This window comes from Larimichthys crocea, chromosome III (assembly GCF_000972845.2).
Source record: "Larimichthys crocea isolate SSNF chromosome III, L_crocea_2.0, whole genome shotgun sequence".
NCBI classification, from domain to species: Eukaryota; Metazoa; Chordata; class Actinopteri; family Sciaenidae; genus Larimichthys; species Larimichthys crocea.
Window position 1 is genome coordinate 16236383 of NC_040013.1, and position 69764 is coordinate 16306146.

The 69764-nt window shown below is 40.8% G+C and overlaps 6 protein-coding genes across 15 annotated transcripts in view; 5 read left to right on the forward strand and 1 right to left on the reverse strand.

The window, feature by feature from the left end:
* tet1 (tet methylcytosine dioxygenase 1) overlaps positions 1–9369 on the forward strand; it is a 28272-nt gene extending 18903 nt beyond the window's left edge. For 5 of the 6 annotated variants that reach the window (XM_010744849.3, XM_027277467.1, XM_027277468.1 and 2 more), the window contains 10 exons: positions 177–2445; positions 2922–3012; positions 3553–3646; positions 3980–4188; positions 4271–4421; positions 4614–4703; positions 5221–5358; positions 5533–5709; positions 5819–5963; positions 6069–9369. In XM_010744849.3, the coding sequence (XP_010743151.3) occupies positions 177–2445; positions 2922–3012; positions 3553–3646; positions 3980–4188; positions 4271–4421; positions 4614–4703; positions 5221–5358; positions 5533–5709; positions 5819–5963; positions 6069–7111 (4407 nt within the window). In that variant the 3' untranslated portion in view covers positions 7112–9369. The remainder of the gene's footprint in view (positions 1–176; positions 2446–2921; positions 3013–3552; positions 3647–3979; positions 4189–4270; positions 4422–4613; positions 4704–5220; positions 5359–5532; positions 5710–5818; positions 5964–6068) is intronic. The other variant, XM_019275269.2, reaches the window with a different exon arrangement.
* Positions 9370–12892: 3523 nt separating this feature from the next.
* Positions 12893–20683, forward strand: eif4e1c (eukaryotic translation initiation factor 4E family member 1c). Its single transcript, XM_010744868.3, has 7 exons — positions 12893–13029; positions 14082–14167; positions 17667–17762; positions 18794–18857; positions 19041–19154; positions 19265–19404; positions 19551–20683. Exons 1-7 carry the CDS (start codon positions 13012–13014, stop codon positions 19663–19665), a joined length of 633 nt encoding a protein of 210 aa, XP_010743170.1. The 5' UTR covers positions 12893–13011; the 3' UTR covers positions 19666–20683.
* On the reverse strand, positions 20399–25725 carry si:dkey-228d14.5 (transmembrane protein 150A). Its single transcript, XM_010745742.3, has 7 exons — positions 25274–25725; positions 24336–24383; positions 24197–24259; positions 24030–24097; positions 23818–23948; positions 23320–23497; positions 20399–22782 (listed from the first exon to the last, which is right to left on the reverse strand). The coding sequence occupies exons 1-7, from the start codon at positions 25336–25338 to the stop codon at positions 22589–22591; spliced, it is 747 nt and encodes a 248-aa protein (XP_010744044.1). The 5' UTR covers positions 25339–25725; the 3' UTR covers positions 20399–22588.
* Positions 25726–27044: 1319 nt separating this feature from the next.
* zgc:110319 (NFU1 iron-sulfur cluster scaffold homolog, mitochondrial) lies at positions 27045–30406 on the forward strand. Of its 2 annotated transcripts, none has more exons than XM_019274859.2 (8): positions 27045–27176; positions 27532–27626; positions 27763–27907; positions 28813–28879; positions 28978–29089; positions 29570–29633; positions 29824–29998; positions 30280–30406. In XM_019274859.2, exons 1-8 carry the CDS (start codon positions 27112–27114, stop codon positions 30346–30348), a joined length of 792 nt encoding a protein of 263 aa, XP_019130404.1. In that variant the 5' UTR covers positions 27045–27111; the 3' UTR covers positions 30349–30406. The 2 variants fall into 2 exon arrangements, with proteins under 2 accessions (XP_019130404.1, XP_019130414.1); XM_019274869.2 differs by having other exon boundaries at positions 27772–27907.
* A 1116-nt stretch (positions 30407–31522) lies between these two features.
* Positions 31523–45597, forward strand: ccar1 (cell division cycle and apoptosis regulator 1). Of its 4 annotated transcripts, none has more exons than XM_010744891.3 (26): positions 31523–31599; positions 32656–32818; positions 32995–33170; positions 33281–33409; positions 33600–33632; positions 33807–34003; positions 34201–34327; positions 34543–34662; positions 36088–36280; positions 36424–36568; positions 36650–36826; positions 36931–37156; positions 37732–37845; positions 38189–38355; positions 39230–39440; positions 40636–40719; positions 40804–40992; positions 41098–41289; positions 41390–41626; positions 41718–41847; positions 42165–42253; positions 42354–42494; positions 42609–42729; positions 42860–43042; positions 43634–43839; positions 44541–45597. In XM_010744891.3, the coding sequence occupies exons 2-26, from the start codon at positions 32707–32709 to the stop codon at positions 44619–44621; spliced, it is 3780 nt and encodes a 1259-aa protein (XP_010743193.3). In that variant the 5' UTR covers positions 31523–31599; positions 32656–32706; the 3' UTR covers positions 44622–45597. The 4 variants fall into 4 exon arrangements, with proteins under 4 accessions (XP_010743193.3, XP_010743197.3, XP_019130974.2 ...); XM_010744895.3 differs by having other exon boundaries at positions 36671–36826; XM_019275429.2 differs by lacking the exon at positions 34543–34662.
* Positions 45598–57638: 12041 nt separating this feature from the next.
* stox1 (storkhead box 1) overlaps positions 57639–69764 on the forward strand; it is a 19216-nt gene continuing 7090 nt past the window's right edge. Inside the window, exon 1 of the mRNA XM_010745753.3 lies at positions 57639–58152. Within this exon, the coding sequence (XP_010744055.3) occupies positions 57822–58152 (331 nt within the window). The 5' untranslated portion in view covers positions 57639–57821. The remainder of the gene's footprint in view (positions 58153–69764) is intronic.

The following is a 69764-nucleotide window of genomic DNA, read 5'->3' on the forward strand; positions in this document are numbered from 1 at the left end:
GCATAATATTTTCCACAGCGTTCATAGTGGCTGCAGCAGATGCTCGTGCCATGCTGGGAGGCAATCTGTTGTGCTGTGTGCCGTGACTGTTTACAACAAGCTGAATCACTGTATACTGCCAGAGCTTGTTGAGTCACCTCTCTATCCTTGTTCCTCTCTCTCTGTGTTTGTCTCAGGTGGTTCCAGAAAGTGGGTCGGTAAATGGCAAAGGCAAGGCACAGATGGATGATACCCACAAGGCAGCAGAGGAGGATGACGGGGAGGAAGGCCACATACCTCACAAACAATCTCCCCCCATCACCAACTCGCTCACCCACAATCTGGCCTCGGACCAAGCCGGGCGGCCACCACTTGTTAAAAGAGAGCCCGGGCTGGAGCTGACCAGCATTGCACTTCACCAACATGTATGCTCTTCTGTGACTTTTCAGAATGGTTCTGCTGAGACAAAACCTAATGGTGCTGACATGAGCACTGGATCACTATCTGATCTGAAATCTGCTTATAAAAGGACCATGATTGCATCAGAGCCTCAAAGAACTATCATAGCCGCAGCCCCTAAAGACTTCTCTGAGAATGGACGCAAGACTCCTCCAGATAACATGTCGATTCCGCTAAAGAAGATCAAACTGGAGGAGCCATGGATGTGGATTACTGAACAGGCCACAACACAGCTGAGTGATGAGGATGAGGTCTGCGAAGACCCGCTGTCCACACTGGCAGCCGTGGTGTGTCTTTCTGTCACAGAGAGGAAGGGACTAGAGGAGAAACTTTTCAGCTCACGATCTTCCATTCTTTGCGCCATCAAAACAGAGCCACCAGATTTGCACTTCATCAAGAAAGAACCTGTTGACTTAAAGAATGACTTGTGTCAGAAAAGCACTCCTGTTAGTCAGACTCCCCAGGCTGTCAAAAGTGAACCTCCTCCGAATGTGTTGCTACCAAGCGTGCAGTCTTTGGCAGAGAAGAGAAATCTTAGTTTTGATCAGGCTATTGCTATTGAGGCCTTGACTCAACTGGCAGATATACCTCAAAGCACCCCAGGGTCCATTAAAGCTGAAAGTAATTGTGAACATCCCATTTCTAATTCTGCTCCATTTTCATCCTCTAGTACAAATACAACCCTGCAAGAAGCCAAACCCACAGCAGCTATCTGCTACAACAAAGTCTCGGTCATCAGCTCACCACTACACCAGATGTCAGTCATACGCCCTCCTGTGGTCAGACAAGGGAATGTGATCCAGTGCTCCCAGGGGTCGAGCTCTAACACAAAGCTGTCTCTGCAGAACCTCCTAGAAGCAAGTTCAGACAATGATAAAGCACCCTGTAGGAGGACAGAGCATGGTTTTGGTTCTCATGTCAACAAGTCTGAATGCAGCTATAAAGTTCCCAGTGACGTAAAGCTCAGTAGAGATCATGAGCGCTTGTTTGGGGAAGACAAAGACTTGGTTCTTGGTAAAGCAAGAAGAAACAGGGATGAGGAGGAAGTAGCAGCTCAGTTGGCAGACCTGGCCTTCATCATCCAGTCTCGACATAACCAGCAGTCAGAGAACAACCCTCCAAGAGGAACACCTGTGTCTGCCATCAAATACAACTACAACTCCCAGCCACCCCCTAATCAGACAAAGCCCCTCATAAAAAAAACAAAAGCTACGCCTTCGAAGCCCAGAAAGAAGAAGATAAGTGATGGACTACATGAGGGAATCAACTCTAGGACACCCCTTTCAAAACGCATGCCAAATGGAGGAACGCCCAACAGGAGCAGAGGCAAGAAGGTCCTCCCACAGGGGAAATCAGGCCTTCACCACAAGAGGAACCTCTTTCTGCCTCAGGCCCAAATTGATCTGAAGAGATATTTGGCTGAGGCTCAGGAGGAAAGGAGGCAACTCATCCATCATAGTAATGCACACAATACAACCCTGTTAGGGCCACAGACTCAGAACTACAGCACTCTCACAAGGATCAACCACATTCACAGTCAAGAAAACCAGCCATGGTCCCTTTCAAATGGTCCACTCCACCAACACAGTCCATGCAATGGTCATGCTGCAGGACCGGGGCAGGACTGTGAAAGGCATTTGCTATCTCAGGTAGTGCAGCCCTTTGCTGGGCTGCAGCATGGTGCTGATCCTAACACAAGCCCAGCCAATACCGCTTTCCTCAACCACACTACTGGGTACCATGGTCTGGTCAATGGCTTCTCAGGGGCTCGGCAGTCCCCTCCTCCAAGCCAGCAGGGCTACTACAAGCTGGAGAAGTCAGGACCCGTTACTGTCCTGTCCACGGCTACTGAAGGGGATCTGGGACACTCTGCAGAGTCAACTCCATCCAAGAACAGCGTCCATAGCTTTCTGGAGTCTCCTATGAGTCTTCTGGATACCCCTACCAAGAACTTACTCAATACACCTTCTAAAAAACTGTCAGATCTTCCCTCCTGTCAATGCATGGGTGAGTTGATTCAGAAGATTTTTCAGGGAAAGACAAATCTGTAGTGTCTGCAATGGTCGTATATATTTTAAATATATATATGTCTAAATCTTTCACTTTTAAAGTTCACTTTTGAGTGACACTGCAGTTCTTAACCTCAAACTTTTTTGTTTCCGTCACACACACACATACACACACACACACACACTTGCTCTGTCCTAATTTAGGGGCCAATTCAAGCAAAAGGAGGCCACATTTCTCTGCCATATTTGGAGGAGGCTTTTGAATGCTTTATGGAGCTTTGTTGACCCTTGTTAAAATATATTTTAGTCTTGAAATGCAGACTTTCAATATGGTGGCCCATTAACTAAAATCCAGCTACATTTACTGCATGCACCACATTTACATTACACCTGATATATTTATCATGAATGTCTGTAAACAGGGCGTCAGTGTTTATTTGAAGCCATTGTGTTAATAGATCTTTTCCTCCACAGACCAAATCATTGAAAAGGAGGAAGGCCCTTACTATACTCACCTTGGGGCAGGACCCAGTGTTGTTGCAGTGAGGGAAATGATGGAGAACAGGTAGAGTAACTACAACCACCTTTGTTTACACACTGAGAGTATACTATGTGGGTGTGTATACTAGCAAACACGAGAATCTACAAGTCAACCACAGGCTTGGTGGAATGGGGTGGGGTCACAGTGTCAGAGTCTGTCATTACAAGGAAGCATTGCTGAGCTAGCTCAACACATTTAACCTCTGTTTTATCTACACACATGTACACACATGTACACACAACACACACGCTCTGCATGTTGAAACAGGAAACCCCTGGAGCTGAGACGAGGGGCCCGTAAACCAAGATGACAGACAGTTTTAAACAACTTGAGGTCCATCACAGTCCATCTGACAGCCACACTGAACCGAAAAAGTTTTTCTCATGACAGATGTGTTTTGTAATCGGAGCAGTTTGAGTATTTATAAAGCACTTAATAAACTGTTGAGCCGTGCATTGGTTTGTATTAACAGTCTGCAATAAAATATACTACTTTGTGTATTGTCAGTTGTCCTCAGGTATGGGGAGTAATGTTGTTGTCTTACATGTGCTATGTGTGTTACAGGTATGGTGCCAAAGGAAATGCAGTAAGAGTGGAAGTTGTTGTTTACACTGGGAAAGAAGGAAAAAGCTCCCAGGGTTGTCCTATAGCTAAATGGGTATGTGGCGTGTTTGTGATTTAATGGTGATATCCTAAATGTCCTGAAAATGTCTTTGTTTTTTGTGAATCCCATCGTGGTATATTTATGGGAAAACACAGAAGTCACTCCCAGATTCTTACCCATACCACAACCACAGCTACCAAACCTTTAGCTGCCCCCCATGTTTGGCAGGTCACATTGCTTCATAACCAATACCCAGTATGAATCCATTATTTTCTGATATCGTTTTATGTTTGTTTTTGCTGTATTTTTCTGTGGTACAGCGCTGTCCTACATGTGTAGTAACCTGCTTGTTTTTTTCGTGTACCTGTGCCATTTGTTATCTGACAGGTGATCCGGCGTGAAAGTGAAGAGGAGAAGTTGCTGTGTTTAGTTCGCCAGAGACCAGGGCACCACTGTGACTCTGCCGTGTTGGTGATCGTCATCCTGGCGTGGGAAGGAATTCCTCGGCCAGTGGCGGACAATCTCTACCATGAGCTCACACAGTCCCTGTTTAAATACGGCTCCCCAACCAGCCGTCGCTGTGCCCTCAATGAAGAGTGAGTACCTCTTCCTTTGTTTTGCATTGACACTACTTCTTCCCAGCTTTGTTTATTTCTTCATCTTCCTGCATCTCCACAGTCGTACATGTGCATGCCAGGGTTTGGACCCAGACACCTGCGGAGCTTCGTTTTCCTTTGGCTGCTCCTGGAGTATGTACTTCAATGGCTGTAAGTTTGCCCGCAGCAAAGTGCCCCGCAAGTTCCGCCTGCTTGGAGACTACCGGGAGGAGGTGAGGGAGTGGTCAGCTGCCACAAATCCTAGAGGAATTCATCTATTGCAATCTCTTTTTTTTCTGGTGTTCCAGTAATGAAAGGCAAACTTAGTCACTCAAATCTTCTGCCTCCTAGAGGCTTAGGTTGGATGTGACAATATCACCTGTAGCCAGAACACTCACAAACAAACACTTGTTTATTCTTTTTAGGAAGAGAAGATCGAGAACAACCTTCAGAATCTTGCCACTGACCTTGCACCACTCTACAAAAGACTGGCACCTGAGGCCTTCCAAAACCAGGTACGAAACATTCAACAGCTGCCGTACTTTCTTCTGGTAACCCTGAATTGATTTTAGGTTTCTTCTCTTTGTTCAACACAGCCTTACTTCAGATTTTATCAGTAACCTCCTCACACGTTATCCCCCACATCTCAAATTATCTTGGTATTTCTACATGCAAAGTATTGCTTGAATAGCAGCAAGAACAGCTCAATTACTAATTAAATTACTTATGCTATATGGTGGTACATGTCACTGCCCTAAAGACTTTAGTTCTGCAATGCAGTTTCATTTTCAAACTCTCTAATTGTTTCCAACCAGTTTTAGCAATGAAAGCTGGGGGAGAGTCCCCACTCTCTACTGAGTAAAGCATTTAGAAACTTACTTGTGAGTCTATCCACACCCAGACTCTGGAACAGCCTTCCCGTAGATGCGTCCACATCTCTTACAGCTTTTACACAAAATCTTAGCTTGAAACTTTTATCATCTTCAGCACAAACCGAACTCTTCTCCTGTCTTGTCCTTTCACCTCTCATAGGTGGAAAATGAGGAGACAGGAGGGGACTGCCGGCTTGGAAGGAGGGAGGGACGTCCTTTTTCGGGGGTCACAGCCTGTGTGGATTTCTGTGCCCACGCTCACAAGGATACTCACAACATGAATAATGGCAGCACTGTGGTAAGTAAGCTACAAGCAAGTGTGACACCATGCTATCTACTTCTGTGTTTTGTGTCTAAACACACCCCCAACATACTTCAAGGGTCATTGGTTCTAGTTTTTTAAAGTCTGACTGATTAGGTAGGGTCTACTGTTTGGTTTAACAACTTGCCTGTTGTCTGTGTCCTATTTCAGGTTTGCACTTTAACCAAGGAAGATAACCGTGCAGTGCGTAACATACCAGAAGATGAGCAGCTACATGTTCTGCCACTTTACAGGATCGCTGACAGGGATGAGTTTGGTCAGGTTGAGGGCCAGTGGGCTAAGATCCGAAGTGGTGCTCTGCAAGTTCTGTCTTCCTTTCCCCGTGAGGTGAGCGGACAGGGAAACAGCTTTTGAAATTATGATGTTTTCGAGTGTTTTGGGAAAATTATAAACATGTAACATGTTTTAAATCATTGATTTTTTTTGTGTTCATCAGGTTCGTCTTCTGGCTGAGCCAGTGAAATCTGCCCGTAAGATAAGACAAGAGGCTCGTCTGAGGGCTCAAGCAGAGAAACTGGAGAAGAAGCTCGGACTGACTCCTCTCACTCCTGGGAAAGTGAAAAGTGAAACCCCCAATAAAGGTAGTAAATCCAAGTCTCTCTGTAATAATAAATTGTATGCTGAGGTCAAAATGTATACATGTTTTTGAGTATTACATCATATATGTATTTTCTACATCCAAACAGAGCCTCAGGGCTACTACAGCTCACACGGACTACCACCCAGACCTGCCAGCGTTGGGAGGTATCTGCCAGACAGGAATCAACCCAGCACTTACAACCAGAGCACCAGCAGCTACCCCACTCTGGGTGCAGGGATCGTCCCACAGAAAGAGGTCATCTCCCCCAATTCTGTCCATGCTGGCCTCCAGTACGGACAGAATGGCTCAGCTCTCAATTATAAGACAATGAGTGACGCCGTGAATGGTTATTCTCCAGCATCTGCTGACCAGAGTGTTACATCAGAACTTATACCTCCACATAATGCCCTTAGTGACTACCCCCCTACTTTTAAAACTGAGCCGAATGAGGTGCACTGCTCCTCTCTGTGCAGACCCTCCCAAAGTGGGAGTGCTCCTCCTCCCTCCTCCTTCTCCCCCAGACCTACCTCTGAGGGTCTCTTCAGCAGGCTCAATGGACTCCACAGGGCTGCAGGAGATGTCGCAGCAGAGGTCAGGGGTCATGGCCTCCCTCCTCTCTCATCTCTTCCCCTTCAACCAGAAACTCCCCCACTTGAACCAGAAGAAGTGAAGCAGGAAGAGGTGTGGTCAGACAGCGAGCACAACTTCCTGGATCACAATATAGGCGGAGTAGCCGTGGCACCATCACACGGCTCCATCCTGATAGAGTGTGCACGGCGGGAGCTCCACGCCACCACTCCTATCCTCAGGCCAAACCGCAGCCACCCCACCCGCATCTCCCTGGTCTTCTACCAGCACAAGTCTCTAAATGAACCAGGCCACGGGATGGCTATGTGGGACGCCAAAATGGCCAAGCGGGAACGAGAGCGGGAGGAGGAGGCTGAGAGATTAAGAATGGAGGACATCACAGGCACCAGCAAAGGAGCTGGTGGTGTGGACCTGGAGGAGGAAACGGGGGAGGAGGCAGAGGAGGCAAGGAGGATGAATGTCCCCACGCGTCAAGCATGGACTCGCCCGAGGGATGGTGTCATCACCGTGTCCCCTTATGCTCTTACCCAAGTGACAGGTCCCTACAATCGCTGGACTTAGTCAACATGTTTTACACACACACACACACACACACACACACACACACACACACACCCTGTGCTTCTGCCTTACCTCAATCAACTTCAAACTGCTACTCTCATTTTTACGTCGTTTTCATTGTGCTTTTCTAATATCTGTTTGTTTACTTTGTTCTTCTTCATCTCTGCCTTCAAAGTGATGTGGAAGAGCAAAGTTTGTTGGCTTTTTAACTGTGAGTCTGGGTGTCGTTTTTATTGTAAAGAGATGGTGCTTTGAAGCATTTTAAGACGTTTTTAAACTGGTTTTATATACATGATTAAGAACAAAAAAGATGTGATTATTTATTCTGATCATAACGATTTCTATTTAATTCCTGGTGTAAGCCTGTTTACTGCAAGATTTCTATGATAACCTGCATTATGTGTTGATGCTCAGATTTTGTGTTGTACAGCAGGATTATGCTCTTTATTTTCAGCCAATCATTCTCTTCTCATAAGATGAATCACGTTGGCTTTTACATTGGTGCCATTCTCACTGTAACCTTTGTTTAGCAAACTCATTACATCACATAATGTAGAAAACAAGACTAATATTGTGCATATATTTACTACAGATTGTCACATGTAGCATCGTGCTTTTCATTCTGCTGTCGGCAGTCGATGAAAGAAATGTACGTCTTTGGTTTGTTGTTTTATTTTCTCTACATCTGAATGGTTTGTCTTTTATTCACAGATATGTATGGCATATTAAGAAGCACTTTTTTGTTTTCCTAAACTTAACTTGAAAAAGGTCCCAATCTATAGGCCTGAATATGTATGTACAGATAGAGATATATATGACAGCTTAGCATGAACCCGGTTTTATTTTTACAGTGTTTCTGCATTTATTTGATTGAAAATGGCATACATATCTAATGAAATTCAAAACTTAGCATAATGAGGAATTGTGAAATGCTGCAACAATGAAGTGCTTATCATTATCGGCACTTAACTTGTATGTTCACCTTCTGGAAAAGGTATTCAAAGATCTTTCATGGGGCACAAGTGTGAACAAACTTACTGTACATTTGAATGGTGCTAATGAGACTTCTGTTTTATTTTTACAGAAATCACAAAGTGTCAGATTTGGATACAAAAAACTCTGTTAGCCAATGCTGACTAATCAAACCATTTCTTCTTTTGCCTCCTCTCTGCTCTTGTTGGAAAACCACTCAAACATCAGATACCCACTCAGACAATTGCCTAAGACGATTTTGGGTGCTCGACCCTTGTAAAGACTTTGTTTACAGATAGCTTTTTTTTACAGGGTCTGAATAAGGGGGTTGGTGTCAACTCCTGGTAAATCAGGATTTTTATTTTGTATTACCCATGAAAGAGAAGCTCTTCATTTAAAGGAAAAACTCGACAATGAAATTTCAGCACAACCGATAAAGACCTTTCACTGGTATTCACACTAACACTGGTGGTGGTAATGTTTCCTGTGAGAAACATTTTGGACTCTTTACACACTTCGACTTCCTTTTGGTGCTAACAGGACAGGATGTCATGGTACATGCATTGACCTAACCTGGTTATATACTCAACGGTGGTGGCATGGTGCTTTTTTGAAACTCAGCACACACTGATCTGGTATATATAATTCAGTATGAAGGTAGTTTTATCATTTCTCTGGATGTTCACTGGCTGACAACAGACTGAAAATCGTTGGTATCCCACCATTGATCATGATGTTTTTCAAAATACCAGTAAAAAGCAAATTATTGTCTAGATGTCCATCTTTCAAAGAGTTCAAACGTCTTCCACAGAGAACTAAACTCTCAGATAGATCTCAAAAAATCATCAACATACACACAAAATGAAATGAATGTAAACCGTTTTTAAATAGTTCGATTTAGAAAGACATTTTTTTCAACATGACAAAGTAAATGTTTCTTTTGATTTACTGTGGGGGACGTTCTCAGTCCACACTCAAAGTCTTTGTATCAACGAGGAACTAATAACTAGCACCAGCATTCAAAAATCTGAAAAAAAAAAAAAAAAAAACTTTTATTAGTAGAAAAAATGTAAATATGTATGTGAACCATATTGTTTTTACTGTATTGTTAATGGTGTTTAGACAATGGATGATCTTGCTTATTTTGAAACTGAATTACTGTATGTTGCTGAAAGTATATCCAGTTTAGACTTGAGAAGAGACTTAAATTTAGCATTCCTTTTATGGATGGCTGATCTCTCTTTCGGGATTGTGAAATAAAGTCATATTTATATTTTGGACCTGAACATGATTTCTTCTGTCCTTATTGGTGTGTGTGGGTGTGATGAAGAGTCTGTATGTTTGCATAATCTTTGACAGATATGTGAGGGTTTTTTAAGCATTTATTCTTTATATAGTTAATTAAAATAGGATGTAGGCTGATGTGTTTTCAACAAGCCAAACATGGGTTTCATGGGTTAGTCACGATTAAAAAAAGCCACAAAAAAAAAAAGGTTTTCTTTTTTTTCTAAATTTCCCACACCAGCATACTGTATGACTCACTGCTAGAGATTTTAGTCTAGTAATATGTCCTTTAGGGATGACTCACGACTTGTTTTTGCACAATTTGTCTCCAGTGCTGGTAATATGTTGTTTTTTCTCTCTTAAGTGATGTAAGAAAATGATTTGCTTCTGACTTGGTGAGATGAAACTTAAACTTCAACAAACACAAGAGAGCTTCAGGAGTTTAGTAAAATGTAAAAGCTGAGCTCTACTATTTGTAGCTGAATGTTGAATCTGAAATTTGCCTTTAGAAATCTTATTGTTATAAAGATAAATAAGTGGAAGAAAAGTCCATTTTGTCTAAGTTTTCATTCAATCTAATTTGAATCAGTGAATGTTTTTATGGTTTCACAATTCTATTTGTTCTGATAACAAAACTGCTTCCAACGTTACAATTTGACAAGACTTGTTAAGTGTCAATGCACCAATCCAACTTAATTCAAGCACAATATTTAGGTAGAGCATGTTGTCCACTAATCAGATGATCATTTCGATCCCCAGCTCCTCCAGTCTGCATGTTAAAGCATCCTTAAGCAAGAGCATGAGCAGTTGGCACCTTGTGTGGCAGCTAATGGCATCAGTGTATGAATGGGTGAACGAAATATGTAGTGTAAAAGTGCTTTGAGTGGTCACAAGAATCCATTCACCATGTAGTATTAAGTAGCAGAAAATGGAGAAACTCCCACATGAGAACAAACACACCACAGTGATGGTACAACATAATGATTCATAACTCTGAATTCCCATGTGAATCTATGAATGAGAGAGAGATAGTGGTTGTCAGTTGTTGGACTAATCACAAGTAAATAATTATCTTAGCTTGCTCTTTATATAAAAATTCCTCATGGCTTTTGTCAACCTTTCCAAACCCCTTTAAAATTGTCATTGCTGTGTCGAATTTGCTCACACAGCAGGCCACATGTGACCAGTCACCAAAGGAGTCAATAACTGAGCTCTTGTAGGCATTACACAAAAGGGCTTTATACTGTCATACCAGCGTTGATTTTACATTATACCAGAATCTGTCAAAACAACAGCTCAGGCTTTCATCTAACATGCCAGACTCACAAATAAAACACAATGTTCCTCCTATTCAAATACATAGCATGCTTTCCAGGTGAAATTGCAAACATTTTGGAAACTTTGGAAATCACTCCAACTACACCAAGCAAACAACCTTATCTCACCTTAATGTCACCGTATCAGTTAAAGTGTGTCATCAGGGAAAACAAGAATGCTGTGTCACAGTCAGGTATGCACTAAAGGTCCTCTAAATGATAAGACATCAGAGCCAAACGTCCTGAGGGTACTGTGGTAAAAAATAACACCTGGATTTGTCTCAATTCAGTGAGACTAAACAGCTGACAAAAATGAAGAGTAACAAGTAAAGTAAAATTGCTTTGTTTCAAGTCCTGCATTGAAAATTATACTCGCGTAATAGTAGCCTACATAATTATTAGCAACAAAATGTATTTAAAGTATAAAAAGTAAAATAGTTTGTATTCTTAAGGGAAGGTGAAGTATAAAATACACAATATCCCTTTGAAATTTATTGGAGTAGGAATATAAAATTGAATAAATGAGAAACACTTACTACTAAAGTACAAGTATCTCAAACTAAAGTACAGTGTTTGAATAATTGTACTTCCAATCCAACGATTGTTGTTCTACACATGACTCTGCATCCCAACCTCCTCCTCCACCAGCGCCATTAAGTTATTTCATTTTTCATTATGGATTAAAGCAGGCAGACCTTAGAACTAGTGTAGTTTTTTACTTTTTCAGTGTGAGACAACATATTAAAAAATGGTGTATTTAACATGTGTGGAAGGTACTGTATGGGTTTGAATGATGTGAGGAATATGACAATTGTTTGAAGATTTATTTTCATGAGACAACTTAAATTCAGACATTTTGCCATACAGTTTATATCCCATCCCTTAAATATATGTTGTATTAGGTCCTTACTGTACATGATAATATTGAATTTATGGTATTCATGCATCAGTGTATTAGAATCACTTTATTGGCCAGGTGTGTGTACACACACGAAGAATTTGATTCCGGTTCACTGTGCCCTCAATTGTGCATACAGGTATAGAGATACAGTAAACATGAATTAAAATTAAAATTAAGGAAATGATAGATATATAGTCAAGATACTACTGATTGCGACTAAGAAGACAATAACAAGGAACTGGAACAAGACTGAATCTCCTACCATAGAACAATGGCTAGGGATCGTAAGTGAAATATACTGTATGGGAAAAATAATCTACCAACTTTAACTGAAGAACGATGTCTCTGTTACAAAATGAAAAAAATGGGTGTTGTATGACATAACGAAAGACATGTGACATGTTTATTGCTTTTTCTTTGTTGTGTATGTTTTTTGTGTATATGAAAAAAGAAGTAATAAACATTACAGTTAAAAAAAATGATTAAACAAATAGAAAACTATATAAAACGTATAGAAATAGAGCTACAAATAGAGATACGCTAACTATATACAGTTACATTAGTTGTAGACAATAAATGAAAGTCACAACATATAATTAAACAAAATATTTTATCTACTTCTTCTTCATCTGAGGCACTATGTAACAATTTTGCTTCTGACTCAGTGAGATGAAACTTAAACTTCAACAAACATAAGAGAGCTTCAGGAGTTTAGTAAAATGTAAAGCAAATCTAGAGAAATAAGTACGAAAGACGTGTGAGCTGTATGCTGTATAAATCTGATTTGTAGCCATGATACCTGCAGCCATGACTGTTGATACTGTTTTATTTATGTTTATTGCTTTTTTCTTTGTTGTGTATGTTTTTTGTGTATATGGAAAAAAAGATAGAAAACTATATAAAAAGTATAGGACATACAGAGAACTGAAATTACGTTTCCCTCTTATACTGGTGTAAACAGCAATAAACATGAAATATAAAATATAAGTAAAAGATTTAAAAAAATATATAATATATACAAGATAAGACAGTGGCAAGTATGGAAGATATAAATAGTATAAATATGGCGTTACAGTTGTAAAAAAAAAAAAGATTAAACAAATAGAAAACTATATAAAACAGCATAGAAATGCTGCTGATAGAGATACAATAACTATATACAATCACATTAGGTTGTAGACAATGAATGAAAGTCACAACATATAATTAAACAAAATATTTTATCTCCTTCTTCTTCATCTGAGGCACTATGTAACAGTTTTGTAGCATTAAGAAGGTTTGGTGTGTGTCTGCCTTTTATAGGGAGCCCTCCTCCTTGTTGGCGCATGATCCCCCGCCTCGACGTGGACCCGGGCGGCCGCCGTACGTGAGTGAGCGGTCGCAGTGACGCAGAAGCGCTGAACGGGCAGAACATCTCCACTGTCAAGATGGCGACATCGGAGCCGGTAAGAGAGACAAGAGATAGCTGCGGAGAAAAACCAGTGATTCGCACAGAAATAGCAGCTACATCTTCACTATACGTGGCTGTTTTATTACATAGTGTCGCCTCCTCGAAGAGGGGGCCGACATATCGGGGAAAGGGTTGAGTTTGAGGCCAGCGATGTGTCATTTCGGCGTGGATCGGCGTTAGCGTTAGCGCAGCAATGTGATGGAGAGCCTGACTTTGTTGGCAGGGAGGGACTGACTCACTGAGTGCACGTCGTTCATTCAAACTCCCCGATCAGTGGGTTGTTTTAACCCGCTCCCATGCTGGAGTCGGCACCTTTGTGGCGTTTTTTAATCAAGCATCGACACATTTAGACGCTCGTGGTTTCGTATTATTGTTAAAATCTGAGACAATCTGGACACGTGTGTGTGTAGCTCGTAGCTAGCCTAGTGTTAGCACGGCTGCTAAAGCTGAAGCTAGCGACGCTAACTTGCCCAAACTGTAACGTTACAGTGTTTTACTGCCTTTAAAATAATATGTATATATGACTGACCTAAAGCTAGATGTTTTCTGCGAGCTGTTATTCATTATTGTATGAAATATTAACCCTGTAGAGCTGGATACTACTGTAAAATATTAAAGTTAGTAGCCTGCTGTTAACTAGCCTGAAATACTTGCTGGGTTTTGATGGTGTGGCAGTGATATTGCACATTTTTATGTGATATTTAACTGTGTGTGTGTGTTATAGCTTTAGTCCCCCTGAGGAAAATCAGTAACTATAATGTGGATATGATGGCCTATGAGATATAAAGTGTATTTATAGTATTGTCTCTTACTTATAATGATGACTAAAGGTCAGGAGAAGGCCCATTGTGACAGATCTGTAACTACAACGCCACATTTAGCCTCATATCACGAGATTGGTAAAATATTAATACATCCCACCCCACACCTCATATCTTTGCATGGAGCATTGGAAAATGTCCTTCATTGGTGGTGATCATACAGAGATTATGTATTTTGTATTTAGAGAAGTTATACGATGTCTTTTGTTTTGTGTGTCTCCTCCAGAAAACAACCGAAACTGAAGATCAACAGACCGACAGCCAAGTCGTCGCGAACCCTGAGCAGTATATCAAGCACCCCTTGCAAAACAGGTGAGAATAAAACGGCCGCACACACCTAAAGCTGCTGTGCGCGTACATACGCTGCAGTATTTTCGGATATTAATGGAGATTAGGCAACACTGATCGCACAGCTGAATTTGGTCAAAACTTTGTCGTCGTTGAAGATCTGATCCGCATTTCGCAACAAAGACTGTAATCTTCCTGATAACACATGCTTGTTTTAAAAAAAAAAAAGGCCTAAAAATGTTAGAAATTGAAAACATATGTCACAGCAAATAATTATGTGACTGAGGCCGGTTACAAGGAGGAAACAAATGATGTAGCACAACATGGAGGACTGTCACGCGTCAAAGGCAGTTAAACTGAAAAAAAGCACAAGTTTAAAGTGTTGTCAAATTTAGAATAAGATAAATAGTGTTTTTATTTCATCTATTTCACGTCTGGCAATTAAAAAAGAGGTTGCACGTAGACTACTTTGTGCTGAGACTTACTCCTGACAAAGGAGGAAAGTACAGTATTGTGAAATTGCTTGTGTTTAGTGACTCAGGATGTGTGTTTACTGGATTGATGCGTTTTTTTAAGGATACATTACCAGTGAAATCATTTGGAGCACCGCATTAAGCCTATAGCAGCCCAATAATTAGTTTGACGTTTTGTGGATATGTGTTGTTTTTTTTTTTTTATATTCACAGCAGAAGCACCAAATGAAGAACTCTGCCTCCTGCTCTGCGCGCTCGTGTTGCAACTGTTGTTCACTATTGTCCTTTTAGAAATGTTATCATAGTTCTGCGGTTGTGACAACCTATTCACGAGCATTGTACAGTCCGTTTAGGAAATGCTGAATAGTTCACTTAGTAAGTCACTTCTAGTCCATTCTGCTTGTTCAGCGCAGCCTCAGGGGTCAAGGCTGTCCACGTCTGCTGCTGTAGCCTGACTGACGTTAACCTGGCATACTGGTTTTAGGCGTTAGGATTTGATGTAAAACGTCCTGTGGTCAGGTTATTGTAGTGCGATGCTTCAACTGTAATGCCATTAACTATGGACGCCTCAGTCAAAGGGCTCTGTGTTGTCACATATCTCTTGCCTCACGGCTGTTTTTAACCATAGGGAAGTCCTGTCTTGTCGAATTATTGGGAATTTTGTAAGACTGGTTTGTTGTGAAATCCTTTTTAACAACCTGATTAGATTATTTAGTGCATGTAGCTTAAACTAAGGCAGACAGGTATTTCTATTATTTTGTCTTCCCTGTTTATATAATAATAATGATAATTATATAGGATAACAGAAGAATCTCACAAAAATGACAAAAGTATCAACACCTCCCTTTAAACAAACCTTCATGAAGGGAGGATTTATTGCATGACTGTTGTATTAGAAGAAGTTAGTTGTAGCTACTAAACTGGCAGCTGTGTGAGTGTTGTAACATCTTGTCTCTGTCTTGAATTCGCTCTGCAGCAAAACGACTGAGTTAGTGGGATAGAATAAAAAATTCAGCCTTGTTGAAAGAGAAACTGCTCAGTGAACCAAAACCAGCAGAAACTGCAGCTTTGCAGTTTCCCTGACAAAAGAAGTGTCGTTTTAATAACGCGTGATAGCGTGCAGAGACTTGAAACTTAACTCGAGATCGTCAGTGCAACCGTATTAATATCACGTCTGCTTTTAATTCTGCCAAGAGTTCGGTGAAGGTGAATCTACAGATGGATTTGAACAGGCTGTTCATCTCTATTACTTAGCTGTAACATAAGTAGGCATGGCGACCACTTTCAAGTTTCAAGTCATGCAACGTGATTTTCACACGGTACTGAAATAAAAAGGAAACAGCTGCCGGAATGTGATTTAGTTTATGAAAACGCGTATCATGCAGCGAGAAATGTTCTGCATTAATGCACAGTCTAGCAAAAAAAAAATGAAAAGCACGGATAATCTCTGTACTAATGCTCTCATGGTTTTATTTCCAGACGTGGCTGTTCCTTTCTGTGGAGATATTGATGGATAAAATGGCCGTCAAATTGGTTTTAGAAGAGAGTGCCAAACTCCTTTGGTGGCTGACCTACAATCAGCCAAATCATTTCTGTTATGAGCAATATAGACTAGCCAATACTGAAGTTAATACTAATATTCGAGAGTTTAACAAATCCCATAATTTGAGCAGGATATTTTACAGCTTTCTGGTGGACAGACCATGTAATAGTGATTTTACAGTGTTTAAATTACCTCTATGTTCTGCAATAGACATACATTTCTTTAATGCAGTTTCTTGTTGGCCGACGTACACAGACGTATCTGCAGTGCGATCATTTTGCAAGGTTTGCTTCAATTTTGAAACACAAAGAACACTGACTAACCCAAGATTTTATCGTTACCACTGAGAAAGTATATTAAAGGCACTTTTTTAAAAACTATTCTTAACCATGCGGTCTGCTTATCGTTCCAGTACAACCCTCCCTTTATGTCTACATAGGCACAGCCTATACGTCTAAATATACCTCCCCTCCTTATACGGTCTTGTCCTGTAGATCAGCCAATATATTGCCAAATAAAAATGTATATAGATCAAAATATTTAATTAAAGTGTGATTCATTTCATTCATTAAATGTTGCTCAGTCTGCATAAAAACCATGCAGGGCCTCTTTGTGATACCCTGTTGATCTCTAAAGAAAGCCTGAAACATGCACACACATGCGCGCACACACATACACACACACAAAGAGTTTATAGACATGTGTTTTGTCTCAGGAATGTTGTTTTGTCTTTATTTTAAAACCTGGAATTAGCCAAGACGTCTACACCTGTGTCTGGCAATACGATCCACCGCCCACGCTTGAGGAACAAAGTCATTCACTTTAGGATTTGAACGACTTTTTGAACTGTTTCAGGTCATACTGGAATTAATTGACTTATAAAGGAGCAGGGCCCCCAATAAATACATCACTGACTTGATGGTACTGTTTGCCAAGTAGTAGCAGGCATGTAAACAAACTGTCCTCAGTCTGTTTCAGCACCAGGCGCCTGAATGTTCCACCACTGTTGTTTAATAATGGAGTTTCTACATGGCACGATTATTAACATCTGTTTATGACGCATGGGTGGGGTTTAATAGTTGATTACTGTTGTGGTGTTGTGGTTGGGGGGTGGCGGCACAGGTTTAGGCAAATGTCCCCTCATCCCTCCCCTGCTAGCCCTTCTGGGAGCAGATGAAAGAATAATAGCACTCGCCATAAACAAAGGCTGTATTTGTAGCGCTGATGATGGCTAGCTTTCTCTGTTCTCTTGCATTGATATGCATGCTTTTGTAACTAGCTGTTGTGTCCTGTTGTGGAATAGGTGCATATCTGTGTTATAAGCTTTGGCTCAAGGCTGTTTTGTTTTTCATATAATAGTGCTTACAGCAAATGTAGACATGTCCTTATTCTACTGAGACTTATCAGAAATATTTGAGTTGTTTTGCCGTTCGAAGACAGAAAAAACAAATAATTGTTGTCCTATGACAACTCAGTGTATTAATTCTTATGTTTTCCCCTCTTTCAGATGGGCCCTGTGGTATTTCAAAAACGACAAGAGCAAAAGCTGGACAGAGAACCTGCGTCTCATTTCCAAGTTTGACACAGTGGAGGACTTTTGGGCGTAAGTGTTCTCCGCTCGTCGTGTAATATAATTCTGATTTTGTCACCGTTCAGGTATTTCAATAAAATAATTTAGTCTTTCACCCAAGAATGAATTTCCTGGAGCCAAAACACAAGACGATCAGTTATCCTGTCAGTAACCGCTGATGGAGACTCAGATTACTGAAATATTGTTGTAACGCTAAATTAACAATAATGCGGGCAACAACATTGTTTACATTTTCCACCTCACTCATTTTATGCGCATTTGCAGTATATGTTATGAAAAGCACAAACAAGTCAATTAAAAATACTGATTAAGAAAGAGTTTCTGAAATATTAGCTTCCATGTAAGCAGATCAGCTTTTACAGAGAAGCGTCTGACACCAGAGAGTTTACACATTTGTGTTCCTCATACCATTACGGTGAAATTACACCGGGCATGAATGAGACGCGTTCCATGTGTGGCCGTGGCTGCTAGGGCAAATCACGAACGTGCTACTCAATGTTTGAAACGCCTAAATAACCGCCATGGTCTGTTTCAGAAGCACTCTCCGCTCGGCTCTGCAGAGAATACGCGGCTGTATTATTTTTGACAGATACTACGAGTGACCCCGTGTCAATCTGCACAGAAATGGCGTAGAGAATCCAGTCGATTTTTCAAAATAAAACACCCTGTGCAAACTTTGGATCATAAAAGCAGCCGAAAGGAGAAACAATTTAACTATGTAGCATGTGTACATATTTAGAAGCACGTAAACCAAAGAGAAATGACCAAGTTAACAAAATCTGGTGAGCAAGGCGCTTTGCTTCTAAAATGCTCCTTGTGGGGTTTGGAGTCACGTTGAGAACGGACCAAAACAGCGTTGTGGTTGCAACGTGACAGAAATGTGCCCTGTGAGCAGAACAACATTTACAGTAAAGCATCTAACAGCTTTTCACATGACGTAAAATACCAGAGTGTACAGATTTGTGTTCCTTATTCCATTAATCTGAGGCACGGTAGATGAAGCTTGTACTGTCACTAAAGTCACTACTCTGTGTTTTTTACAGATTATACAACCACATACAGCAACCAAGCAAACTCGGCTTCGGCTGTGATTATTGTTTATTTAAGGTAAGACCTTTTTGTTTCAATTAAATCAGTTTTTATAAAGAAAATGAAGAATTTTTCTTGTTACCCTTGGGATGTTTGTAGCATGTAAAATTAAACGCCATGCTACAGTGTCAAGAAAAATATATTTCACACAGCTTGATTTTTAACGATCTGTTTAATACCTTTGTTCACTCTGTGTGTCAGGATGGGATCAAACCGATGTGGGAGGACGACAGGAACAAACTCGGGGGTCGATGGCTGATGACTCTCAATAAACAACAGAGACACAATGACCTTGACCGCTACTGGATGGAGACGGTAAAACTCTTTTCATCTCGTAGACAAACCTGTATCGTCTTAATGGCTGTGATTTATGATAAAAAAAAAAAAAAAGATTTATATAGTTTGACGTTTTGTGTATTTTGCAGCTCTTGTGTTTAGTCGGTGAGTCATTTGATGAGGCAAGTGAAGATGTGTGTGGAGCTGTGGTCAACGTCAGACCCAAAGGTGACAAAATAGCCATCTGGACAAGCAACTGCCAAAACAGGGACGCCATCATGACGATAGGGTAAGTTTAAAAAGTCACCTTGTCAGTCGGAAATAATGGCCAAGTACATGTGATGGAACGATTCAGGGAACTGTAGCCAACCACTAGGTGGTGACACTGATTTAGCATTAGTCCTCACACAGCATTAATTTCTTGTCTTTCCTCAGGCAACTTTATAAAGAGCGTCTGAACATCCCCATCAAAGCCATGATCGGCTACCAGTCACATGACGACACATCCAGCAAGAGCGGATCCACCACCAAGAACATGTATTCTGTTTGAACCCCTCCCTTCCCCTTTCAACTTGCTGTAGATTTAAACAATTACCAAACCGCATCATTACAATAATAATTTTTGAGTTGTCAACTACTGTAGTGTCTTTTCCTTTTATTAAAAAAGAGATTTGTTCATAGTGTGTACAGTTGGAGTTCCCCCCCACCCAACATGAGAAATGAGTGAAACTAGTGAGCTAGAGAAGATGTCAAACGTGAGCGAGAGAACACAAATGATTTGCTTTTAGAGTTGAAGAGTTCTGTGATTAATACCAGTGAGCTAAGAACAAGCTTTTTTCAGTACTTAATGGCTTGGATTTGCAAAAAGAAAAAAACAAACAAAAAAAACTTGTTACAGCCTTGTGTTTTTTCTCATGCAGAGTTCTCACTCCTTACAAAAAGTGTTTCTCACCTTACAGGAAAAGATGGTAGGCAACTTTATATCCTCTCACTGAACAAATTTTAAGGGCAGTTTTAACTTGATTTATCCACAAGTGTTAAGCATGAAGAATCTACAGTATCTTAAAGGTGTGTAAAAGACGTGGTCGAACTCCAAAGTGTAGGGTTTGGATTTAAGGCCACTTGTTGTTTCAGCCATGCTGGAATTATGGAATATTGCTTGTAGTACTTTTTGAACTTTTTTTCTTCCCCTTACATTTATTTATAATGTATGCATTGCAGTTGAACTTCTTAGTTGAAAGACAACCATGAAATCGTCGTGTTTTTTCAAATTGTTTTTTTTCTTTTCTCTTTTTTGTTATTAAGGTTAACGATGTGGACTACTGCATATAGATGACATTTTTTACAGTGTACCATACAGTAAAAATGCTGACAGAATTAGGTGTGCTTTTCACTGTCTTTTTCCTAACAAAAACTGTAGATAATGTCACACTCCTCTCTTGGTTGATGCAAAGGAAAAGATGATATTCATTGTGAAATGATTTTGCTCATAATGTATCTTTATTATCTGTAATTCCAGGATGTATATTACCTTCTTTCAAGTAAAGGTTAAGTGCTTTGCATTAAAACCAGAACCATGTTTTCTTGTTTCGTGAAAGTTTATGATTTCACAGTGTCTGAAGTGAAGCAACTTGTGGAAGAATAGGACTCAAGTCTGCAATAACTTAATTTTTTTAATGGCGATCTTAGCAAACAGTTTATTTACACATCCAGCAGTGATGGAGCAACATCATTCACTTAGTCGTATTAATATTTACTTTAGCTCTTTTTTGGTCTCCGCCATTTTTATATTGAGCTCAATGATCCTGTGAGAGCCAAAATCATAAAGTTAAACAGCTCAACAATAAAAACTCATCATCAAGCAAAGTCAAGGAGAGCTGGAGATTCAGGTGATAATTCTTTGTAGGTTAATAATACAGATAACCCCTTTCACAGTGTTTTTACCATCAATATCTGCTTCAAAGTCTCTCAAAACCTGGTTTCAAATTGTCAGGATTTCTCTATAATGATAAATATTCAAAACTAAATAACAGCAAAAGTTAATGTTTTGAAACGAGCCGCCCAATCGGCTTCTTCAGGACTCTGATGATTGAAATATTGCTAATCCTGATACAGAGCTGAACTCATGACGTCATGTACAGGTTAGTATCAGTCATTTCTTTCACCTGTGTCTGAAACAGGTCCATGGGGTTTACGTGCTCTCAAAGACAGATTAGCAGTGCTTGCAACAATAAACTGAAAGCTTTGTGATTTTAAAGACACAATTACTTTGTGAGCAGAGAAAACACTACATCTCCCATGATTACAAGCGTGGCAGCACAGGTACTTGTGTCACCATAACTCAGTTTCATCCACATTCATAAAACTAAACTCTGTGTACAGCTGTCCTCTTTGTCCCGGACACGTTTAACCTGTGAACATCTGAAGTTTGTGGGAAACAGTGTTCCCTAAAGGTAAAAAAAGACAAATATTGAATATGAATTGATGTTACAAATTGATTGAGGTGTGGAACAGAATCTGGAAGTTCCTGTTTCAACTACACTGTTCACGTAAAACAAGAAAAAACAAGGACAAGATCATAATCTTGCGTAAACCTGTTCTAATTTTGCTACAAAACATTGCATTTGTGTAGGGCCCTGTGACACAGGAGCGAGAATATGTGTTCAGGGCCAGGTTCAAGTTGTTTTAAAAAGGTAAATAATCTGAAATCTGAAACACACAGTCACATTACAGTTATAGTTACATTAAACAGACCACGCCTAGAAACTCGGTTATACTGTAAAGTACACAGACAACACCCACAGTGCTGTACGCAGCCAACGTTGCATTTCTGGATCTGTAACTTTTTGTGTTAACGTCCGTGTTCTTAATCCCACAAATGAGCTGTCAAAACAAATGTCTCTTAATGTCACGTTATCATCCAGTCAAACAGGATTTTGTGATCTTACAGAAACTCCGATCTGATAGGAGCCAAATCTGTGTATACAGTGGCCATGATTTTATTAGAGTGCCAAAGCTAATATGCAAATCCTTAGATCTGTGAAAGAATGCCATAGTGATTCTGAGGTTCATTGTTGATTATGTTAATAGCGATAAAAGGTATTTGTACAAAAAAACAAATTAACATAAATAAGGTATATTAGAGTGTTAGACTTCAGTTTATTTGTTCTGTTGGCTGTGCTTGCCAAAAAGTATAATACGACTGATGTGTTTTGTTCATTTGCTGTACAAGCTTTCAATAGATAGGGAATGTGTTACCGAAGGAACAGTAGAGAAAATGATTTGCTTTTAGGCAACTGTATCAAGAGTTTGGAATAAAAGTGGTCATAATCCATAGGTGGATTGAAATACAGCCCAGCGGAGTGATGAAAAATAAATTATTGGTTCTCCTGCCATGATCCAGCAACAGTGTTTACAGATGTCTTACTCAGTCCATCCTCAATGCTCACATGCTGGACCCTGGCGGCCTCGTATCAGGACATCGTCATAATCAAAGGTTTTTCCTCTTCTCGTTTCCTCAACAGGTTTGAAATCATGAAGGACGAGAAGAACCAAAACTCCACGGCGTAGCTGAGCTCAAACAGCTCCAGGTTGACACTGAGCATCCATTCAACTACAGCAGACAAGTGAAGGTAGTAGTACTCCTCCTGGGCAAACAAACAAGTATCTGAAGTGTTTCAAGTTAAGGAATTAGTGAACACAAGTACAAGTTTAAAGTCTAAGCCCTTCTAAGCACTTCTAGATATATAATGACCTGAATGGCTGAGAATCTTCACTTTTAGCCCAATACTGGGACTATGTTGTGTCCTACACTTATGTTTTAATGTTAATGATGAAAATCATTAATTAAATTCTACAAAACTGTGTTATCTGTTATATCTTCCAGATATAAAAGTGTGCAATGTTAGTTGTTGTTGAGTGTTACAGGAAAGTCATATAAGACTAACTAAACCAGAGTCAGTTATTCATATCTACTTCTGTCACGTATGCTCATGTAGCCAGTCCCACTTTGTAAACACAGCAGCAGACCCGGATCCAAACATGCCACAAAATCGACTGTACAGTTGTAAAACAGCTGGAGAGTTAAAACTCAGACGTCACTGCTCAAGTCAGCTGCTGAAATGTGCTGATTCAATCATCCACAACTCACACGCACTTACGTAAAAGTACAATTCATTTATCTGTAAGATTTATGAAAGGATACAGCAGATGGTGACTATTGTTTGCGCCACACAGGAGATGATACGCAGGGGGTAGAGAACTTTCTCAAATCCTGTAAGGGCACACTTCTTGGTCAGCGCGGTGAGCAGGACAGTGTAGAAGCAGATGCATGTGAAACTGATGGCAGCTCCGAGGTAGTGAAGGAGTGACAGGTAATATGGCTGTGGAGGACAGTCAGTCGTTCACATGGTCAATAGTTGAACACAAACACTGATTGACTAAAATGTGTAGATACATGTAAAAATAGTACTGAGGACAAAGTATACAAGCTTTGTCAGCTGTGCTTGTGATCTAAATCATGAACAATGACATAAAACAAATAGTTACCCACCTTTGTTTGCTGTCAACATAAACGCAAACCGAGGCTGTTCAGCTTTATTGTCTACATTATATGATTAAATCCTGTCTGCTTCCTGTTATATGTGATGAATTTCTCACATTTATTAAAACACATTCAGCAGGAAGCAATTGCAGTACTTACGTTGCAGTTCCCAGCCGCAAATGCTCCCATGGCCGCCACCACACCAAAGACCAGTGCAAACTTGCTCAACATGGAATGACATGCGTGTCTCTCCATAATATGGGCATGGTGGAATATACAGAACAGCAGAACTAAGGAGGAGATCACAGATGGTATAACACAAATCCCTCATATCATGCATCGTGTATTCAGACTTTAGAAGGTAAACTCACACAGAAAGGATCCAGCGTTGATTGTGGCTGTAAAAAGGGAATTTTCTGGCGCAAATGATCCGCTTGAGCTGGAATAACATAATTAATGTTCAATTAATGATGTCTCAGTGTTTGATGGTAGTGAAAAGGTGAAGCAGAGGGTGAATTTAAGTGAGCTGTATTATCACCTTATAGTGGGAGCAAAACAACATCCATTGGACTGATTCCCACTGCAGTAGTTGTGACCTCCCCTGAAAACAAATGAATGAGGTTCTGGACAATCTGTCACATCCAAATGCTGATCGACAACAATGAGACACAACTCACCAGTCACTGAGAGAACACACATGATTGTTGGAGAAGGCCAGGCCATATCTGGAATTATAAAAACAAAATAAAATACTGTAGTGACACAATTTTAATAATTGGGCTCCATCATTTTAAACGACTGTAGAATAAAAACTTCAGAATAAAAATAGAACATTGGTTATTAACAGCTTAAACCTGTTCACTGAATCAATTTATGAGGATTTCAGGGATGTTAAATATCATAGGGGAGCAATACACAACACAATTAGAAGAGAGACTGACTGCCAACTAAGCTCCAATGTTTTGATTGTCATGCTGATTTATCAATAAACCACAACAAATATTTGTGACACTGAATAGAATGCAGAAAAAGAGTTCATGCAAACAGCAAAAATCCCCCCCCAAAAAAAATTCCCGGCAGGCTGAAGGAAACAAATGTTGAACTTGTCACATTACTGGAAAATCTGGTATGCTCACCTTATACATACATACACAAGCTGCCAGAGCACATATTTCAGGGTTGCTGTTTCATAATTTGTTCAAACTGTCTCATGCTTTAAAATGTATATATCATATGCTGCTCTGTCTCTTACATAAACACTTATACACAGATACACAGAGCTAGAATATTATATCAAAGCAGATACATAGAGCTAGACTATCTTCATGTCCTAAGCATGAATATACAGTTCAAGTACAGTTCTTGTTAATCATAATGTGCCATTGTCATTAGTGCCTGTTAGGAGTCACACTGTCACAAAACATTTACAGCTTTATGATCAGCTAAGCTATAAGACAAATACAAATAAATATATGCATTTAGTAGCTCATTCAAGATGTTCACGTAGTCTAACCTAGAATGTAATCTACATCTAATATAGACGTGGCATTTACATTACATCACACAAACCAGAATGCAAAGACAAAAGAAAAGTGTGAATTTCTGGTAAACTTACACGCTCCATGTTCCAATGAAGGACACCAGGGAGAGGGAGACAGGGAAGAGAATCCAGAGCACCATGTCTTGGTAGTGAGGAGGACAGAGTGACAAATTAAAACAGGGATTCCTTAAGTCCAGGTGTCTTCAGTACACTCTACAGTAGACCTCGTCAGGGGGCTGGAGATTCCTCATGTAGTCAGTCTCATACCTACATAGCAAGATTAATACTAGAAAAAAGAAAGTCTTAATCTAATAGCTCTGATATAACTGTTGCTCCAGTTCCTCAAGCAGACTGTTGCACTTCCTCCATTCAGATTATAGCCGTGCCTTTATGTGACTCTCCTCCTTTGCCACTCCTTTTGAAAACCACCTTGTCATGTCAGAACAAATGTTAGGAAGAATGGGGTTGGCCCTCCTGATGCTGTCACATTGTCTTGTACCAAACAGATTTACCTTTATGTTTCATCTTAAAGCCATTGTAGAGTTTTTTTTTGTTTGTTTGTTTTTAAGCAGGTGAGTCTGGATTTGAAATATGAAGTCTTCCAACAGAGGATAAATAAATATAGAGCTTGGTTGTTTTAGATGACATGCTTTTTATGTCCTATCATACAGTTGGGAAGTATTTAAGTACATTTAATCCAGTAAATGCAGTTTTGAGGTACTTGTTTTTTACTGAGTATTTCTATTTTACATTACTTACTTTCATCCCACTATATTCATTCAACATCCATAATTACCCGTCTCTTTGCAGATTAAAATTATGAACATGTAAAAATATGATGCAGTAAGTTTTAAAAAGCAGAAATTTTACTTGTGATGGACTAACTGTGGTTTTACTACATGTGTGTACTTTAAAGTCTGACTACATCTTCCTCTGGTGCGGTTGTGTCTCAAATGGTGTCGTTATGAGAAAAACAAACTGGGAACATGACATTTTTTGTTAGCATTTGTTAGGTGCTGTTGGATCTCAGTCAAAAGCTGTCTTGAGCAGAAGATTGTATCCAACTTGTCAGATTATTAAATCCAAATTAGGTCAAATAGTATTATTCTTCTTCAGGTGAAAATAATTACATGCAGGATTCATCAAAATTGGCAGCAGATAGAGCTTTTATTATCCTGAGTCATCTGTCTCAAAGCATCTCCTTTGTACTTTGTTGGCATTTCTTTTTTACTCTACTTTTTACACACTCACACCATTAAAACCTAGCTTGCTATATATATATATATATAGCAATATACACACACACTATTTTCTTACACCATTAGATGTCTTTTACTGTATTTTAAGAAAAACTTTATAGACTTTTTAACATGAAAAGAAGTTACATCCTTCTGGTACAATCAATACTTGCTTCTTGTTACAATTACACATTTCTTATTCTGATCAGTTCTATAACACGATAAATCAACTCTCTTTAAAACCACGGTGCTCATTAATTCATTAACGGTATCGCATGCTCACATAAAATCAACTTTTTACTTAAACCATGGTGCTCTTTGCCTTGTTAACAGCCTTTTGTGCTCACATAACATTGTATTAATTTCCACATACTTCTCCCTCTGATTACTCCAACCCATATATTTTAAGAAAAGAGTCAAACTTTGGGGGCCTCTGCTGGGCCTCTGATTATGAAATGTTATACTACAGTACCCTTAAGGCACACTATGACACAAGTAACTGCCTATAAATCTTATTATGACTAAACATTTTATGTTTCTGAGCTTTTTTTACTCATTTATTTGTCTTTTCCAAACAATGAATTCACTGAGGAGACAAACTGAGGACACAGACATGTGGGTTCAGGAGCACGCGCTGTCTACCACGCGAGGTCCTCATTTTTCAAAACAAACAAAATGGCGGCGCCTATGAGATGGGGTCTTCGCCAGTTGTTACGGACAAGAAATACAGCTCACTTTAGGTTTGTACCTCTACAGCTGTCACACATCGTGCCGTACACGCGTTGTACTGCTGATATGATAAGTTACGATGCTTGTATGAAGTGTAAACACCGACCGTGGGGTCGAGGTTACACGTTTAGCTAGCCGACTAGCAAACTGCGACACAGTTTGTCACATCCGTTCATACACAGGTGAAAACACATCGACTGTTATCGTTTGTTATTTACGTTTTGTATCGTGTGTGTGTTACACAAGCATGTAATCCAGCTGGCTCGGACCGTAAATAACTCCGCAGTAACAGCTATATATTCGCTTTACTGTCTGATCCAATGTGTGTGTTTAAGTCCTGTGTTGGCTCGTTACGTTGTTTTCAAGGTTTCCAGACAAGACGTGGAGCTCCTATCACTCACAGTGCACGACCCCGAGCTTCAGGAAGGTCCAGCCCGCCACAGGAACCACACACCTGTCATGTGAGAAACCATAGTTTGGACACCTTTTATACATTCACTCACTCTCTGTCACCTTGTTCTAGTATATGTCACAGTGATGCTGCTGTGTAGACAAGAAAAAAACAAGCTTAAACACTTACTAATAATTGTATATTAAATCTTTTAGTAAGACGGCTCTCCATCCAGACTCAAGACACTCCAAACCCACAAAGCTTGAAGTTTCTCCCCGGTAAACCCGTCTTAGGAAGCGGGACGCTTGACTTTCCCTCTCCGAGCTCAGCTGAATGTTCATCTTTGGCCAGGTTGTGTTCTTTATTGTGTTTATGTTGTACTGTTGTCTAATTTCATAAAATAGATATTTATGCTGTGTTCATCTTGTGTGTTTGTACGCTGATTGTGTGTGTCTCTTTAGGTGCACGCTTGCAGGCAAACATGAAAAAAAGAATAGGGAACATTTACTGTATTTATCCCTGCTTATAAAGATTGATATGAAGAATTAGTCATTTACATATATATTTAGTCATTTAGCTGAAGCTTTTATCCAAAGCGACTTGTGACAAGGACATGTTAGTGCAGCAATAAGTGCTCGTGTAGAGTCGAGTGACAGTTGTAGAGGGGGGATAGATTTAGATGTTCAGTTGTTGGTAGTGCTAGGAGAAGAGGTACTCTCTGAAGAGCTGGGTCGTCAGGAGGTTTTTGTAGCCACCAATGGAGAACAACGGGCGAGAAAGGTTCTGATTGCCCTGAGCGTACAGGTCAGAGAGGCCTTGTTCACTGGACAAGCACAACGGTCGAGAAGTAACATAGGGATTCAAATTTAATGCGGGCTGCTCGCTCAGCAGTGGGGTTTCTTTTTGTTTGAATAGATGGTTTGACAGTGAATAGTATCTTCACTGAGTTATCCATGGTTGTCTCTTTAGTTTCTGACAGTCATCGTGTTGAAGAGTACGTAGAGTATGTGACAAAAGGTTCTGAATGAAAGCAAATGACTGTATGAATGCATTGTGTAGATATGATGTTTTCTTTGCTGATACATTTTATCCTGTCTTAACAACACCATAGAAAGCAGTGCGATCATCAGTGACGCTCTTGATAAAAGCCAGCAAAGTGGATGTTGTTATCACTAACATGAACACACACTCCGTGGTGTCATTGGTATGTTTTTCATCTTTTGTTTAACTTTAACATGATAACATGTTTCTTTCAGGGATCTGTTTGAAATTGAAGGAGTAAAGAGTGTGTTCTTTGGCCCTGACTTCATCACAGTCACTAAAGTAAGTATTAAATGTCCTCGTACAGCTCGTCTCTCTGATTCTGTTCTTCTAAAATCTTTGTGGTGACACAGCATGTGAGATTTCTGTTTTCCTGTCAGACAGATGAGGATGTGGAATGGACGGACATTAAGCGTCATGCTTCGGAGGCCATTGCTAAGTTCCTTGAGAGCGGTGATCCGATAACAACAGGGGCAGTGTACCATGAAAGCAGTGAGTATGCAACCTGCTGATATTAGTCATCTTGGAGTTATGCAGCTACTTGATTGTATAATTGACTAACTTTTTCCACACCTAGCAACTGAATATTAATCATGATCATGAGTTTGATTTTTTTTTAAAAACTCAGAAACCCACAAACTGCAGTATGATGAACGCATGATGGTCAAAAGAGAATAACATTGCTAATGTTACCTCACTGAATCTTCATCCTTGTTCAATCAACTCAGACTTTCAACAGAGCTGCTTTACAGTGTGTCACCCTAAAAGTTTCTGACAATTTATATTTTGCTTCAACGAGTTCTTTTGATGCAAAGTTTTGTATATTAGCAGGATTGTAGCCTGAAGTAAAAGCTGTTTATTTAAATGTGACAATAGTGTGCAATAAAATGTCTCTAAAATCAAAGAATAATTATTATTATTTTTACCATAGTTGTGCAGTCTTATCCACACTGTGCATTTTCTCTATTGTAGGTCTTTCTGAAGATGATGATGATATTGTGTCCATGATAAAGGAACTTCTGGACAACAGAATCAGGTACAAAACTACAAAACTACAAATTTCAATTCTGATCAAATATTTCCTTTATATTTCTTTACTCAGCACTCATAACAATGAGGCTCATAGTAAAAGACAGTAGTTCTGAGATAAGTTTTAATCGGTCTGTCCTTTGTGTTGCTTTGTTCTGTACAATGTGATATGTGATATGCTCCCTTTCTCTCACAAGACCTACAGTGCAGGAAGATGGAGGCGATGTCATCTTTAAGGGGTTTGACGATGGCACAGTCAAGCTGAAGCTGGTTGGTTCGTGCACAGGGTGTCCCAGCTCCACAGTTACCCTGAAAAACGGCATTCAGAACATGCTGCAGTTTTATATCCCTGAAGTAGACAACGTGGAACAGGTGATTATCAAGATCTGAATTTGAGCTTTATGCAGGTTTTACTTTGAAAACTTTACTGTTGTTTTCATTCTGGGATTGGGAGACAGTCATTTTTCAATCTGATGGTGAAGTTTTGTCCAACTTTTGCAAGTTTATCTGAATAAAATGAAAGATGATCTTTTTTTATATCAATTTTACTTACTTTCTACTATACCGAGTTGATTTTTTGACTGTGATTGAAAGGTAAAATATGTCCTTACAGACTTCAGTGTCACATTTCACATTTTGTCTTTTTTGCCCAGGTGGAAGATGAAGTGGATGAAATAAACGCAAAGGTTTTCTCAGAGGTGGAACGCAAATTACAAGAATAAAAGTTTCATCGACCAACACGCTTTGGAAATAAAATATGTTCCACTTTGTGAAAAAAAACACATTATTTCCACCTTGCTACTACCATAAAAATGAAGAGATAAAATTATTACCTGCTATTTTGTGTGCATACTATATACTGTTAAAAGTTTTCAAGCTGTAACGTACATATACATATTTATGCTCGTTACCAAGAAATTAAGATACAGGAAATATACCTCTATACAGTAAATACAGTCATTCTTCTAACCAGTGAACATGTTATGCTGTGATGGCTGTAAATGATGTGATGTATTTATTTCTTATAAATATTTTATATTTTGAAAGATTATTTTCATAGGACTGAGATCTTGTCAAAGGTTTTGACATTGTTTATGGTCATGCAGAGTGAAGATTTGATAAGGTATTCCAGTTTTTGCAGCCATGCACTATATGAAACCGTTTTGCATGTTAATGCATCATCTATAAATGAAATTAAATGTTACAATTAGTTATTCATCAAACGGAAGTACGTATACAGTAAAATATCCTATAAGATCTGTATGCTGTATTTATTTTCTTCTGATTTACTGTATCACATCAAAGTTAATAATTTGAAAGATTTTGTTTATTTGCTTTTTTTTTAAATTATCATTACTGTTATTGTTCTTTCCACTTGGTTATACTGGTTGTGTTAAAGGTCCAGTGTGTAGAATTTAGTTGCCTCTAGTAGTCTAATTGCTGCATTGCAATCTCCTCACATCACCCTCACCTTCTCAGTGTAGAGAAGAAACAAACATTTTAAGGGCTCTGTCTAGAGTCAGTATTTAGTTTAGTCTGCAGAAACATGGTGTTTCAATAAGGCGGCCTCCATGAAAGAAGACCTGCTCCTAAAAGGATAATTTTTAAATAAGAAAAATAAAAAGATTCTTATTTTCAAGTGATCATATATGCATGAAAACATAGTTATTTATATTTCATCTGCTTTGTCCTGAAAATAAAGGCCCCCGATCTTACACACTGCACCTTTAAGGAATGCACATTGTTGTCACATGAATAAAATAAAGACAAAAACATGAATCATGATTTAAATCTTTTTTTTTTTTTGCTCAAGCACACGGTCACAGAAACATTTAAATGATTGATTTTATTTTACATTTAAATACAGATGAACCACTTTAATTCACTCAGCGTTGCCTTGACCACGCGGATAGGGTACTCCGGATCGCGCATGCGCAGTTTAGGTCTACGTCGGCCGGCGCAGGGAGACAGCGGTAAGCTGTGTTGACAATGTTTTAACCAGAATCTTACCTCGTCTCGTCATCGTTAACATTTAATGCAAACGCGAGCTGCACTCATTAGCTGCACGTAAGGTGTTTGCTGTCGTTAGTGGACGTGTGTTGCTGTGCGTTTTTTTTAAAAACATTGTCCATTAAACGCCAACTGCCAGAGCCAACGGACGTTAACTCAGGCCTCGCTCGCGACAACAATCCAGCACGAGGCTAACCTGGCAACAAAGCTAACGACGAGCAAATGCTAAGTGTTAGCCTCCGTACGCTATCTGCGCTCTGTGTTTGTTTATTTATGCGTTAGCAGCTAAACAGTGGACGTCTTTAATAATAATAATAATAATAACAATAATAAGCCGTGTTAAGTCGAAGCTGCTGTTAGACGTTAAAAACGTTAGCTGAGCTGGCCCACTCACTGTCAGTTAAAGTGGCTAACCGACGTTAGCTCGAGCTGCCGTTGAGCTGGTGCTGTGTCAGCAGTTACTGATCTACAGAGCACTTCAGCAAAGGGTACGAACATTTCACGCTTTCTTCATGTGTAATCTGTTAACTCGACGCAATACATAGCTCATTCAGATTGATTCTTTCTGCCTCTCGCGTTTAAAATATTATAAGCAGCTAAAGTTAAAGGTTGTTTTGGCCTGTTCAGTCTGTGAAAGCCGCCTTCAAATGAACAAATGTGTTTGTCTCAAACAGAAACAATTCACTGGATTCATATTTTGGTTTTGCTTATCCAGGTCTGATGCTGCATTGAGCATTCAGCCCCCCTCATTGTGAGGGGTGTGCAAAAACACACGTAAAATCATATCGTTAGGGCTGGTCAGCACTTTATGGCACAGACTGAATTGTTTTGATACTAAAGAGTAAATGTCCTTGTTATTTGATTTCTAATTTTGATACTTGATGAGTAAATCTAATTTCTATTACCACATTTGACTGTAAATGGACACAGGCTCTCTGCATTGCATAGCATTGCATATGGCTGCCTGCAGTCAATACAGTTATCTTTTAGTATTCATGCTTCTTTGTTTTGTTTTTTAGTGACAAGCATCGGCCTGGTGAGCAGAGACTTTACTTAACCCTGAGTGAGTCATGGCCCAATTCGGGGGACAGAAAAATCCGCCGTGGGCAACTCAATTTGCCGCCACTGCGGTGTCCCAGCCGGGCCACTCGGGACAGTCTCTGGACCTCAACAGCCTGCACTGTGAGTATTTTAACATGTTGTGCTCTTTTTTTAGTTATCTGGATTTTTCTTCTCATTGATCGTACCCCTGCCATGGAAAATCCTGTTCAACATCAACATTCCCCATTCAGTGTTTTCATTCACAGCTCACTGATTTTTTTTTTTTTATTTTTTTTTTTTTTCCCCCCTCTCCCCAGCTCTTGGTGTGCAGCAGCCGTCTCTTCTGGGAGCGTCTCCTTCTGTTTACTCTCAGCAGTCAGCCCTAGCTGCGGTCTCTCTCAGCAACCAGTCTGCAGCAAACTATCAGCTGTCTCAGCAAACTGCTGCCTTGCAGCAGCAAGCTGCAGCAGCTGCCGCCGCAGCACTACAGCAGGTCGGTTAACAGCAAGGAAATCCTATCCCCCATCCCCATCTTGCCACAGTCACATGTAACACTTGTTTAATCGATTACTGTCTCTCCCATTTTGTTTGTGATGTGTTTAGTCTCAGATTAATTCAGCCCTCCAGCAGTATCAGCAACAGCAGCAGCAGCAACAACAGCAACAACAACAGCAGCAACAGCAGCCTCCCCAGCAACCCCCTCAACAACAACTGTACAATGTACCTCATCAGGTAAAACACATCTTAGTTGCTTCAGACAAATAAATGACTTTAGCATTATGTTTCATATATACAGAAGATTTGTCATGGCTTCATTTGTGTCAGGAAAGTAGAAGACTGTAGGTTTGTTTGAGAAAATGAGCACAGGTCATACAGCAGTAAATTTCACTCTTGGCATTTTCTGTTTTCCGTCTTTCATCAGCTTCCACAGCCTCAACAGGCACTGCTTTCTCAGGTAATGTGCAAAAACACACATAAAACCATATCGTTAGAGCTGGTCAGCACTTTATGGCACAGACTGAATTGTTTTAATACTAAAGAGTATTGAAAAATGTCCTTATTTGATTTCTAATTTTGATACTTGATGAGTAAATCTCATCTCACCCTCCTTCCTTTTCCTGATCCTCAGCCCCCCGTTGCCTTGCCCACCAGCTTAAGCCTGTCCAACCCCCAGCAGACAGCCCAGATTACCGTGTCCTACCCAACACCGCGTTCAAGCCACCAACAGCAGACACAACCACAGAAGCAGCGAGTCTTCACTGGTGTCGTCAACAAGCTACATGACACATTTGGCTTTGTAGATGAAGATGTCTTCTTTCAGCTAAGGTGAAAGAGAGTTTGGTCCTTGGTATCTCTCAGACCGTTAATTGTGCACATAAGTGCTTTGGTAGAATAAGTTCAGCGCTCTCTGTTTCTTATGCCAGCGTTACCCTGTCGTTGTCATTTCACAAGCATTTAAACTGATGTGACCTGACATGTATAAATGTTCAGAGATGTCTGAATGCACTTTTGTATCTCTTCAGTGCTGTGAAGGGGAAGACTCCTCAGGTGGGTGACAGGGTCCTAGTGGAAGCTGTGTACAACCCGAACATGCCCTTCAAGTGGAACGCCCAGCGCATCCAGACCTTACCTCAGCTAGCAAACCAGTCGGTAAGAACACTCGGTCACACAGAAAAGAGAAGAGAGATTTGGACACCCAAAAGTGAGATCTACAGTTTCATTTTGAATCTTGGACAATTCACCCAGCTTAGTCTAAGGAGAGTCCTGAAGTATTTAAGTGTTATGTTATTTTTTTCTCCCAGATTTGATCTTTTCCCTGTACCTCTCTGTCTTTTATTGACTGTTGTGTTCTCAATCCCTCCTAGCATCAGCAGCAGCCTCAGCCTTTACCTCAAGCTTCCCCACAGCTCGGCAACCTATACAATGAGCCAGGGATGCAGCTGCGCTACTCAGACATGCACACCACTGCGGACAACAGACAAAATGTAACCCCCTAGCCCTGATCACACACCTTTTTTCCTCCTCATTTTTCTGTTTCCTGGCTTTGTTGCTCAATCTATTTATGGTGAACACTTATTCTTAACTGCATTTTTGTTTGTTCTTTTAGTTTGCTGCCGTTACCCAATGGATAGGACAATATTTTTCTAGTGGTTTAACAATACCTTTTTTATTTTAAGGAATGTTAATTTGTGTTACAGAGATTAAAAAATAAAAATAAAACCATTGTTTCATCATAACAATCCTTTTGGTAGATTACAGACGTTTATTCCAGGATTTATATTTATATAGATAACTATGTTTTGTTTGGAGAACAAACCAATGATCCTTGAGCTGTTGCTTTTGTTCCAGAGGTGTTTTGGGATTCTTTTTAATATTTAAATCAGTAAATCTCTTTACAGCGGACATTGCAGATGACAGGGACTTGAAGAAAAGCTGCTAAAATATGAATATCTTGAACAATTTCCATCGTGAAACAAGCATTTGTTTAACCATGTAGAACTGGTTGACAGTATATTGTAGCTGTGCCTCAATTCAGAGATCTTGAAAATACATTTAGAGGTTGTGTTGGATTACAGTAATCTTTGTTATGAAGATTTTAAGTATCACTTAAATCAGTTGCATCCGTGCCTTAAGACTTTGGGGTATATATTTCCATAATGGTCTTTATATCTGAGTTAATATTTCTGCAGATGGTTGCAGTGTGGCCTTTTGGTTTACTCTTCTTCAGGCAGCGGCCTAGATTTGATCTCGGAGTAATCTTTTCCATGGAAAGTGCTGAGCTGAACTTGTTTGCTCACCAAACACATCAAATATCAGCATCAGTTGCTGCTTAATCCTAAATGTTGTTACTTTCAGCACATGATTGATAAAAGCTTAACTGGTCATACTTTCTTACAGTCTTGACTACACCCAATTGAGTACACACCAGGCTTGAAACTCAAAATGTTGTCTACCTCCAGTATTATTAACCTCAGCCAGTGTTGCTGACTGTCAGCCAGTGATCAATGAATTGATATCTCTTTGAGAATGTACCTTTTTATAACCATCATCAAACGTTGCCTCTTATTTTCTTCAAAGGTTTGATAAACGTATAAAAGTTTGTTTTTTGCTTCAAACAGGGCAAAACCTGGATTATTACTTTTGTTAGATTCTACTGGCGGCGTCCTGTATTAAAACTAAACTGAACCAGACTCTCTGGGTTGAGATTTTGTTTCACACCAGGTATTCTTTCATTCGAGCAGACATTCAGACCCTTTCCCAGCTTCTTTCTTTCAAGCAGCCAACGATCAAGTTTTTGTACAGTTCATCTTATTTGTTGAGCAGTCATTTGGCATGATAAGTGAAAGATTGTTTCAGGTCTGCCTTTGAAAATATGCTGACCTCCTTTTATCCATCCTTTTTTTTTCTAGAGCCAGCCTCAACCTCCTAACATGATGAAGGCAGCCCCCACCATGCTACAGTCACTACCTCCCCCAAACACGTTCAGTGTTCCAGCCCAGGGTCCTCCTCCTTCCCTCCTGCAGGCCCAGCTGTCTGCTGCCTCTCTGGCCCCTCTCCTCCAAAACCCTCCCCAGCCTCTGCTACCACAGCCTCCACCCAAAGGTAAAATACTTGTCAGAGAAATTACATTGATTTAGTGCTTAATATGGAAAAGTGAAGCTCACCACCATCTCTGTAGGTGTTGTAGCTGGTATGTTAAGTGGTTTAAACAAGCAGCTGCTTCACAATATTCCCCTTGTCTCTAGATGTATTTCCCGGTGGTCTGCTTCAGCCCCCTGTGAGAATGATGCCACAGCCGCAACCTGTCCGACGGATTGAGCCCCCGCCTCGTTTCCCCAGTCGCAATGATCGAGGCCCTGAGCTCATCCTCAGGACTAAAGAGGAACGCAGGTGAGATGACGATAGTTATTACCTGAGATAATCGGATATTTGTCACTAAAGTATGAAATATGCATGAGTGATTCATCTTAGTGTTTTCCCTCAATTTTTCAGTCGAGACAGAGACCGTGAGCGGAGACGGTCAAGAGAACGTTCACCCGCACGCAAACGTTCCAGAGATCGCTCTCCCAGACGTGACCGTTCACCTCGGCGGCCTCGCAGGGTGGTTCCTCGCTACACTGTCCAGTTTTCTAAGTTCAGCTTAGATGGGTAAGTACAATGTTTTCAGTAGAAACCGATCACTTTGTTCACAAGTGTTGTACTCTCCAAGTTTGTGTTGCAAAGGTCTTAACTGTCCCATGTCGGTTTTTCAGCTCCAGCTGTGACATGATGGAGCTAAGAAGGCGCTATCAGAGCCTCTACATTCCCAGCGACTTCTTTGATGCCGTCTTCACCTGGGTCGATGCCTTCCCTCTAACGAGACCTTTCCAGTTTAGTAACGCCTGTAACTTCCACATCTTGCATAAAGAGGTAGATCCTCTAGTGAAGAATACAGCCGTGCTGGATCCTCCTGATGCCAACCACACCTACAGCGCTAAGGTATCACTGTCAATGATAAATACATTGCGTGTGTGTCTTTCATATTTATGAAGATGCTGTGAACAGCCAGAAAAGTCAAGTCACAAAATGACCCACCCCACCTCAAAATGTCAGTCCTGTTTGAAACTTCAGCACTCATTGATCAGAAGAGCAACTGGTGTCTTTGTTTATAGTGCAGCCGCACAAACAGACTCGCTCTGTCCTTAATAATTACAGCTGCGGTCTGATTTATTGCTGCACATTGTGCGAGAACAGCAGGACACAGTAAAACCCGTTAACTTGGTGAGGAGTTGGAGGTCTGCAGCCTGTTGCCTGCAACACTTCATCTAACAGCTCATTGTGGCTGCTGCTCCTTGCCAACATTTGAAGGGATCCACTGAAGAAGTACAGACTGAAAATATAGTCTTGGGTTGTAAATTTTATGAGCAGTCACATGTTTCAGTTCCTCACCCTTTAATGTGAAGCAGTAGGAAATGTAGTACTGGTTACATTAGCAGCAATTTGAATCCACTGTGCTGGGTTTGAATGAATAATTTTAAGGTTTGTAACATTAATGCCATCTCTTTGTGTTTCAGGTGATGCTACTGGCTAACCCCAGTATAGAGGAGCTCTATCACAAGTCCTGTGCGCTGGCAGAGGACACACAGGAAGTCAAAGACTCCTTCCAACATCCTGCTAGACTCATTAAGGTACATTACACACACTTTACATACATATCTGTACCATGTGCATGAGCTGACAATGATGTAATGGTCCTATTCCATTGCTGAGTACTCACAATGTGGAAGAGTCTTAACTGAAGTTGGCTTGTTTCTTCTCTTTTGGTTGTGGATCCTCAGAGGTATGATTATTTGAACATGTGTCTGACCCTTTTGTCGTTCTTTCTGTCTCTATCTTTATTTCTCTCCTTTTTTTTTTTGCTCTTCCCATTTCCCACACCCATTATCCACAATGTCATTCCATTTTCCATCTAACCTTTTTCTTCTCTGTGGCTCTTCTCTGTACCCGTCTGTCTTTTATTTCCTTTTTTAGTTTTTGGTGGGAATGAGAGGTAAAGATGAGGCCATGGCCATTGGTGGTCACTGGTCTCCCTCTCTGGATGGAGCTGACCCAGAGAGGGATCCTTCAGTCCTTATAAAGACAGCCATACGCTGTTGCAAGGCACTCACAGGCATAGACCTTAGTCTGTGCACTCAGTGGTAAGAGCTTTTATTCTCATCAGTATTTATGTATTTATATATGTTGTTTCTGTTTTGAACATGTTAACTCTGCCGATATCAAATTCCTAAATTGAGTAACTATAACATGCTGCATAATGTTACTGCCTCTATACTAAACCTCATCCTGGACGTGTTGGGTGAATTTTTTTGTTTCCTTTTTTATATTAATGATTATTGTGTCGTTAATTTGCTACCTGTTATTTACTATTATTTTTTTATTGTGTTTGTGCAATGTTCTTTTTGGGCTTTTTGTGTATTGTCGCCTTGGCGCTCTCTTTCTGTCACACTCTCTATACATACATATTTATATATATGCATATTTCATTGTGGTGAGAAACCAATCGCATGGACTGTGGCTGGAAGCAGTAGCCTGGACCAGAAGACACTGTCATTACTTTGTTTTTGTTTTGATTTTTCTGTCTGTCCTCTTTGTTAAATATCTTACATATTTAACTGGCTTTCACTGTCCTGTTGATTCTGTCTCTCTTCGCACAACCCTAATGTAGTGCGTTAAGTGTATCCTAGGTTAAATGCAGAGCGCTCATCCATAATTGGCTGAAGCTATAATGGGGATGAATTTTGGGGGGTGTGATTTTTATCTTATGTGAATGTCTGTCAACTTTCTCAAAATGGCTGCCGTAACCTGTGACAACAGTTGGAGAGCTGCAGACTGGGTCCATTTGTCTATGCTGTGTGTTGTGTGGGAGAAGGGTCACTGTAATGATGTGTACAATTATTCAGTGACCTCATGGGAGGGAGTAGCTGTAGAAGGCTCGCCCTAGCAAGGCTTGCTTTTTATACTGTGCCCTGACCAGAATGTTTCTTTCCAATGCACCTTCTTCCTTTGCGACAGGTATCGTTTTGCAGAGATTCGCTATCATCGGCCGGAGGAGACACACAAGGGGCGGACTGTCCCTGCTCATGTGGAGACAGTGGTTTTGTTTCTTCCGGATGTTTGGCATTGTCTTCCTACCCGCTCAGAGTGGGAGGTGCTGTCACGGCGACTCCGGGAGCAGCTGGCTGAGAAGCTGTCGGCCGAGCGAAAGGAGGCGGATGGAGAACAGGCACTGAACCGCTAATCCCTCTCTTCTCATTTCCGCTTCTCACAGGAAGGCACAGGAATTACAAAAAAAACAAACAAACCCCAGATACACAACCAGACACAAAGCACACCTCACCATCCACGCACACAGACACGAACACAGGCAGATTATTGTTCCACCAAACCTCACCTAGGCTTCTTCTGTTTACTCCTCCACCTGTCCCCTTCTCCTATGCTCCAACTCCTCCATTCCTCCATCAGCATATCCACCTTCCCTCACATCCAGCAGACACATACAGTGGAAGCAGTGAGACTAGGTTGTGTTGTGTAGGCCCTAAACGCAACTGATAAAACAGCTTCCAGCACCTCAAACGCCTCATGATGGGTACTAATTTGGGTCTAATCATTCATAATAATCCTGGCATTTTGTTGTGCATCGATACTTGCTTAAGCTGGTTTTAATTTGGGTGCCTGCAAATAATTTAGCTCTCAAATAGTTTCTCAAATTTGAGCCAGTGGTGATCTTTGCTTTTTGTAACACTGGAATCTGAAATGTTTCTCTCACGCTGGAATCTGTGGAGTCAGTTGCATGTAAATAATGTGTTTGTTGTAGAAATGTGTGTTTCTATATGATTTTTTTTTTTACATCGATTTGATATTGCCTGACTTTGAAAAGAGAACTTCCCCTAAGTCCTGTTTGTCTGTTCTTGTTGTTGGATTCTACATTCTCGTTTGGACTATATGTAGAATTTGGTTTTTCCAGGGCAGTTGGTTGGACAGATGGCTGACGTAGGTGTATAAAGCACATAAATGGCAATACCCGATACCCCAGTCATAGACCATGGTAGGGCCACCCTATCCTCACTCCATTTGGAGACCAGCTTCAGTTCACCTGATGTACCTACACACCTTTTGGACACCCTCTCATTGATTTTTACCTTTTTTTTGTGTTCCACAGATTGATTGATTGGCAGCTGGGGGGCATTTCTGTTGGTTTTTTATAAGAGCTAGAGAGCTTCCCTGTGTACGCTTCAGTAGCAGTGGACTTAAACACAGTCGAGAGCTCACTAGGACGAGACAATGAAAGACAGATGTGACCTTGCTTCTTGCACGGATCAACTTTAAAGTTCACTCAGGCCTCGAGTGGTGCACTGACTGTTTGCTATCCCACCTCTTTCTCTCTCTGCCTGTCTCTATCTTAATGATTTCCTGTCAAGGAGGAAGAGGAGAAGGAGGACGGCGAATCAAAGGACGTTAGTACTCCCACTCACTGGGCTAAACTTGACCCGAAATCAATGAAGGTAAGGTTCGAGGAGAAAGTCTCTGCATCCTGCATCTTTGGACCTATAAAATGTTAAATATGTATTTCCCACATTTCCCTGTAGGTAAACGACCTGCGCAAGGAGCTTGATTGTCGCTCTCTAAGCTCTAAAGGGTTAAAGTCGCAGCTTATCGCTCGCCTCACCAAGCAGCTGAAGGTGGAGGAGCAGGTAGAGGAGTCCAAGGAACCAGAGAAACCAGAGAGCAAAATTCCTGAAGAAGAGGAGCCATCTCGCACCGAGGAAGACCGAGAGGTACACTTGATTTTATCAATTAAGTTTAGTAGTGACAGTTTTGTTAATGTGGGTGTGTCCTTGTGTAGATAACGTTCCTCTAACTGAAGTGTTCTTCTTTGTTAGGAGGAGGAAAGGAAGAGACAGGAGGAGCTTGAGCGCCAGCGGAGAGAAAGGCGCTACATCCTCCCTGATGAGCCTACCATCATCGTACACCCCAACTGGGCAGCCAAGAATGGCAAATTTGACTGCAGTGTCATGTCCCTGAGTGTGCTGCTGGACTACAGGCTGGAGGACAACAAGGAGCACTCTTTTGAGGTGAGAATCACTGGTTCCAGCATTTGTTTTATGATGTGCACATGTACTTTAGCAACATACATGAACATCAACTGAATCTGTTTAATGTGTCACAAACCAGGTTTCCCTCTTCGCTGAGCTGTTTAACGAAATGCTCCAGAGAGACTTTGGCTACCGCATATATAAAACCCTCGCTGCTTTTCCCGCCAAAGACGAGAAGAAGGAAAAGGAGAAGAAGGCCAAAAAGGACGCGGAAAAGAAGGAGGCTGAAAAACGCGAAATAAAGAAGGAAAAAGAAGATGAGACTGAAGAGCCAGCAGGAAAAAAGACCAAAGAGGATGAGGAGGAGAAGAAGAAGGCAAGCCTCTTTAAAAATAACAACATATCTGGTCACTTTGATTTGCTCAACATGTGTTTTCATGCGGTTTGTGACTTGTGTTTTTAACCAGAGCGATGAAAAATCTGTGAAAAAGGAGGCGTCTCGAGACGAAGAGGAGAACGAAGATGACGGCAGCACAGCTAATGCTGAGGAATATGACCCTATGGAGGCTGAAGATGCAGATGATGACGATGATGATGGTACAGCACTCTCTTTTTTTCTTGAAATAGATTCCAAGAGATTCTTTTTGAATTCCCCGCACTGTGATTTGGTCATTGATGAGAAATCATGCACCACGCTGAACCTGTGATGGAAAACACTTCCACTTTTTCTGAGACCTTAAGTGAGGGAAAACACTGCTTTATTTATTTACGTAGATATTTAATGTATCTATCTATACATATGTATAGATAGATACATATGTCTTTTTTGTGTTTGCTCTGATTAAAAGCAAAAGGAATAATGAACAAATATTGGCACTTTTTCTTTTTTCACTTTCCAACTTGATTTTTCTCAGACAAGGACGATGACGACTCAAATGACAGAGACAGGAAAGACCGGAAAGATGACCGCAAGTCGTCAAAAGAGAGGTCCTCTAAAGACAAGGTCGGCTGCTTATTGTTGTAGTCATATATTTTATTATTAAGAAATCTGTGTAGTCTGAAGGTGGTTGTTGGTATGAATGTGGTGGTTGTTGTTGAACCAGGAGAAGAAGCAAATGGTCACACACAACAAGGAGCTGCTGATGGCGTTTGTCTACTTTGACCAGAGCCACTGTGGCTATTTGCTGGAGAGAGACTTGGAGGAGATCTTGTACACGCTGGGACTCCACCTTTCTCGTGCTCAGGTGAACACACACAAACCTAATCATGCCCATAGTTTGTATCTGGATCTGTTCCCTCTTTACTCACTCACTGCTTTCCTGCTGATGTTTTTTCCTTTTCTCTCTCGATGTTTGCAGATAAAGAAGCTTTTGAATAAACCGGTGGTTCGAGAGTCGTGTTACTATCGTAAACTGACAGACCGGGGAAAGGATGAGCCTGTCCCTTCCTTTAATGAAGCCCAGATAGAAAACCTCATAGGTGAGCTGACGCAGGTCTTTATAGTTGAAACTGTTTTCCATCAGTGTTTTGTGTCAGTGTTTCATAAATTGAAACAGACAACTGCTGTAGCTGATTTCTTCTTCTCTCTCTTTTTTTTTTTTTTTGTCAGGTAACCGAGGACTACTTCCTACTCCAAAAGCTCGTGCTCAGTCAGAGGCCAGCGAGTCCGGTAATCTGATCGTGTATAATGGAGCCATGGTCGACATCGGCAGCATGATGCAGAAACTGGAGAAGAGTGAGAAATCAAGAGAGGAAATAGAGCAGAAGCTCATGGTGCAGGACGCCAAAATGGGTATGATTTGAATTCTGTTATACTGTGTGTGTGTGTTATCTTTGCAAATAATGTTGTAATCGCGTGAGCTGCAGGCTACACTCTGTGTCAGTAGTCCATCTGGACAATGATCTGGCTCAATTTGAGCTTTGCTACAAAGAAGCCCAGTCTCACATCATTCAGCATTCATCCTCCTGTGATTGTTGACATGTTTGACTGGCACATTGCTCCAAACCGCCACATACAAAGCATTCAGCAATGTTGTTTTTCATTTAGTGGTGAATAAAACAGCTACAAGGTTCTGTACAGACCCACAGTAAAGAAGAATTAACAGACTAAACCAGGAGAGGAAATGTGTCAGTCATTGCTAATAGTGTTGCACAATGTAGTAATGGATATTTCCAGTATTATGGGGCTTAAAAAACACGTTGTCGTGAGATGTAGTACATATAGTAGCTTATAGAACTGAAAATTAAATTGCAGACCATTGTTTTCCAAATGATGTTAATAGTGAAGTTTGAGTAGTATCAAGGTGTAGCTTGCCTCTCGATGCTCACTGTGTTTCACTCTAATCCTCCGTCTGACTTTGTTGTTACGTCCATTCATTTCCAGAGGAAGACGCTAAGGCGAAAGCACAGTTGGAGCAGGCCAACAAAGCCTTGTCTAAGGAGCTGGACGAGGTGAAAAGCACTCTGAGCCAAACTGAGCAGAGTCTGAAGGCTGCAGAGGAGCAGAAGACGATGTACCACGACCACATGAGCAAAACGTCCAGCACCTTGATGTCCACCGTCAAAGGACTCATGGCTGTGCTGAAAAAGGTGAACTCTCGCTATAACAAACTAGCTATTTTAATTCATTTTTAATTTGAGGCAGGAAGTCAGAAGTAAAGTTTAAATTCATTTTCTTTTTTTAAAAAAGCCTTGCAAAGCTTTTTCCTTTTTGGACACTGGTTTATTTCTGTTGGTGCTCAAAGAAGATCAGAAGCTTAAAACTCCGCAGCAGTGACATCTGCTGACTTGCAAAACGTACAGCAGTCTTTTGAGACGGGCTGAAGCACTTTGAATAGTTCTCGTCTGACACGTAAGCCACAGAAGTCCATGAAGCCTGAGTGCCAGTAATACATTTTAAGGGACGGCATTAAATATAGATGTTATCGTGCACAACGTTACAGTAAAGTGTCCAAAAAGCCTCAAATAATGATATAAAAATAATATGCACCTTATTAGTGTGGTATAGATCCAGTGTCCACTGTGAGCTCTCAGACGTCATTGTTTATTTAGGTAACGTGTCATATGAGTCGCGTGTGATGTGATATGAGAGAGATTCATTAACCTGTTTCTTTTATTACATTTTTATCAGATAGAAATGTTCAATCACATGGTTTTTCTTCATTTAACACAAGCTTTGATACAGTCTAGTCAAACTGTCCGTAACGGGACAAACACAAACTTCGAAGCTTCATCTCAACGCAAAAGTCACCATGATGCTACATCTGCTGATCATCTACTTTCTCTTTCAGGATGAAGAAGTAGACGAGTCTGGCGATGAAGTCAGTGGCGATCACCTCCGGACGCCTCAAACAAACGGCGCTGATGAATGAGCGACACATTAATTGATTAATGAAGCTAATCTGTAACACGATTATCTCAAACAATGTAAATATTCACTAATCAAACATAATTGGATTGTTTTTATTTGGACCAATTGTCTCCCAGGTACATGTATAAATTAATTGAAGAATTAGTTCCCTTGTGTTGATAATAGATCTGTTTCTGAGTTCCTTTTCTTGCCTAGACAAATGTTGGCAAAACTTTGGAATGGTTATTTTCATAGTTCTAAGTAAATTAAGTTGCTAACATTTCATTTTGCCATTGCTTTAGCTTTGTTATGGCCAATAAAATGCCACACTGTAGATTTAAATGCCAGTACGTGTGAGTTGTACCTTTTCTTTGTTTGTTTTTTTTCTAATGAGCAATAATGATGCTATTTATGTGCGAGAGAATTCATAAAAAAAAAAAAAACTATATTTAAAATACTAATTTTGGAAGGAACTGGGTGGGACGGGGCTCTACGTGGTTCAGACAGACTTTGTAAATCGTCCTAATCTCCGGTTTAACCACGACTGTGTTCAATAAACGCCTTCAGGTTGTAGTTCTGTTTATTTTGCTTTGTTTCAAACACATGGCTATGCATCGTTCTCGCCTCCCTTGGACCTTTTTGCTGTCGGCACATCGTGACTGTATCCACTGACTGCTGCACTGCCAGTTACAGATTTTCATGTTTTACTGTGACAAGCGTCTTGTCTTGTATTCTGACATAAAAAAAGAATCTACACAGGAACCAAAAGATAAGCTCGATGAATGTGTGTTTTCTTCTGAAGGAATATCTGTGTTGCAAAGAGACATGAACATTTTTGAAATCCACATCTGAACTGTGTGTGTGCGTTGGTTTGGGTCGTTCTAGAAAGGAGGCACAATTACATTCAGATGTGCTCCAAAGCAGGCAATTTTATTTTTCTATTGAAAATGTACTATGGATGTGTTGTGCAAGAGTAAAGTGGTTCATTTTAACACTAAGGTGTCTCCAGTTTTTTTACCATGTACTGATTGACATCACTTACTTAATCCACTCAGACACTGCACAGCTGTACACAAGTATTTGTTAACGCAGCCTCAAGCGAGTGCCACAACACAACACACAGCAGCCAGATAATATTACCAACTAGTTCAACAGCAAGAAGCCCAGCTCATCTTTTATTTCACAAAGCTCACTCCCAGATTCACTCTTGTTGCTCAGTCACTTTCTCCTGGCTTTGATGCTAAGGCCCAGTGTCACTCCCCTGTCAGTTATTTTAGAAAGCTTACATTATGGGGCTTTGAGGGGGAGAAAAAAATCATTGCACATTTCAATGGAAGATATCAGGTTTAACCTCTTGGAGAGTGTTAGCAGATATTTTATTACACGTTCAGCAGTGTCATCATTCAGACTCCTCCAGCTGCCGGAGAAAATGTGGCTCCCAGGAAGTGAACCAGTATCACCTTTTCTGTGCCTGTCTAAATGTAAATGTGAGATCTACACAGAGTTAGTCACGATATTTGGCCGAAAGTTTGTTTTTAATCGAGAAGAACTTCTCTTTTTTTTCAGGGTTCTTTTGGTTCTTCATACACCATCTAGAAATATTAGAAGAAAAATCTGTTTGGTTCATCGAGTGTAGCTGCTAGAAAAGCAATTACAAAGAACTGACTTAAACCAGACAGCTCGTCTACGGAGGAATGGAGTGATATTATTGATGGAATATTTGTAATAGAAAGAATCACCTTTTCTGTGAGACTACAGAAAATGCCACTCTTTTTTTCTCTTCTTAACTTATTGCTGCTGTTAAATGGAAACACTCCATTTTTGTTTGTTTTATAAAGATTTGTAAGATGGATCATTGTGTCAAGTGCTGATAACATGATTGAAAAATTAGCTGATTTAATTCATAAAAATTAAATGTTATCTCTGCTTTTGTGCTTTACGAGGCACCAGACAAATGTACATGGAGTCATACTGTTTGCATTCATTCATCTAACTTCATTAGTTTACAAACCTACAAATAAAACTAGATATTTTCTAAATTAGTATTAATCTGCCACCAGCTGTACAGTATGTTTCAGTCGGTTGTTCTGTTGCTATAACAAGCCACCATTTTGTCAGATCTCCTTCAAGCGAATAACTGACAGGCCAGATATTTTATCTCATCCCCAAACGCCCTTGTTGGAACATTATCTCCTTTTATTAGAGCCACTCTTGTTACCGCTAACCAAGCTGGTCACTATAGTAGCTGTTGGGTTAACTTGTATATTTTACTCTGCGTGCCTGTTTCCTACATGAGTGGCTCATGTTGTTCATCCTATGAGAACTTAATCTTGACCTGTCACTGGTGATCCTTTATTTTCTTCCTATTGGACACCATTTATCAGGAACAGTATCCCTGTGGCTCGAGACAGATAGAGAGATTATTGGGTGTGACCGGACACAGTTTGGACGTGGAATATTAATTATCCAGCATTTTGTCATTGAGTTTGTCTGAGGAACAGGGAGAGTCCTGCTTCACAGCCTCTTGTAGATCACGTACCTTTGAAGCTTTTGTTTCCTGAGGTGTCTCTTTTATGTCTTTGAGACGCTGGACTTCTCTGACCTCCTGTTGATGTAATTCTAGGTTTGTTTCCTCTCCCACCACTCCCTTCATGAGCAAACACACTTCACACTCCTCGCTTCTGGACACTGTCTGTCTGTCTTTCAAAGATTAAACAGACACTGTCACTGGAAGTCTACTCTATCATACCTCACTGCCCGTGTCTTGATTTCTTTATTTATACACTTATTTTAGTGCTTTGTGCCCCGTTAACTGCCTGTGGAGGTGCTGAAGCTGTCGAACCGGCTGCTGAATCTGTTCCCACCAAGAACGAGACCTAGTTCATATAAATAAAAAAAAACTTGACTTCCTTTACTAGGAAACATCCCTGTCTGTTTCCAGCAGCTTGTCTGTGTCATTTCCTAGAGAACAATGACTATCTGTCACCTAGTACTTTGGTTATGTGGCTACTTTTGTCCGGGTGTCGTGCTCTGAATACTTGACAAACAAACCTCATTTGTCCCCTGAGGAACCACATGCACACTCCTCGCCCCTCAAACCCATGTAGCAGCTGTGTTTGAGTGTGTGTGTGTGAGTGAGAGGAAGGTTTTGCACTTGGATGTGCATGCATATGCGTATGCATGCACATGAGATGTGTGAAATTAGACCCCACCACAGAGAGCAAGGCAGGTAACCCCACTCCAGGACTGCAACAGAAGGCTTTTGTGGCCACTTCCCCGCCCCTCCTCTTTAACCCCCCCGTTCCTGGTATCAAAGAGCTGTTGCACTCACAGGCCTGCTGACAATCAGCCCGTTTCAATGCAGGGCCGGAGTTTCCAGGGTGGGGGCAGACGGGGTTAGTAAAAAGGGAGTTTGGTTTGGTAACTGATCACGTTGCCATTTTCACCCCCTCCACTGATCCTTACTTCTCATGTAAATCAGACATCTGAAGTCTTTGGGTGCGGTTATGGAGCATGTCTAGATACATTATGACGTTACACTGCTCTCATTGTTAGTTTAACTAATTCTTTTCCATGTGCTTGTTTGTGTTGATTTGTCCTGTACACGTGACATCCATTGCACGTCTGTCCGTCCTGGGAGAGGGATCCCTCCTCTGTGGCTCTTCCTGAGGTTTCTTCCACATTTTTTTCCCTGTTAAAAGGGTTTTTGTGGGCAAGTTTTTCCTCACTCGAACCGAGGGTCTAAGGACAGAGGGTGTCACTCCCTGTACAGATTGTAAAGCCCTCTGAGGCAAATGTACTTTGTGACTTTGGGCTATACAAATAAAATTGATTTGATTTGATTTGATTTGTAGATGTGTTTAAATCCTCCTCCCCCTCTCCATCGTCAGCACAAATAACTCTTTACCATTAACACCCTCCATCCTATGTGCATGTCAAAAGTTCAGAGTCGTAGTTATCATGACAAAAGCAGCTCTCCCCCCTGCATCACACACAGCCTATAGAGTCCCAGTGGGTTCCCTTTTCAAAACCCGTCAGGAGTCAGTGTTTGTTAGCTCTCTGCATTGTTTCTGGACAATCACGCCTAAGATGGTGACATGATAAGACACAAACGCAGGTCCCAGCCCAAATGTAGCCCAACAAAATGATGGATGATATAACCCGTGTGCGTATTTCTAATTTAAACCTCTGAATCAAAATAAGTATCAGCGGCCTTTATCGCCACTGAACTTTCTTTCACCTCAAAAAACTGTGCAAGATTTATTCTTTGCTCATTATTGTCTGGCTGTATTGTGCAGCACAGAATTGAATTTCCTGAGCGATGAATTGCGACAGAGATAAGTCATTCAGATGACAAATGACCCAGCTTCCCTCACACATCCTCTAGGGTAAATAAACTTTTTGCACATCTCAGAGTTTTGCCAGAAATCTTTCTGACCGCCAAAGTCAAACAAACAGGTCAACCAACCTTCTTACGTGCTGTTTGATATTTCTGGTAATTGATACATGAGAGGCTCCATTGAGGAGCTCTTGCGTGTCTCCCCCAGCAGCCTGCACGGGGCCCCTGCTGGAGTAGTAGAGGGGCCCCTGTTCAGCTGGAGCTGCAGGAACCCGGCTTCCTCGGGAGCGGCACAGCAAAGTGGTGTAGTTGTTGAGGAAACGATCCCCCTCTCAAAGGCCTTTCCCTGGGAATACTGGGTTACAGTGTGAGAAAGTTCCACAGTTGTTTTTGACAGCGTGTCTCAGGGGCGTCTCCCGCCTCACCTCCGTGCTGTGTGGACCACCATACCAAGACCTTTAGGACCAGCAGAGCATAGACAGTTTACTACTATAGTATCCTCCTCAAGTGCAGTGTAAGTATGAATGATAAGACACTTAACAGGGCGGTGAAATCAGGTGGCTCTTCAATGCAACTGTGCACAGCTTCACATCAATTTGAAGCAAGTTTCAAATTTCACTGATTAACAATAGTCACACAAAGCGCAGCATTCATCCGGGCTTAGTATCTACACTTTGGGGGAAAAGCAGATATTCCCTAATTGCCACTGCATGCTGCCCTGAAGGAAAGTATGTCATTCAATAAGATAATCACACAGTGGGAACCCAACATTGCCGGTAACAGCTTGCTATTTGGAAAAACAAACATTTCCATTGTAAAATTGCATAGCTGGCTTTGACACGGTGCATGCAAACATGAGTCAAAACATCTACCGAGCAACAGTGTGTGTGTGTGTGTGTGTGTGTGTATGGTAAACTCAGGAAATATTTCCATTCAGCCCAGCTGGTACAATAACTACCAGTAAATAACAAGGCTGCAGGTGTACAGGTTCAGCAGGCCAAGAGCTCGAACCAATCTATAACAAATGTTTTACAGTCCATGCGTGATTTGTATTTCTATTTCTGTAGCTCTTACATGTTCTGATCGGATACAAGTGAACATGCAAGTGTTAGCATGTCACTACATATACAGTATGTTGTCAGTGATAATAAGCCCAGTGTGATTGAGCCTTTTGTTTTGCAGCTTTTTAAAGGATAAGAAGGATTTTCTTTCTTTTTATTTTTTAACAAATACTTACTGCCACTCCAAATGCGCATTACTCCAGCACAGAAGATTGCTAACAACTACAGTGCTTGACTATTTCCATCCATCCATCCATCTATCCATTTACTTTCACTTCTCTGAGGTTGGGTTGCGGTGGCAGCAGGTTTAGCAGGGCATGCCAGACGTCCCTCTCCCCAGCATTGCATTCCAGCTCCTCCTAGGGGATCCTAGTACTATATAGTCCTACCGGTTGGTTGGTCGTGCCTGAAAAACCTCCAAAGTATGGTGTCGTAATCAGAAGCCCAAACCACCTCAGCTGGCTCCTTTCCACGAAAAGGACCAGTGACTCTACTCCAAGGTTAGGTTAGGTTTACTTCTTCAGTAGGAACAAATGGGCTTTGGACCACAATTAGAGACGGACTAAGACGTTGTTTGTTAACATCAAGACAAATACAGACTTGTGTCAGCCTCATCATTTAATGATGATTTAAATCCCTATCTGCAAGATGCTGTGCCTTAACTTGGCTTTTATTTCAACATCAAGTCAGTTCAGTTTTTTCTGTCGCTAAAAAATAAAGAATGTGCTGTTGATTCATAAAAGAGCAAGTTAATAATTTAGTTGAGTTGTTTTGTGTTCAGAAGCCACAGAAATCAACTAACCAAAATAAATATTGAATGTTAAATGGTCTTTATTCGTAGATGCTCTTCAGTCTGACTTGTTTGCACAGGACAACAACAAACCTTTGATTTCATGGCCACTTACGGGGCAGCAGAAACATGCTGAGACAACATTATCATTTAATTGGCCACCTGATTTAACGGTTTTTGATATCCACTAACTCCTGATGGAATTATCTGGTGCTTTGAAATTTTCCTACATATCCTTTTCTTTGCCTCCTGTATCCTCCAGCTCTCCTTCCTGAACTTCTTCCTCTCTCAAAGCTCTAAAACAGACCAGGAAGTATACAGGCATTTCCTGCATACATCACCTTGAAGTAGGGGTCGCTGGGAACAGTGGAAGCATGCTCTTCCTAACAACAGTATCCTCTGTGTACTCTTGCATGGACAGCATATCTTTGTATTATAATAAGAGCATGTGTTACCTCATGTATCCTTTCTTGGGCTCAATAAAAGTAGGTACTTTTCCCCTCTCCTGGCAGTGCGCTCCACTAATGAAGCTCATATGCTGCACACGTCTTTGATGTCATGTTACCATGGAGGCTTTCAAGCTCTGCTTCTTTGGTTCAAAGCTCTGGTCATTTAGCTCCTGGTTTAATATAGTTAGTGACTGCCTGGTTGTTCGTTTGGTGAGAGGTGACACATCACAGACCGGAATGAACCTTGATGTTGTTGAAGTCTGACAATCAGTTGTTGGCGTCTGATTTAAGCTGCAGAGAAGAGGTTCAAAGCCACAAACATGGTGAACGAAAGGATATTTGTTGTTTTTTTTTCATTATGCACAAGGACAATATATCAATTACAAATATTTTGTATGCAGATTGATTCTTTAAGAATAATAGAATGTGATGAGATTTGAAGTTTATATGTCCATTCCACTCACACATTCCTGAATAGATAATAAACTAAATCGTTACATTTGCTGGTTTTCATATCACAATTTGTTTTGATTAGGAAATAGAGGAAATTACCCGCCACAATTCCACAGAGTCCAAAACCTTGACAGCATAAAACATGGATGTCATATCTGTGGCGTTTTTAAAGAGCTGTGAAGCTCAGTGTGCCTCCCGGCTAATCCAAAAATGGACGTGGATCATTGGCGGACCTGAGATTGCGGCTGATTCTATTCTTCACATTTTAGTGAGGACATGCACGCCTTTTTTCCTTTCTTTAATCTTTGTTCCTGCTAAAATCAGCATTTAGTCAGCGTTAGCATTTATGTATACTGACATCAGAATTTAGACCAAAGCATCACTAAGCTTCACAGAGCCACTAGCATTGATTTCATCAGGTTTATAAGCAATTTATTGTCACGCACATGTAATTAAAGGTCCGGTGTGTAGTATTTAGTGGCATCTAGAGGTGAAATTGAAGATTGCAAGGAACTGAATACTCCTCACATCACTCTCCCTTTCTAGTGTGAGGTAGAAATGACAACGGCTGTGACATGAAACGCCGTGTCCAGTGCCAGTGTTTAAGCTACTGTAGAAAGATGGTGATTCAACACAGTGGACTGTAGAAGAAGAGTGGCTCCCTTTGTAGGTATAAAAGGGTTGTACTAAGGTAACTCAACAATTTCTTATTTTTAGCTGATTATACACTGATGAAAACATAGTTGTGATCATATTGTTATTGTTTAAAATTGTTATTATGTTCAATTTCTGTCATATTCGGGCAATAAATCACCCTAAATCTTACACACTGGACCTTTAATGGCTTGTTTTGTCTTTTCTTTTCTTCTTTTCTTCACTTTGTCTTTTTGTTTCATTCAAAAAAATAAAGCAATCTTCTGTCTTTGTACTGTTTTGTCTAATGTGTCTGCTCATTCATCACTTTAAGCCATGAGAAATGCATCACACGGGAAAACAGAAAGCCACTTGGTAACAAAAAGAAACTGTTATGGCTTAACGGAGCTCGAGCTTTGACGAGAGTCGGCTGCACCTGTGAACTCAGCAGTGTGTACTTGTGTATGGTGCACAAACAACGCAACAAACTGTGGAAGAAAGAGGAGACTAAACCATCCAACCGACCCTCCCGCACTCTCACACCACCTCAAAGTGCAGCTGTAGACATCTCTCACATGGCTGTGATCTTCAGCATGTCCACAGGGTCTTTTGTGTGCGTGTGTGGTGCTTTATAAGGATGTGGGTGTAAACCATCACTCACCACCATAGCACACTACACAGCGCTCAAAGTAACTCTGAAGCTCTCTCTTTCCTCTTTGTTAAAACGTCTTCTAAAACGCTCAGAGTACAAAAGCGATCCTCCTCGTCTGAGAACTAAGTGGTTTGCTGGACTCGCTCTCCGTCCTAGACTTATTAAAACAACATAACTCAATTATAATCCAGACTTAAGTAATCATGTTTTATGGCAAAACCACTATCATTATGTTTGTCTGGCTGCCTACTGACTCTAAAAAAGTGAGTCGCTCCTGAAGGTTTCACTTAAGATGTGCATTGATTTGTGCTCCGAAGCACTCGAGTGTGCATACATTACTGTCTTAAATGTCAGTACACACAGCTGAGACTGAACACAAACCAGCCAGGTCTTTCTTTGATCTCGGCTGTGATGGCAGAGCGCTGAAATAATGAAATAGTAATAACAGAGTACCAGGATTGATGCTGGGACATGTTCATTCAGGCATAAAGATTAAAAAAAAAAAAGTCTGAAATGGATAAAAAAAAAAAGATCCTAACAAGAAGGATGAATGAAAGAGTTACACTGATCCAAGAAAGCAAATTTACGTGAACTACCTTGTCTGATCTTCATCTGTTTTAGTTTTTAAGAGCCCACCCTAACCTTTTGGAAGATTTATTTAGGGAAATACCCTTATTTACTCTTTGCAGAGAAGAAGACCACTCTAATGCTTGAGATGGTTGGCTTAGTGTAAAGACTGGAAGCAGGAGGAGAATGGCTGCCTTTTGCCAAAGACTCTGCTACCACCTAACACATTGTTTCTTGGTGGTTTGTTCTGCAGAGCAACCTGCAACTCAACCTGCTTTAAACTTCTTCTTTTTTTGCTTTATCTCTTTAATGTCTTATTCCTTACAAAACAGAGTTGCTGTGGATGTTTTTTGTTGTTATACTGACTGCTACTAACCGCTGTGAAACAATCAGAAAACAACTTTTATTTTGCTGATACGGCAGCTTTTTCAATATCAATATCAAATGGACACAAACTAAATTTCTTTGCCCGCATATATTTACCAGAAATATGCGAATGATCTCAATCTTCTCTGCAAGACATCACATAAGTGCATTTCTTAAAATCTTTTGTGTGTGTGTTTCCAGCTTCATACACATTTATCTTAAAGGTCTAAATCCTCATATCTTTTCTGGATTACCATTTTAACAGATGACTGGACACATGGCCTACACCTGACCTCTGACCTCCACCATGTGAGGCAGCACTGACCCTTTCTGTTTCCTCCCTGTTACGACTCAGATTTAAATTCCTCAGTGCCATCCTAACCCTCACAAAGAGGTGACATACTCTCTAAAACACATGTAAGCTTTGGTGAAGTGAAGGTTTTATTGATGCAGAGGTTACACTGTATACATGCGGGCTCACGTGCAGCACTTCTGCCAAGGTTTAGGGACGATATGGGTCATATTTTTTCTTGGCATGGAGGTAAAAGAGGAAGCCTTCTGGGGGTGTTTTAGTCAGAAAATGACCTCAGAGCCAAGATCTTATAACAGGACCAGATGTTTCAGTTTGTATGTAGAGAGTCAAACTTTAGGTTCAGGATTGTGGTTCAATGAAATTATCATATTCAAAAAATTCACTGTGATCACGTCAAGGTCATTGGCCCTTCAGAGACACCTGATACTACTTTGAAATTGCTTCATGCACAGTGAGAGCGGTGAATACATATGCTAATTGAAAATCAGGAGCTGGAGTGCAGGATTTCATGTAATTATGGTAACTTGGTGAACTTTGCTTCTTGATAATCAGTCCCACCAGCAGACTAAACATTCGGAAGAAAGAACACTTAGATTTTAAAACCGGGTCAGGCCTGGCGGGTCAAGTCCTATTGTCCATGTTCAGATAAAACAAAGTGTGTGCCAATATCTGGAGGAAGTTGACTCTATCAAACAATGAGGGCTTTTCTGTAAACTTCCATGCAATGCAAACAGTGTGCGTGTATAGTACCACACTTGCTTTGTGTTGTGGGCTAAGTCACAATTTGTGTGGCCACAACTCAGCTGTATTTTTAGTGAAAGAAATCTGCACAGTGAATGAAGTCTAACACATAGTTTCTAACTATCTACTCTATATCTCTTGTTCTTCAACGTCCCCTGTTCAGGTCAGGCTGGGGAACTTTATTGCATTCCCAAGCACTCTCCCCTCGTTCCCTGTCAGTTCTATATTCTCTACCGTCTAATAAAGTCATACAATGTTTAAAAAACAAACAAACAACAAAGTACCATATTTTGTTCATCTTAGAAGCAATCTCTCTGCCCGCAACCGTGTGAAGGCTTGTGAACTTTAGCAGCAACGTTGCAGCTATGAGCCAGGATAAATGATCTTAGAGCCAAAGGTCTTCTTCCATCCACGGTTCAAAGCTGCAGTTCTGGGAAAGTGAGAGCTCAAAACGGATAAATAATGACTGGAAAACAGCGATTATTAAAGGAATAGTTTGACATTCTGGGAGATCTGTATTCACTTTCTTTGCGAGAGTTAGATGAGACAATTGATGCTGTTTTAATATCTGTCTGTTGAGTATAAAGCTACAACTAGCAGCTGTTAGCTCAGCTCAGCACAGCGGCTGAAAACAAAGAAACATCTAGCCTGTCTGATTTCTTTAATCTTATGTTTACGTCCATGTTTACTTGGCTATCCTTGTTTGCTGTCTCAAAGCCCTCATTGTTTGATAGAGTTAAATTCCTTCAGATATTGGCACACACGTTGTTTCATCTGAGCATGGACTGTCACCCATGTGGGCATGGACACTGAAAACAAATATAAGGGATGGATGTAGTATCCGTGATGTCACCCACAGGTTTCTGAAAAGCCGTTTTGAGTGTGGTGGCTCTGGCCGTCTTACTTCCTCCCCCTGGCTAATCTAAATATCTGCAAAGACATGGATCATCAGCAGACCCGAGACAGACTGAATGACGCCTAAGTGCTCAAACAAGCCATCTGTAACGTACCTGTCAATCAAAGTCTCCACACTGTGCATAACTTTAAGCCATAATATAATTTTAATGGGTCAGACTCAGTACAGTTGTCATGAGTGGCAAAATTAGCATAAAGACCAAAACATATTTTTTTGTACCAGGCTGTTTATTTCTGCTGTGAAGTTGAACATTTTAACATGGGGACTTACGGAGACTGACTTGTTCTGTAACCAGGAACTGCAGTTGCATTGGCTTCACTACACAGCCACCAAAGTTGCTGCTGGCTCAAAACAGGGACCTGCTCATAAATGTTATGACACCGTTGTTCGGGGTTCCACAGGTTAAGGTTGGAAATTTCTTATTTCACACTGTCTGACACTATCATATATTATGCATCGGCTTGTTTCAGTTCTTTGAATCTAAGGTAAATATAATATTTATAACGAGTGAAATATCTAAACCAATCGTCATGGCTGCATCATTCTCTTAAATTGAAAGTTTTAGCCGTGTTGTGCATCTTTTCATGCACATTTCCCCAAATTCGGGTTGACAGATTTTGTAACTTTGGAGACTTTGGGAAATCCTCTAGAATTGAAATAAACTTGTGCAGGTTTGAACAAAGTCTGGCTGCACAGCATGAGTCCGGCTGTGAAAGATGAACTGGCATTTTTAAAAATTATTATCAAAAGCTTTAAAAATCACAAACCACAAAGAATCTCTTCAATTCATTTCTTATTAAAAGACTTGGATCTTTAATCCCACACACACAGAATCTTTGCACGTTTTTCTCTTTTACCCTCCAACTTCACTCGACTCTCTGCTTCATCAGGGTAGACTGCACATAATTCATCCTGTGTAGGTTGAGGTGATGTATTCTTTTCATGTACAGAGGAAGCGCAATATCCTGTTCCAGCACAGGCTCTAATACCACACTGAGGCAGACTGGCCCCTGGCCTCTCTCTCAGGGGCCTGAGTGCTCCTGAAACTAAAGCCACAGCCTCTCTGAGACTGGTGATATATGAGGTGTCTGTCTGTCTGTGCTTCAGCCTCTGCCTGTTACAGTGTCAGTAAAAGTGGGGACTAATGGGGTCCCTTTTTTTGAGAGCCCAGGGAGGAATGGTTCTCATTTTAACCTCAAATACAGTACGTTCCCTGAGGCTTATGCACTTTTATTGAAATAGCATTTTCTCTTGTTAAATCATTGTTGTGAATGCACAAGATCCCTCTTTACCACACGAACCAAATGACTCTGGCATCTATGTGAAATGAATTATGAGTGAGAGCTCATAAAGAGTCTAGTGCTGGAAATAAATTCAGTCTAAATCACTCGATAAAAACTGTCTTAAAGCTTTGGTGGCACTTCAGTCAACTGTGGACTCCTTTGATGGTGATTCATGTCCTCCGTGGTCCTATTTTGTTAGTTATGATAAAAATGCTGTTAGTTTGATAAAAAATATCAAGTTAATGAAATCACAAAGCAAACAAACAAAACCTGGCAACACAAACACAATAATGGGTTTGTTAAAATCAAAATATGCTTATATGCCATGAATGAAACAGCACCTGTTCCTGCAGAAGAGAAGCAACACACACACACACACACACACACACACACACACACATTAGTCAGTGGGAGGTCTACCTGTGCAGCCTGATGAGCCCTCCTCCTCTTTGCCACCGTCACTGGTTTCCCTGGAAGCCTAGAGAAACCAGTCGGACGTCCCCGGCGCCTCCGCTTCACTCGCTGCAGGACTCGGGCGCGCACTGGAGGAATGCGTGGCACAACAGCTTGGATTTCAAGAGAGGACAACTGTCTTTTAACAAGTGCATTTTATTTCCTAGCATGATAGCTCCTCACTGAAGCCGATAAAGACGTTAGAAATGTCTCACCAGCAGCGGGTTGTCCAACTGTCCGCCGCGTCTCTCGCTGTAGTCCTCGGCCCGGACGAGGAGAGTTTGCGCGCCGGCGGAGGAAAACTCAACGCCAATACTACGAGTGGCCAGGAGATTTTTGCGGACTTTAAGGCGCAAAACTTGCGCAGTTTCTGGAATAAGAGGCTCGTTAAGGCCATAGCTGAAGTGTACTTTCAAGGATGGATGGAAAATTTGGTGCTTTTCATTCAAGGGAACGCAAACAACCTAGAGGTGCTGAGGGAAGCGTGGATGCGCAGAGCTCTGAGGTCACCAAAGGGATTTATCATTAAAGCTGTCGGTATGTAACAACCAATGAACTGTCACTAATGATCTTATGAAGTGTTATTAAGAATGTAGCAGTACAACTTTCCATGTGCAGTTTCCAGAAACAGTCCTGTGACAGTCTGCTAAGCAAATACATTTAAACAAGAGGCTGCCACATGTCATCATGTTTTTTTTATTTATTCTAGGAGACACTGTAGAGCCAAACAACCAGCAACATTTGTTTACCACACGGAGAGAAACGTGTGAAAGTCATAAACTTTGAAGAACAGGAGCTGGCAGGGTTTAACAGCCTCCCTCCTTCTCCTCCTCTGAGCTTTTATTAAGACTGCCTACTAAACTCAGTTAAATCTAATGTCACAAGTATGTTACCCAGAGGTTGTTGTATTTATAGTGTCAGCAGTCTTTATTTTAATGTGTCCTTCTATCTCTAACACTAAATTTGGACAATTATGGCCATTATTTATCCCTTCTTCTCATGCAAACTAAAAAAACTGGCTTACTTTTTCTAGCCAGTGAAATGTTGCCAACTTTCCCCAAATTAGTTTCAACACCACAGGTGATTTTTTTCACTATCAAAGCTGCTGCATCAGTTCAAATAGCCCCGAGAGACGATATTTCTTAACCCCCCCTCCCCCCATTCCCCTAAATATATTGTCTGGTGGATTTGAGAAGATTTAATGACCAATCAGCCTCCCCTTGTTGTCGACACAGTGATATGTTTACCAGAGCTTGTTAAGAAAGCTCTGTGTACCATGTAATTACTCCTAATTGCTCCTCTTCTCCGGCTTCTCCTCAGATGTGTTTTAAAAGCAGCATATAGCTGCACAGGAACAATGAATGGAAACCTTTATGAAGCCTCCTATAGCATGATCTCATAGGCTGTAAATGTGTGACAACACCGGCTGCTGGAGAAAATGACAACCCTGTGTGGCTTTTTGTCCTAATAACAGTATTCTTAAAAGATGCACCGGGTTATTCACATTTTTTTCTAAAGATGCCAAACTCTGGCTTATAGCAAATATACATATGTGGGAGCTGATTTTATGTTTTTGTCACAAAGCACAAAAAAGTTCATAATTATCCCGTAAAATGTAAAACCTGAAGGATGCAACAGTGTCAGCGGTGTGCTTTTCCAAATGTTAGGATACTCCAGCTGCAGCTGGTTCCTTCTGGTTGTTGAAACAGTGTCCCAGCAACACACACACACACACACACTGGCTCTGAGTTTGCCATTTGGTGCAGCTGCTTTGCCCCAGTTTCATGGTCTGTCTTTCCAATAATGTGTTGAAGTTATTTTGTCTGGATACACACCTTGCCGCCGTCTACCTGCTGACCTTATATCAGTCTGTCAGCTCTGCCAGATTGAGCAGTGCACAGACACGTGAAGGGAGGAATGTGATGTGAAGGGGAGGAAGAGACCACACAAGGGGAGCCCCCAGGAGGGCGTGGAGCGATGGAGGAAGGCAGGGGGTGGGGGGGTGGGAGGTGTGAGACAGTTTCTGCTCAGCACACAAACAAACACCATATACACCATATGAGCCAAAGGTGACAGCAAGCTTATTACTGTGGGTCAGCACAGAGGTGTACACAGATATGCATGAGCTCACAGGCGGATGCGAGGCCTCAACAGACTCCTCATGTTTGAGCTTCACACCAGAAACTTGTAGGCAAACACGTCTGGGTGTGGACATGTCACCTCCTTCTCCTCCTCCTTAACAAATCCCTCGCCTCACATGGCAGCAATTTGTATGGAAATCAGTGCTGGCAGGCTGTCAGAGCCTGGTTTACTGCCTTCTCACTGAAAATTGGTCAGCAGTGAATCACTGTGCGACCGGCTGCCGACCACCGCCGCTCTTCTGTTAGCCAGGATTAATGTCCCCTTGTTTCATGGCCAGTAAGGGACTGAGGAAGTCAGACTTCTAGATTGATATCAGGTATGGACTTAAAGACCTTGACATCGTCCTGATATAAATATGTCAGCCAGGAAACAGAAATGTTATGAGTTATGGGCTACAGTGAATTTTAAACAGCCCCATTTCCTTTCTCAGGTCGGAGCAAGGTTGAGCCGTGGCTTCACCTACGTGAGGAGTTTTTTTAAGGAAACTAGTTCAGAAGATGTTTGACAAAAAATAATCAAATTTGGTTAACGAACAGCATTTGATCATTTTTAGAGACAAAGGTGGTAAAACACAGCTCCCAAACAGACACAATTTGATTAATCTGTGCTAATTCCTCCTTGGTCCTGTCTGGTTATCAGTGTCAGTACCTTGAGTGGAGACAGATTGTCACCTCCGGGCCTCTTCTGAGGGGAGAATATTCAGTAGAGGAGGTGTGGGAGGGAGAGGGTCGATGGAGAAGGGAGATTGTGGTGAGGTTAGGCTGAGGTAAACAGACAGGGGTGAGGAGTTAGTATGAACAGGCTTCGCTGTTATCCTTGTGGGAATGGGCCCCACTGGTACTGGGGTTGACCTCTCCGCTTCAACTCATGAACGTCTGCAGGGTGTTTATCATTCTTCCTCTATTACTCTGAAATTATCCCTCCGTCCCTTTTTCTCTTCCTTTTTAGCAGTTGTTTCCAGGATAACACAAACACTCCGCCGCAAAGTAATTTCATTAATGATCAGTGTGGATCAGGTATCCTGCAGGAAACGCAAAATATGAGCGAAGAATAAAAGAAGAAGAAGAAGAAGTGTTTGTGGTTTTTGCCTTAATAAAAAGTTTCCACTGCTGTCTGTGTTTGTTCATAGAAGCCATACATTATGTCCAGCTCACTCTTTCCTCTTTTTACTGCATACAGTATAGAAACACCAGCAGACAGTGTCTACATGTCACATTAATCAAATTACTGACGAGTAATTCAGTTCTGTCAAATGTTTACAGGAGAGTTGCAACCATCAGCATTAAAGAAATAGTTCTACATTTTGGAAAATGTGCTTATTCACTTTCTTGCCGAGAGTTAGATGAGAAGATATTACTGCCTCTGTGCTAACTATGGAGCTACATCTGGGAGGCGATTAGCCAGCTTAGAATAAAGACTGGAAGCGGGAAGAAACGGATAGCATGGCTATGTCCAGATTAAACTAACAAGATAAAACGTGTTCGGGGGGTTGCTGGTAGGCATGTTTTTGAACTTTGGCAAGATGGAAGGTGAGCTGCCCCACCCTCCTCCTTCCAATCTTCATACTAAGCTAAGTTAGTCGATCTTAGCTTCATAGTGCAGAGGCATGAGAGTGATATCTTCTCATCTAACTTGAAAGCGTATTTCTGAAAATGTCCAACTATTCCTTTAATTAAGATTTTAGCTGAATTCTTATTGTGTATGAAAACGGACCAATTGGCTTGTCCGTCGTGTTGGAGGCTGGAGGCTCTCCTGTTGAAACCAGAGGCTTCATAATGACTGTAAGCTCGTTCTGCATTATTTAGAGCCTCACAATTGTCTCTGGAGCAGGATGAGCATGGATCCACGAGCTGAAACATTTATATGGAGTCAGCCAGTGGTGTAATGAGGTGTCCTGTATCCTCCCTACAATCAACCCCTGTAAACTGTCCTCGTCCTCTTTGAACATGGACATGAAGGAGTCCCCTGGACAAGGCCTCTCACTTTCGCCATGGAAAACACATTTCTGGAGGACATTGTAGGACGCACTATAGGTCTCTCACTTTTAGAGCACAGCTATGCTGCACTTTTTTGATCCAAGTTTCCTTTTTAAATGGTATGTGTCATTTAACTCGCCATACCATGAGGTGGTGAAGCATTCCTGAAATGCTTCATTTACTCTTGAGATCATTTCCTGAGTTTGTCGGCTCACAGTGCCTCATTTTTTGCTCTTTGCTGTTCACTTGAAAGTGTTGTATGTTCACACGCGGGGTGTCTCCTTTCATGAGGGTATTTTGTCAAAGTCTCAAAGCGCTTCACTAATGGTCATAACTCTTCCAGATGTTAGCTTATTAACCATGACACCCCCTTGCCGGGCCTTTCCAGGTTTAAATGGCCCACCCTGGCCTAACTAAGCAGCACAGGTCAAAGGTTACAACCTTCTTGCTAACAAGCGACCCTGAGGTCATCTAGCTTCAGAGGGCAACATACATCAATACAGTATCCAGGTGTTCTTCCTTCACTGAACAGTTTCAGCTTCTGTTAGTGTCATACCCCGACACAACCTGACATCTTCTAAATATGTTCTTAGAAATAGATTATAAACTGGATGTTATTTAACATTAAATAATTATATAATAGTGAATATGAAAAGTTTTCATCATTACTTTTAGCTATGTGTTTGATGCTGTTTGAACTGTTTTCACGAACTATATTAGGAAATGTACTAAGGATCGACATCACACTGATTCATAATCCTATTTGGCTCTTTATTTTCCTCTTTATTACAAAAATGTATATGTTTTATTCAAATCTTCATGTCTTAAATGAGGTTTTCACATACCCTCTGGCAACTGCAGGTGTGCCCCCTGGGGTACAAGTATGTAATATGTGTCTTTAGTTAGGCCGTTGTTAAGGAATCCCTGTGGTTTTTATATATTTGTCTGTATTTTATTTGTGGTTAAAAGACAGATTGGTGAAGGAAAACCCTCACGGGAGCAGATTTGTACGAGATCTGCTCTGCTCAGTTACAGCTACCATCTGCTCTCAAACAATATCGGTTAAGGATATTTACTCTTGAGCTCCCTGACACTAATAGTACGGCATTAAGTGGTTACCCAAAATATATGTTGCTGTTTTTCAGGCTCAAAAGAAAGTCCATATTATGACAGTGGTCTGTTCAATCATCTGACAGAAAACAAGGGAGGAATGTTTTGGAAACCTTATACCAAATTTGCTGGTGCAGTGTGAGATTTCAGAAAATGGATGGATGGGTATACGTTAATTAGGCTGCAGTTATATTACAAGCATCACTCTTATTGTCCTTTATTGTGACAGGACCGGGCGTGTCCCTGCATTTACCTACAATGTCTTTTTATTTCCTGTGCTTGTAAAAGACGGATTAGTCAAAGGTTCAGATATGAGGATACCTTGACCTCTATTCTCAAACAATGACCCCCACATGTGTGAGAGACTATGTGTGTGCGTGCATGCCTCTCAGCACATCATTTGTTAGCCACATCCTTTCCATTGAGCAGGAAGCGCACCCCTGGTGCGAATCAGGCATGTCGGTCTCTTATCAACCCAAATATTGGGCTTACCCGTAGTGTTGGAGTGGAGCGGTGCCAACAATAACAGCTGGAGAGGGTTCCTCTGTATCCCTTTAGCTTATACACCCTGTCTGCGGCCGCTTGGGTTTCCCTTTTGCGATTTATCTTCATTCACTCTCTGGTTAGACAAATGGGTCGACACAGAGGTGAGGCTATATTACATTCAATTTGGTATGACTATTACTCTTCAGTTTCCTGACAGGATGTTTTCTTTGCTTCATTTAGCATTGATAAATTCGGCGGTATGCTAACATCAGTTCTGTGGTAGCAAAGTGTTCTGTTATTGTATTACAAAAATGAAAGATGCTTCAACAGAGCTATGCGCCGACTAGTTGTACTGCATTAAAAAGTGGTGGATCATATGGCAGATACTGGACAGGAGCTCTGGTCTTAATACATGGATAACAAACACAGGAATCTCCTGCACCTCAAGCTCAGTTAAATGGGAGGAAATGGGTTTCATCTGCAACCAATGACTGCCATCACTCTTGATTAAGGGGTGTGGTTTTGCTGTAAAAGCCACATGAATGGAGCAGGGTGAAAATACCTGGATCTTTGATGGAGGCAAAACTGGGGAAAGTAAAGGCTCTTGTCTACCTCTGAGCCCTGAGTACTGTTTAGTTTTTATCACCAGTGAAATGTCATAAAAACTGTACAGGTGTTTAAAGTCGACTACTAACATAAACAGTGAACAGGACAGGGCCTAAAATTAACCTCTGTGGAACACCTTCTGTTACTCACATTAAAAAAAACACATTCACACTGATATCAGTCAGAAAGGTAGTTGTGAAACCAGCTCCACACAGCTGAGAGCCAAAGTCTGAACAACATCAGGGAACCATTGACTTGAATTAATTGCTGGTAAAGGACCAGCAAACAGAGAGGCATTGTGTTGGTTTTTGTAGTGGGTGAGATGGTAATGTGTTTCGACCCAAAGCCAGACTCATTAGAAATAAACAGACAACAACAAAGAGAGTTAATCACTTACACATGACTGTATGATTTTGACCAGACAAAATAATTTTGGAGATAGGCTGATAGTTATTGATGTTGATACTGAACTTTTATTTACTGCTTTATTCAGTGAGCCGTCTGTGCCTTTAGATATACAGATCTGTCTGTTTAAATTTAGTTATAGAAGTTACTACTGTACATAATTTATTTCTAATAGATCATTTGCTTTGAAGGCAAGCCAATCGGCAGGATCATCACAACATCTGGCCAAAGACTGGGACTGTTTTCTTCTTTGTTTTTCTTGTTTTATATAAAACAGATCTTTTTTTCAGTGGATCTTTTATCTTAAATACATCTTGTCTTTTTATAAATCAAATAAAATATAAAACAAATATAACAGTACAAAATGGTTCAGTGTTAGTTTATTTGTTCACCCATGCATCTAATTTATCATATTTGGCTGAAAAACTTATATAAGCTGCAGTTTTTCAAATTGGTTTTCCAGCCAACTTGGACTCATTAATTTGCTATAATGCAAGCTGTATGGGCTGATGTCATGCAGGGTTATTTCTGCAAGGGACTAAAAGACAGGATCATTTTGACCATTCATAATTTTCTGTCTGAAACTCCCCCATTTTATGGAACTCTAGCTCCAAACCTGGAGGTTTGTTAGGTGCGCCCTCAAACACATTAAGTATAGGCTGAAATCGATCTGAGATGAAGTACTTACTCAGGAGACTGTGGCAAAATTTGCATGAGTGGCGGCAGAGTTTCTGCCCAGATAGATGCAGTTTCTGTTGCAGAAATGTAAAAAGGCATACATGGCTGTTAAAGAACAAAGGAAAGGTACTGTGGTCTATATTTTAAATGCCTTGGACTCACCAGATGTCTGGTAGAAACAGCACTGGCAGACTGTGGGGTAATGTTCATGTTCATGAAAGCAGACGAGAGCCAGATATGTTGGGGTGCGGCCCATTAAGTCTGAAGAGGTATGACGTAAGAAGTAAAAAAGATGGGGAAATAAAGTGTTGTGTCTCCTGGCACCACCATTGGTTTCATGTTGCATGCCATTTGGGCCATGCTATAAAGTACAGGAGGCCTGCCTAGCTTCACATTGTTACCGGTCCTCTGTTAAACACCTGGTCAGGTGGATTTCCTTTTTCACAAAAGCATGATAACAGGGTTTTTGCACACTAGCTCAGTACCAGGTCATTTATTTCGTGTAGAACAAGCTCGATTGTTATTTAAATTGTTCTTACTGTGAATCAGATGGTAAAAGCATTATTTAATGGCATTACAGCTTACAGGGATTTGCAGCCAGGATATGTGGTGACCAACTATGTGAGTGTAGATGTTTTAAGCTCCGGGAATGTCAATTTGAGAAGCTTAGTCACAGCCTGTTTATGCTTTCTTGCCAACATACATTAAACCTCAATGGGTTGAGTTGGCAAAGTGAGTCTCAAGGCTGTAGCTGAATTATAGATACCCATAATGCACTTGGGCTGCTGTTTCTTCTTTTTCTTTGGCTTTGTATTGCGTATGGCAGGTCGCTGCCACAGAAAAGGTTTCTATGGTGACTTGAGTCAACACAAGGCTGGCTGTGTTTCTCCTCATGGCTCAAAGATTTAGCTCACAAATCCTCTTTAGTCATGGCATTTTGACTTGACTCTTATCTGTTGTTCCCCTTTGGAATAATCAGTACTGTTTATGCTTAGATGTAGTAGAAAGTTGACCTTCATATCTTGACAATAGGCCTAAATTAGATTAAATAATGCAGATTTTATCTAATCTGAGTTAGCAGTGCCATGTTAACCTGCCAAAAAATACATTTTCTCAAACACTGATTACAAAGAGGCCACAGTCCAAATTTCACTCTTTTCCTCCCACTTGAGTGCTTCACTTAATATTTAAACACAGGCAGTCTGAGATGGTGAACTGTCAATAGGTGAGATTAAATATTTACCTAGAAATGGTGGTTTTATTGTTTGGAATCAATCAATAGTGTCATAAAATGATCGGTGACTAGTCTTTCCATTTTATTGGTTACTGATGTGTTTTTAAGTGGCATGGTGGTAGCCATATTGATAATACAGGACAATAATGTTCAGTAATCAAACAGCACATTCAACATTAGTTAACATGATGAGTTAATTCAAACATTTTGATGTAATGTTGATGTCCATGTAGTATTTCTCCTTTCAGAGTGGAAGGACAGGAAAGGGCAGTGTTGTTAGACTGGGTGAGGTTTGGTTGTTGGGACACTCAGGCTGTGATTGCTCTCTGAAGGGATCTTTTCACTCAGTTTATTGGGCCATTTAACAGCAACGCCCACATCTGTGTGTTCTTTGGGAATGAAAGACACAAACTCGTAAAGCACTTTTAAAAAGTGTAATGTGCACACACACACACGCACACACACATACATATAAAAAGAGAAGGGCGGGGTCATAGGGGCCCAAAAAATTGAAAACAAAGGGAAGTGGTCGTGGGATTGGGAGGAAGTCATGGCGTAAATTACAGTCTGCATCTCTTCTCATTACACTAAATCTGACTGTATGAATGTTTGACATTGTCTCACCAGACACTTAAGTCAGATCTTTCTCAGCCTGCAAATTCACTGAAGCATGTTCTTCACAAGGTCTCAGTTGATGGTAGACGGGGGGGGGGCTTTGCAGGTTGGGCAGGCCTCAAGTTCATATTGAATGCCAGGCTGTGTGTCCTTAATGAGGGAGAGAGAAGATTAGCCTGTTTGCTTACCGGAGCCTAAAAGATTAGACGATAGCAGTATGAGATAAGATGGTGTACGTCTGTGAGTATGCGTTTTCCAGAGGGGCCCTGGAGTGAGGGATTGTGGCAACAAGCCTGATGTTTCAGTTAGATTTTTACCTGCGATAGCATACAGGTGAAAGGTCAAGGATTCAGTCACATGTTGCGTAACCTTCTTTATGGCTTTGGTTTCTGGTCTCACATCAAGACATGAATATAGTCCAAACATGTCTGTCAAAATCTGTAGATAAATGAGTGTTTATTTAGAGCAGCCGGGTCGTCTGATGAGCCAGTCTGTGAGCTAAATGCTGTTGTGCTAACACAGTCACCATGGAAATGCAAACATACTGATTTTACCAGGTATAATGTTTACCGTGTTCTTTAGTTTGGTGTGTTGGCATGGCAACATTCACTAGTAAGCAAAACACCAAAGTGTTGGACAAATTAAAATGTTGGCCTTGTGTTTGGACGTTGGGACAAATTTCATGGCAGTCCATCCAATAGTTGTCAACACACGCCAGTAAAAAACAAAAATGTTATGTTGGCGCTATTAGATTACCGAAGAGAGTGAGATTCAAACATGAATTTCTGTACAAAACTTTATGGCAAGCCATCCGATAATTTGGACCAAAGTGGTGGTCTTTTGCGATCCCCAGAGCTGCATCAAGTTGCAAAGTTTGCTGTACACAAAATCAGCATAGGAAGAAACAGAAAATTACTCTACAGCTGCACTCTACAGCTGCACTCATTAGCAAAATTTCAACTGAAATATTACAAATGTCAGCTGAATATCTGAAATACAAAATGATATACAAAGCTGTCTTTGTACTTTTGTTGTGTACTTCTGTGTCTAAATGTGTGACTGCAGGTTTGTGATCAAAGCTAAGATTCACCTCATTTATTATATACATCAGCAACTTATTGGAGGTCTGTGTGTTGCAGTCTGTTGTTAGGGTCACATTATGTCCCATCCTTCACTGATTAAGAGATCAAATGGTGCAACAGCTTGTGTTGCTGCAGGACATCAAATGTCCCTTAAATTATATCAGTTTGACTGTCACATTGCAGTACTCGGTAAAGGTAATTTAGATACTGCATGACAGTCAGATTAAATACATTATTTTTATCTGAGTCATTGGAGCTCATGGAAGGTCCACAGTATGTACTGTGCGGTGTGTTAGTATTTTCTTCCAAGAAACTGGAGGTAATGCAATCACGTATGAAATGGGACTCATGTGGCTGTGAGGCCAGCTAACAACACAGCCATGTGAATACATGTGGCATTGATCAGTGTCAGCAGCCAAAAAGATCTCAGGGGGGATAGAGGAGAGAAGGTCTCTGTCAATCATCTCCACAATATGAGCAGTCAGCTTCAGGCATTTTTCATTTTTATCCCCGGGGCGGCAGTTTATTCTCCCATAGAAAGTTTATGGCATGAGAAGAAATAATGTTTTTAGCTCCGCTTGGAGCAGAAAGCGTAGTGTGGGTCACTTTTTTGTAACGTTATAGTGAAGACCATTAAAGTACAATTTTAGACTTGTTATATAAAGTTGCAATTATCTCTTTTAATCCAAATTGGCATATGAAGTATGCATTATGCCAGTAGTTCTCTGGATACAGTTTTGGAGGTTATTAGCTCTTGGGATGAAAAAACTATTCTTTGTCTCTCTAGATTTTTATGTCTTGTGAGCTTGGGTCACAAGTCAAGTTTTACTGCCTCAGTTTGATATTGCACTTACATAACACTGATGGCCATAAAAGAAACAATCCGAGCAGCAGAGTCCTTTTAGTCCTCAGTATGTGACTCTAATCCGATGTTGAAAGATGTGGGAGGGGGTTTCCCGAAGCTTTTAAACTATCCAACAAGCAGCTCTGATGTAGCTGCCAGCTTCAGACCCTCGCTGCCTGGTAAACGCCCACATCTTTTAAACTCTGCACCGGTTTGTAAGTTAAGCTTTGTGTTATACATTTATAGTAAGGTGAGAAAGATGACATCTTGGTGACATCATCAGGGCAATTTTCTCAGACAAAGATCCTCCAGAACCAAAGAAGACATTATATACAACTCCTATTACAGGCTGAGTAGGATTAACCAGACTATGGCTGTAAAACTGGTGGAGAGCCTCTTAAAGAGGTTATATTGAACTGCTGCTCCTCTTAACTTTCCTTCACACAAGTCCCGTCTCCTGTTTTGACTCTTGAGCTGCCATTTCCCTCCCTCTTCCTTGTGGCACGGGGTTCAGTTGCCATGGCACCCAGCCGGGTATTCATGCCGTGTATGACAATGAGTGTAATGTTGGTGGCCCGGTCTTAGATTACAGGAACACAGAGGTCTGTTTCCCCTGGAGAGGAGACGATTACAACAGTGAACCTCCACGACGGTCACGCCTGCTAATGTTAGACTCAATAAACACAAATCCTCAGAGCCCATCACGACTTTTTCCCATAAATAAACTGCAGGTGTATTTTTGTCTTCTGTCTCACCTACGTACATTGTCAGTATCAACTTTCTGTTGATTTTCTTTAAGGCAGTGCTGCTATCACACTGTTGTTAATTAAATGGCATGTTTGAAAAACGCTTTTTCACTTATTCCTGTTTTTAACTCCCTCAGGAGTACAAATCATGATAGCAGGTGTCCGACAGGATATCCTGCTTTGTACCAGGACATGGTCAGAGAGGATAACGCCCGAGCTGCCAAA

Excerpts from the sequence above, each read along its gene's own strand:
- eif4e1c (XM_010744868.3), top strand. Across the intron at positions 18,858-19,040 it reads GTGATTATTGTTTATTTAAG|GATGGGATCAAACCGATGTG; the intron begins GTAAGACCTTTT and ends TCTGTGTGTCAG. Across the intron at positions 19,155-19,264 it reads ACCGCTACTGGATGGAGACG|CTCTTGTGTTTAGTCGGTGA; the intron begins GTAAAACTCTTT and ends TGTATTTTGCAG.
- si:dkey-228d14.5 (XM_010745742.3), bottom strand. The coding sequence starts at position 25,338 with ATGGTGCTCTGGATTCTCTTCCCTGTCTCCCTCTCCCTGGTGTCCTTC. Across the intron at positions 24,098-24,196 it reads TGTTTTGCTCCCACTATAAG|CTCAAGCGGATCATTTGCGC; the intron begins GTGATAATACAG and ends ATGTTATTCCAG. Across the intron at positions 23,498-23,817 it reads TTGCGGCTGGGAACTGCAAC|CCATATTACCTGTCACTCCT; the intron begins GTAAGTACTGCA and ends TGTCCTCCACAG.
- zgc:110319 (XM_019274859.2), top strand. The coding sequence starts at position 27,112 with ATGGCGGCGCCTATGAGATGGGGTCTTCGCCAGTTGTTACGGACAAGA. Across the intron at positions 27,177-27,531 it reads AGAAATACAGCTCACTTTAG|GTTTCCAGACAAGACGTGGA; the intron begins GTTTGTACCTCT and ends GTTGTTTTCAAG. Across the intron at positions 29,090-29,569 it reads GGCAGTGTACCATGAAAGCA|GTCTTTCTGAAGATGATGAT; the intron begins GTGAGTATGCAA and ends TCTCTATTGTAG.
- ccar1 (XM_010744891.3), top strand. The coding sequence starts at position 32,707 with ATGGCCCAATTCGGGGGACAGAAAAATCCGCCGTGGGCAACTCAATTT. Across the intron at positions 34,004-34,200 it reads GATGTCTTCTTTCAGCTAAG|TGCTGTGAAGGGGAAGACTC; the intron begins GTGAAAGAGAGT and ends GTATCTCTTCAG. Across the intron at positions 41,290-41,389 it reads ACAAGGAGCACTCTTTTGAG|GTTTCCCTCTTCGCTGAGCT; the intron begins GTGAGAATCACT and ends GTCACAAACCAG.